Consider the following 71,939-nt stretch of genomic DNA (forward strand, 5'->3'; position numbering starts at 1 on the left):
ATTGCACAAATCTGGCCTTTATGGAAGAGTGGCAAGAATAAAGCCATTTCTTAAAGATATCCATAAAAAGTGTTGTTTAAAGTTTGCCACAAGCCACCTGGGAGACACACCAAACATGTGGAAGAAGGTGCTCTGGTCAGATGAAACCAAAATTGAACTTTTTGGCAACAATGCAAAACGTTATGTTTGGCGTAAAAGCAACACAGCTCATCACCCTGAACACACCATCCCCACTGTCAAACATGGTGGTGGCAGCATCATGGTTTGGGTCTGCTTTTCTTCAGCAGGGACAGGGAAGATGGTTCAAATTGATGGGAAGATGGATGGAGCCAAATACAGGACCATTCTGGAAGAAAACCTGATGGAGTCTGCAAAAGACCTGAGACTGGGACGGAGATTTGTCTTCCAACAAGACAATGATCCAAAACATAAAGCAAAATCTACAATGGAATGGTTCAAAAATAAACATATCCAGGTGTTAGAATGGCCAAGTCAAAGTCCAGACCTGAATCCAATCGAGAATCTGTGGAAAGAACTGAAAACTGCTGTTCACAAATGCTCTCCATCCAACCTCACTGAGCTCGAGCTGTTTTGCAAGGAGGAATGGGAAAAATTTTCAGTCTCTCGATGTGCAAAACTGATAGAGACATACCCCAAGCGACTTACAGCTGTAATCGCAGCAAAAGGTGGCGCTACAAAGTATTAACTTAAGGGGCTGAATAATTTTGTACGCCCAATTTTTCAGTTTTTGATTTGTTAAAAAAGTTTGAAATATCCAATAAATGTCGTTCCACTTCATGATTGTGTCCCACTTGTTGTTGATTCTTCACAAAAAAATACAGCTTTATATCTTTATGTTTGAAGCCTGAAATGTGGCAAAACGTCGCAAAGTTCAAGGGGGCCGAATACTTTCGCAAGGCACTGAATGTGGCATGGTCTACAGACAATCACGGATTACAAAGGGAAAACCAGCCATGTCACGGACACCGACGTCTTGCTCCCTGACAAGCTAAACACCTTCTTAGCCCGCTTTGATGATAACACAGTGCCATCGACGCGGCCCGCTCGAAAGTACTGTGGGCTCTCGTTCTCTGTGGCCGAAGTGAGTAAGACAATTAAGCGTGTTAACCCTCGCAAGGCTGCCGGCCCACACGGCATCTCTAGCCGCGTCCTCAAAGCATGCACAGACCAACTGGCTGGAGTGTTTACAGACATATTCAATCTTTCCCTATCCCAGTCTGCTGTCCCCACTTGCTTCAATATGTCCACCATTGTTCCTGTACCCAAGAAAGCAAAGGTAACTGAAGTAAATTACTATCGCCCCGTAGCACTCACTTTTGTCATCATGAAGTGCTTTGAGAGACTAGTTAAGGATCATATCACCTCTACCTTACCTGATACTCTAGACCCACTTCAATTTGCTTACCGCCCCAATAGATCCACAGACGATGCAATCCCTATTGCACTACACACTGCCCTATCCCATCTGGACAAGAGGAATACCTATATAAGAATTCTGTTAATTGACTATAGCTCAGCCTTCAACACCATAGTACCCTTCAAGTTCATCATCAAGCTCGGGGCCTTGGGTCTGAACACTGCCCTGTGCAACTGGGTCCAGGACTTCCTGACGGGCTGCCCCCAGGTGATGAAGGAAGGAAACAACACCTCCGCTTCACTGATCCTCAACCAAGGGGCCCCACAAGGGTGCATGCCTAGCCCCCTCCTGTACTCCCTGTTCACCCATGACTGCGTGGCTACACACGCCTCCAACTCAATCATCAAGTTTGCAGACAACACAACCATAGTAGGCCTGATTACCAACAATGACGAGACAGCCTACAGGGAGGAGGTGAGGGCCCTGGGTGAGTGGTGCCAGAAAAATAACCTCTCCCTCAACGTCAACAAAATGAAGGAGCTGATCATGGACCAGAAAAAAGCAGAGGGAGCACGCCCCTATCCACATTGACAGGACTGCAGTGGAGAAGGTGGAAAGCTTCAAGTTCCTCGGTTTACACATCACTGACGATCTGAAATGGTCCACCCACACAGACAGTGTGGTGAAGAAGGTGCAACAGCGCCTCTTCAACCTCCCGAGGTTGAAGACATTTGTCTTGGCCACTAAGACCCTCACAAACGTTTACAGATGCACAATTGAGAGCATCCTGTCGTGCTGTATCACCGCCTGGTACGGCAACTGCCCACCTAACCCTAAATGAAAGGAAAATACATTGTGAGCAAAATTATGAATCATATCACTTTAGTAAATACTTTCTAATGGGTTAATAACCTTAGATTTGAGCATCTGTGGCCTCCATTTTAGAACGTTCTAATATACCTAAAATGTATCATCGGTGTTGTTGAGTAGTGTTACTACTCCTACTGGTGGCACAACGTTATCCTCATGGTGAAAGAAAAAAGACAAACCCAGGTCAAACCATTTTGAATCATATTAGTCAAATACAATATTTTGAAGGAGTAGGCTGTCATTACTAGCAATGCAAAAGGAGAGGGTCTTTGGCAAGTGCACAACAAAACTAGGAACAGGCATAATCATAGTCGATGACGTGGTCAGATAAGAATAGTAGCAACCAAATAGGCTTCAGTGAGAAGTGGCTTTTGCTATGAGCACAGGGACCCAAAGTCCCAACATGCTTCCCAGAGAAGTGAGGTGTGACAGCCTGTGAATTACAGGGGTGTGGGGGTAACACATCAGAGACAGTTTTAATTTGTTGAAACATTTAAATGAAATGTTGAGAGGCCATTATAAGGGTTTATTAGCCTCATAGACTAGACATAACATAGGAAGTGTAAATCTGGGACACTCAAATTAGTATGATGTTACATTTGGTATGGTTATATAAGACAGATGGTTACTTAGGGTGGTTGGTCGGGGTAGATGGTGGGCGTATAACACAAATGGCTAGCAACCAAATGGATGCAAGTTTGAATCTCATCACGGACAACTTTAGCTAATGAGAAACTTTTCAAATACTTTTTAGGTACTTTGCAACTACTTAGCATGTTAGCTAACCCTAACCTTAACCCTTTTAGCTAACCCTAACCTTAACCCTAGTAGCTAACCCTTCCCCTAACCCTTTAGCTTAACTCCTAAACGTAACCCTAACTCTAACCCCTAGCCTAGCTAACGTCAGCCAGCTAGCTAGAATTCGTAACATATCAAATGTTTTGCTAATTCGTAACATTTTGTACATTTAGAAATGTTTAACATATTGTACATTTGGCAAATTCATTACATATATTACAAAATGGGTGATGGACATCCACAAATTAATAGATACCATATGAAATGTAACATAGCATACTAAATGGAGTGTCTCGGATTTATGTACAGAATAATACAAAATGCTCTGAGACCAGGTTGGGTTTATACATGCTTAATACACTTTTTATTATGCTGGTTATCTGTTGGTATTGAGTAAAAGGTCCCCCCTACACACACATTGCTTTTATGGCATTGTGAGTTGTTGCACCCCTGTCATGTCATTCACCATGAAAATAAATGACACAGTGGTGTGCATACATCCATTATTTCTCAGGTACTGTGTAAAAAAGACATTGGTTAAAATAATATCAAAAGATTAACCTCAATTTGACCGACTGGCCTACCTTCACCTCTCTCTCCACCTTCATCTTTCTACCTTCACCTCTCTCTCTCTCTCTCTCTCTCTCTCTCTCTCTCTCTCTCTCTCTCTCTCTCTCTCTCTCTCTCTCTCTCTCTCTCTCTCTCTCTCTCTGTTCTGTCCATTATCTCACTGACAAGTCTCCATTCAGATAATAAGGACACGAAAGGAATGCCAGTTCCTTGTTATGGCAAGATCCCCATAGTAATGGAAAAGAATATCAGTACTGGAAGGCGAAATTACAGGGTATAGGGCAGGCTATAGAGGTCAAATAAGACGGTCTGAAGGCATCTAACCTCGGTGATTGAGTTGCCAGCATGAGGCCTTCTTTATTAGGACCGTTTGAACAGAGGAGCAACGGTGTGGATGGAAGCTCGAGCTAATGAACTCAGGCTGGAGCGCACGGACAAAGCGCTGAATTTAAAGGTTCCCAACCTTTGCCACTTTCAACTAACGTTCGGACAAATGTGAGAATCTATTGCGTTGTTCCCCTGTTCAAATGGCGTCCCGCACTAGGAAATTACTATTGGCGTCGCTCTCGTAATATCTGATTGAAAGGTGAAAAACAGGTGCCCGTTGACGAGATTATGATATTAATACGCTAAATACATTGGTTATATTATTCTTACGGTAACTATAGATTTCGAATGCCTAGCATATACACCTCTCACTCATATAATAATTGATTGAAATGACCTAATTATTATTATGAAATTGCCCAATAAATGACTCTTTATTTGACTTTTTTTAATGGAAATTTCAATACATGACAGTGAAATCATTTGCGGGAGAATATTTAGGCTCATGATAATAATAGCCTAATAACAATAGCCTTATTATAATAAGCCCAGATAAAACATTCATAATGTTTGGTTAATTGAACAGAACCAGCATGTTCTCATGTTTATAAGCACATATATTTCGAAGTAGGTTACACAGTGCCACTTAGCCTAACAAAAAAGTTGCAATGGAACTAACATTGCATTCATTGTGTTACGCGACGAAAAAAAAAGTTTAAAATCTCTAATTGTAACAAAGAATATCACCTATAGGCTACACAACTAACCACTAAGCAAACGCTGGTTTATTCAATATAGTCCATTTAAAATTAATTCCGTTTCAAGCGATTTTTTTTTTTCTCTGTGGTATTTTACAACCTCATAAGTTACCTATTTGTATCTAGGCTAACAGGCTACTAACTTTTTTTCTGTCAATCTTCCAAAACGCAAATAAAAATCACTTACAGTTTCATCCCATGTTGAAACCTTTTTAGACCTTTGTATCACTGTAAGCGTGACATTGCCTATTTTTTTCTTCACTTTCTGTCCATATCAGAAGTTTATTGGTAGGCTATGGTTCGTTAATTCGATCTATTCGATTTTAATTAATTTGTCTACTGAGAATTAAAACAAATTAGCCTGGTTCCTCTCTAGGTTTCTTCCTAGGTTTTGGCCTTTCCTGCATTACATGCTGTTTGGGGTTTTAGGCTGGGTTTCTGTACAGCACTTTGGTATATCAGCTGATGTAAGAATGACTATATAAATACATTTGATTTGATTTGATATTACGGTGGCATATTTGACAATCCTTTATGGTGGAAATGATAAGAATTCCAGTGATTCCTTTGGAAAACGTAACAACGGATTATAAACACCATATATACAAAAGTATGTGGACCCTTCAAATTAGCGGATTCGGCTATTTCAGCCACACCCGTTGCTGACAGGTGTATAAAATCGAGCACACAGCCATGCAATCTCCATAGACAAACATTGGCAGTAGAATGGCCTTACAGAAGCTTAGTGACTTTCAATGTGGCACCTTCATAGGATGCCAACTTTCCAACAAGTCAGCTGGTCAAATTTCTGCCCTGCGGCTCAGCCAGGAAGTGGATTCTGGAGCAGTGGAAACGCATTCTCTGGAGTGAGGATTCACGCTTAACCATCTGGCAGTCTGACGGACACATCTGGGTTTGTTAGATGCAATGAGAACACTACCTGCCCGAATGCTTAGTGCCAACTGTAAAGTTTGGTGGATGTGGAATAATGGCCTGGGGCTGTTTTTCATGGTTCGGGCTAGGCCCCTTAGTTCCAGTGAAGGGCAATCTTAACTCTACACAATTACATTCTAGATGATTCTGTGCTTCAAACTTTGTGCCAACAGTTTGAGGAAGGCCCTTTCATGTTTCAGGATGACAATGCCCTTGTTCACAAAGCAAGGTCCATACAGAAATGGTTTGTCGAGATTGGTGTGGAAGAACTTGACTTGCCTGTGTAACAGGGTTGGTTATGTTTCCACTTGCCTCTAAAGAAATGTGTATTTAATGTTCAAGCATTCTTATTGGTTGGTTCAACTCTGATGACAATAAGGTGTGTTGTGATTGGCCCCGCTTGCAGATAGGGGGAGATAGCGAACGTATGTATGCAAGTATGTGCGAGGAAGCATGAACAGGGTGGGACTAAAGTCGGTGAAATCTGAACTGTAGTTGCATACTCTGCAACATCGCTTTGCTATTGAGCAAGCAAAGATCACTATAGTTTTCAGCCCGAGTAGGCGTTCCAGTCTTTCTCTGTTGTATTTTTAATATGTACAGTAGGTCTACCCATATGTGTCATATCCCTTTCTTGCAAACAATTTGGTATTTACATACATCAATGAGAGTCGAGGAAACATAGGAAACATGCGTTCTCACCATTTTACTATTAATCATATGCTATATGTCCAATACAAGGCATGTTATTTTTACTATCCTGTCAACACAAGATCTTATCACTTGAAATTAGATAAATCTGGAGCCATGTATTTTGTTAATATATAATGTATGTATCTGGTTTAAACTAGAGTTGGGGTTAATTCCGTTTCATTTCAGGAAATACATTCAAGTTTAAGAATTGAAAATAGTTTTAAAACAAATTTATTGTTAATGAGTAATATAATCAATTTAGGAGATGACTTGGGCAAATACATGCTTCAGTGGAATCCGAAAATGCCAATACAATTTTGGCAGTGGCTAGTATAACACAACTAAAGTGTGGATTGCAGTCACTCCATAGACTGCTTTAAAAGGTAGAGAAACAGATATCTAAATATTTAAAATTGCTGAACTATCCCTTCAATTGAAACTAATTGACCCCAACCCTGGTTTAAACCAATAGTATGAATATATCATTAATTCCTTATTGTGCATTCATTTTGTGTATTAATACATTCGCATAGATATGATTTTTTTTCCTCATTTGAAATAACTCTTCTTGTTGTTTTTATTTATTTGTTGAATCTCAAATGAGGTAGGCTAAATAAAGTCTAATACATTTGGTAAAAGAGGTAACCTCAATTCAGTCAATTCTTCTGTAACTGTTACAGAACTGTTAAGCCACTACAACTGTCACTACTAATTTGCTTGCACTAATGATTATTTGATGCAGGAACAATTGTGAAACGCCTCCACTGTATGCAATTATTATCTGTGGAGACGGAATAAAGATAATCCCCATTCTAAATACTATGCTTCCATCATGTGGTGTTTTTGTGTATTTCACATGCCACCTGCTTTACTTATGCTGGAGGCTGACAACAGGATAGGATTCTGCGTCCCCCAGCTGTTTCCGAAGTTGCACTACACATATTTAGAGTTGAGACGTTCTCTCTTTATAAAAATCAAGAGTCAATATTTATCTGTTGGGTGGGGAATTCTAATGTGTCGATCTGTAAAGGTAGCCTATGATCTGCAATATTTACAGAACTTTCAATGGTAATGGTTCATTCGGCGAAAAAACGTACAATTGAAAGAGCATTAGCCAATTGTGACTGCTGAGGCCAAATGCAGTAATGTCAATCTACAGTTGAAGTCGGAAGTTTACATACATTTAAGTTGGAGTCATTAAAACTCGTTTTTCAACCACCACAAATTTCTTGTTAACCAACTATAGTTTTGGCAAGTCGGTTAGGACATCTACTTTTCGCATGACACAAGTAATTTTTCCAAAAATAGTTTACAGACAGATTATTTCACTTATAATCCACTGTATCACAATTCCAGTGGGTCAAAAGTTTACATACACTAAGTTGACTGTGCCTTTAAAAAGCTTGGAAAATTCCAGAAAATGATGTCATGATTTTTCCATGATGTCATGGCTCATGACATAATTTGAGTCAATTGGAGGTGTACCTGTGGATGTATTTCAAGGCCGACCTTCAAACTCAGTGCCTCTTTGCTTGACATCATGGGAAAATCAAAAGAAATCAGCCAAGATCTCAGAAAATAAATTGTAGATCTCCACAAGTCTGGTTCATCATTGGGAGCAATTTCCAAACGCCTGAAGGTGGTACCACGTTCATCTGTACAAACAATATTTTGAAAGTATAAACCCCATGGGACCACGCAGCCGCCATACCGCTCAGGATGGAGACGCGTTCTGTCTCCTAGAGATAAACGTACTTTGGTGCGAAAAGTGCAAATCAATCCCAGAACAACAGCAAAGGACCTTGTGAAGATGCTGGAGGAAACAGGTACAAAAGTATCTATATCCACAGTAAAACGAGTCCTATATCGACATAACCTGAAAGGCCGCTTAGCAAGGAAGAAGCCTCTGCTCCAAAACCACATAAAAAAGCCAGATTACGGTTTGCAACTGCACATGGGGACAAAGATTGTACTTTTTGGAGAAATGTCCTCTGGTCTGATGAAACAAAAATATAACTGTTTGGCGGTTTAGAGGAAAAAGGGGGAGGCTTGCAAGCGGAAGAACACCATCCCAACCTTGAAGCACGGGGGTGGCAGCATCATGTGGTGAGGGTGCTTTACTGCAGGAGGGACTGGTGCACTTCACAAAATAGATGGCATCACGAGGGAGGAAAATGATGTGGATATATTGAAGCAACATCTCAAGACTTGGTCACAAATGGGTCTTCCAAATGGACAATGACTCCAAGCATACTTCCAAAGTTGTGGCAAAATGGCTTAAGGACAACAAAGTCAAGGTATTGGAGTGGCCATCACATAGCCCTGACCTCTATAGAAAATTTGTGGGCAGAACTGAAAAAAACGTGTGCGAGCAAGGAGGCCTACAAACCTGACTCAGTTACACCAGCTCTGTCAGGAGGAATGGGCCAAAATTCACCCAAATTATTGTGGGAAGCTTGTGGAAGGCTACCCGAAACTTTCGACCCAAGTTAAACAATTTTAAGGCAATGCTACCAAATACTAATCGAGTGTATGTAAACTTCTGACCCATGTGATGAAAGAAATAAAAGCTGAAATAAATGATTCTCTCTATTAGTATTCTGACATTTCACATTCTTAAAATAAAGTCGTGATCCTAACTGACGTAAGACAGAGAATGTTTACTAGGATTAAATGTCAGGAATTGTGAAAAACTGAGTTTAAATGTATTTGGCTAAGGTGTATGTAAACTTCCGACTTCAACTGTATGTCATAGTATAAAAATAGATAAGAAAAAGCAGCAGAGCTTCAATAGCGGTATTGCCAGTGAGTTACTTACAGTATTATCACAATACCCCCAGTCTACATCCTACAATATCATTAAATAAGTACTGTATTTCAATCTTCTGTCATGCCATCTATGTAGTTAGTAGTACTATAGAAAAATGATGTTGAACCCTGTACTTTTTTACATCCCCATTATTGTTGCTCTCATTTCCTCTGTCTGTCTGCCTCATTTGCCTGCCTGTCACACACACACACACACAGCACACATTCCCATCCCTATGTGCGGGTAATGTGGAAGTGGACTGTGGGTGGGTGCTTTTGTTGGTTTTGTTGCCATGGAGACAGTGTGTTGCCAGGCAGCAGGCGGGATGCGATGGCCCTTGGGAGCAGCGGGTCACCGCACACTAAGGGTTCTCCGCCCACACATACATACACACACACACACACTTCAGAGGAAAAATGGATAGAGGAAGTGAGGCACCCAGGAAAGCACCCAGGAATGGTTCAAGAATAAACACTGGACTGTTTTGGAGTGGCTAGCGATAAGTCCATATCTGAATTCCGCAGTTGATGGAAGGCACCACTCAAACATTGAAGAATTGGAGCAGTTTGAGCTGAAGAGTGGAATATATTACCCGTAGAAAGGTGCAGCAATCTCATTGATAGCTACAATAAGCATTTTTTGCAGTTATCTTCACCAAAGGCTGTTTAACCAAGTATTAGCGCCTGGGTGCCAATAATTTTGTCATTGTAATCTTAAGTTTTCCAAAACAAAATGGGTTCTGCAATGTTGACAATATACAAGCAACGTGTGGAGGCCAAAGTTTCTTTCAATTTCAACTTATTTTATAAGAAATAAGAAAATTGCTAAGGTGCTACATTTGTCTGCCACTGTATGCTTGATACATACTGATGGTGTAATGGGTCCTAGGTGTAGCTGGTGTAGAGAGTCAGGCGCAGGACAGCAGATATGAGTAAGCAACGTACTTTTACTCAAAATGTAAAATATACAAAGTAACAAATACACGCACACCATGACAGACCGAAAATACAATAAACAATCTTTCACAAAATACCACATAGGGAACAGAGGGTTAAATAATAAACAAGTAATTAGTTGAGTGAAACCCTTGTGTGAAAGACAGACAGAACAAATGGAAAATAAAAAGTGGATCGGCGGTGGCTAGAAAGCCGGTGACGTCGACCACCGAACGTCGCCCGAACCAGGAGAGTGACCGACTTCGGCGGAAGTCGTGACAGATGGTGACTTGATGTGACATTTAAAGGCAAAGAGGTAGTCGAAGCTTTAGAACAAATGTAGATATTTCCCCCCCGCTTTTTCACAGATCAAATTAAATCACAGATTATGTCTGTTTACATTATGAAATGATGTTCCCAGTCATAAACCCAATAAATATACAGGAAATGTGAAACAAGTAATCCGTTCAACATGTTACATAAGGTTTATAAAAGCATTTAAGGAGGGCAATCCACCAACACACGCTGGTTTATCTGGGAATTTAGTTAATATTCCTTGAAACACCATGATGCTAAAACAAGATAAGATTGGAATATCATCCCTATTAAATCCATTGACTCATCAATTCAGTTATGAAGGTGAATCTTCTGGTCCCACAATACAGCCATGATATAGGTTTCCTGTAATGCGTGTACCAAATACTAATATTTGTTTCCATGTTTATTCTGAATGTGTAAAGACCTCTGTCCAATCTGACAGAGGGGTTACATGTTGGCAGAAGGGGACCCATCTGTTTGCAGTGTATTTCCCCTGTAGCCTACATAAGCTTCTTACTTAAAACACACAGTAATCTTCTCCCCCACCCCCGGACTCACTCTCTCTCTCTCCCGCTCTCTCACACACACACACAAACTCACACACGCATGTCACACGAACAGACACCACTCTATCTCAACTTTATCTCTCTCTCTCCTCTACACTGCTCCCTCCATATTCAATTAGTAAGGTTCCATTATACACTGAGTGTACACAACATTAGGAACACCTAATGTTTGCATTAATAGACTGTCCAGGTGAATCCAGGTGAAAGCTATGATCTCTTATTGATACCACTTGTTAAATCCAATCAGTGTATATGAAGACAGCTTAAAGAAGGATGTGTAAGTCTTGAGACAATTGAGACATGGATTGTTTATGTGTGCCATTCAGAGGGTGACTGGGCAAGACAACATATTTAAGTGCCTTTGAATGGTGAATGGTGTATGTCAATAACTGCAAATGCTTCTGGGTTATTCACATTCAACAGTTTCCCACGCTCAACTGTTGGGTATCCTGTGGGTATCAAGAATGGTCCACCACCCAAAGGACATCCAGTCAACTTGACACAACTGTGGGAAGCATTGGAGTCAGCATGGGCCAGCATCCCTGTGGAACACTTTCGACAAGTTGTAGAGTCCATGCCCCGATGAATAGAGGCTGTTCTGAGGGCAAAAGGGGGTGCAACTCAATAATAGGAAGGTGTTCCTAATGTTTTGTACACTGTGTATTTTCATGACAGGTTTTACTAGGTTATTGTCACAGGACAATCCACAAAAGGTCATGGTCATAAACCAAGAGTTTGAGCACAATAAACTGTGAGTGGATCTATGCCTGCAAATGGTTTAAAGATGGCAATTTGTCTCTCCAAGATCGTTCATCCTGACAGAAGTTGATTTGCATGTGCTTCATAAAACCTCATCAAAATACATGCACTGTCATGTGTTCTTAAAAACCTTGTGATCTATAAGTTACAGACCCAGCGTACCCCGATTCACTCTGAATTCAATAATTTTCCGTCATACAATTGTATTTTCTTTCTACTGTATTATCTACGACCTTCCTCAACTGTAGTCTGATTTAAAATAATATAAATTCTTGTGGCATCTTTAGAATCAGACAATCAAGGTGCTTCTGCCCTTGACATCAATGGAAGTGTCGCAGATGGGAATCTGTGAAACTCACTCTTGAGTGTGAAATGTCGCCCCTTGCACAGACTTCTTCGGACAGGTAGAGACGCTTCAGGAGGGTGGTCACTAGAGTTGGGTGGTATCCAGATTTTCATACCATCATACCATTTCTTTACCACATGGGGGTATACACACAAGGGGCGCTACAAAAATTAATGTTACACTACAAGGTGTCAGAAGCATTCCACATGGATGCTGGCCCATGTTGACTCCAATTCTTCCTTCAATTGTGTCAAGTTAGCTGAATGTTCTTTGGGTGGTGAGCCATTCTTGATACACATGGGAAACTGTTGAGCGTGAAGAACCCAGCAGCGTTGCAGTTCTTTACACAAAACCGGTGCGCCTGGCACCTACTACCATACCCAGTTCAAAGCCACTTAAAACTTTTGTCTTGTCTTTTGTCACTCTCTGAATAGCACACATACACAATCAATGTCAAATTGTCTCAAGGATAGAGAATCCTTCTTTAACCTGTCTCCTCCCCATCATCTACACTGATTGAAGTGGATTTAACAACTGACATCAATAAGGGATCATAGCTTTCACCTGGATTCACCTGGCCAGTCTATGTCATGGAAAGAGCCTGGCTGCTGGCTTTAGTCAGGCGAAAATCATAGCAAGCTAGCTAGCCTTTTTAGCTCCCCACATCTCCATGTGAAATAATCATTCTGATATCAGCTAAAAGTAGAACGTCATCATGTTTGGTCACAGAGGGAAAAAAAAGCCCATGGCTAGCTAGTTGGCAACAGCAGGTTCTACCATTTGACTATAACCCGGGATCACTCCTTATTGCTTCTAAACAAAACACTGCCCTTTTTTGGGCAGATTCTTGTTGTTTGGTTTACTGTTTGAACAGTCACTGAGATTATATTTGGTTGGTTATTAATGCAAAATAGGCTACTTTGAGGAATAGTCTATTTTACAAGGAGCCGCCCCCTTTGTGACTAAAAACTACATCGCAACTCTGCTCCGTACTTTCAGTCTCTGTAGTGTGTGACTTTACCTATAAAGCAACCAACTGTAGACAAAATCCAAGGTGTGATGCCGGGAGAGGTGCATCTGCAACTGCCGAAAGTCAAGACACTGATGTGGTTTTCCAACAGAAAGGCTCAGTGCAACATGGCAGTGTTGCCATTGTTTATAAAAGTTATTTGTAATGCCGAAATAAAGATGTACTCAACCCCCATACCTACACTAATAAACTTTAAATATACTTTGTATGTACATTGTACAATCAATTGGTGGGAGAGACTCAAATATCACATTCATTTGTATATATCCACTGTATACATGAATTGCGGCAAAGTTGGTTCCTGTTTCAGGCATTTTAATTGTTTTTTCCTGTTTCAGGCATGTCTTTGGTCACGTTCACGTGGGCAAAAAATAACACCCTAATAATTAGTTACAGTAGAGCCTCCCACGATACAGGTGATGGTTGCAGGATTAAGATGGCGAAGAGCAACTGCAGAAATTTGCAGTTGACTGCAGTCAAAACTTCATGACCTTCCATCCCACGATTTGTGTACATTTCATGCAGTCGACATGTAGGCACAAATTGAAATATATTTATCCCCATATTGCAGCACACTTTGAAAGGCGGTGACCATCTTGGAAAAAGGGATCTGCGTGAATGCAATTGAAAAGCAATTTGTTAATTAAGACAATTAGAACACAAATCCTGCTGCCTAAAGAATAGGCCTATACTGTTGAAATTGCTCCCTCTCCTGATCATGGAGGAGACTGCACAGATTTGTATTTATTTTACAGGTCACATATCCACTTTATTTGGCGTAAACTCTAAAACTAGGGGAGAATCTCCTTCTGATACTCTTTGCGTCTTCTCTCCTCGCCTCCTTCTCAACACCCATTGGAGGAGAAAGTCAGATAGGCGGGACCTCTGGCTTTTTTATCCAATGGGTTTTGAGAAGGAGCCGAAGAGTATGCAATTGAGATTCTCCCAATAATCTGAAGATATAGTAACGTCCTATCTGCAGAGCACGTAATTGTAAAACAGCTAATGGGTATTCTCCAGGAAAACAGGGTGGTAGGCCATTCGACCGTAGGCCACACAGTGACATTTGGAAAAGGTAAATACCAAAGCGGAGGGATACAAACACCCTTGTAGAACATGGCCGTCATCTCATCTCTTTCATGCCCTGCCCATGTACAGTAACTTCTACTGTGATTGGCCATGACGTTATAGTATTAGCTTCTTATTGGCTTTTTACAAGTCACTAATGGCGTTGAAGCTATAGTATTAGCTTCCCTATTGGCTTCTTACAAGTCACTCATGCACTGGTGTCGATGACGTAAATTGTGCACTAGGTACACTGTATCGTTTGGTTGAACTGAATAGTTACATTTTACGTTAAACGGAAAAGGTTAGAGTGGATTTCTCTAAAGAGACATCGATCATGATTATAGCGCTTTGTCTTTTCATTACATCTCTATTTTAAGCAATTCCTATATCTTTTCACACCATTGTCGATGTGATATTTCAGGGTAAGTGGAATGATACATTTGCTCTCTGCGTATTTTTCCTTGTAAGAAAACGAATGCTTGTTTTAATCAAACAATTGTTGTCAGACGGATAGTTTATAATAGGCTAATTTGTATTGACAACATGATTCACCTAAATTGTATTTTGATTATAATTTGTCGGCCCAGTAGTCGAATTCATAGCTGACTAGATGGTTGGGTTGTATTTGTCGGAAGAGTTGAGGTTTTCAAGCAAGGTAGGCTAATGGCTGTCGGTCGGAGTTCGTCAGAGATCGTGAAATGGCCTAAAGAGCACCTTCGCTAGACGACAGATGAACCGTTCCTCCATGATGGTGTGAACAGTGAAAGCTCTCGGTTTAGAACGGAAGAGGTGCGTGCACGTTGACAACAGGGCCACAACCAAAATAAGAGCTAGAGCGAGCTGTCACCAGCGGATACATTTTCTGCCTATCAGTTGCTGCGTTAACATCGACTCTGAAAAATACGAGGTCAAATCATGACATTAATGATCTCCAGGTCGTTAAGACGGAGTTCTAGAAAGAAGACAGATTTGGATGACCGTTAAAATGTATTTTTCCCAGTCGGAGCTAGTTTTTTTTCCGAGTTCCCAGTTGTTTTCAACTCCCAGAAGTCCGAGAATTCCGAGTTCCGAACTCTCCGTTGGTTTCAAAACAACTAGGAACACTTGCCGCGTTCAAACAACTGGGAACTCGGAAATCTCCGACTTCAAGTGCGTTCAAATCCACTGGGAACTCGGGGAAAAAACGAGCTCCGACTGGAAAAATCGTTTAAACGGTCATCCAACTCGGAATTGCAAATCGGTAACGCTGGCATTTTTATACAACTTTGTTTGCCAATTATTTTTCTAAGAAAATAATAGGTTACACTTCAGGCTACAAACAGTAGGCCATATATTTCCCCAGGATTAACAGCAATATTTTAATTTTCAATGTAGCTGTCAGTGACGAAATACTCAGGTAGGCTAGCTATCAATAGCAAAACATAGATGTCAGAGCATGCTGATGCATGAAGTTTGACATATTTATTTTATTTTTTATTCTGCCATTTTCTTTACATTTTAAAATCACTATACCTCTTCAAATCTCATGTCATTATTGCACTTTGCTGAACTTTGTTTGAATGTTATTCTTAAAACAAGCAACAAATCTCTAATTTGTGATACTGGGATTTGGAGATCATGTGCACTCTGTACCACATACAGCATTACTTTAATACATTCTATGATTACATTTTGAAGGAGAAGTTGTTGCATGAAGCCTCTTATGCAGAGATGGGCCTTTTGAAAGAACCTGGAAGGCCTTGAGCACCATTCAAATATTACGGATTTTACCTCGCATGGGGGGGAATTTGCTCAGATCTCTGTGCGCATTGTCATAGTACAGAGGGTAGGGATTCCCTAGCTGTTAAGCCACCTAAATACTGTACTTTAGTTAATGCGTAACGTCTTGACCCATCAGTAGACATTTAATATTAGATTCCGGGCCTTGATTTTTAGATTCATAGTGGAACATTAATCATTTCAATATCACGTGACCTGAAAGTTGGCAGGCATGTTGTGTGGATGGTCAAATCATTATTTTTTTTGTCACATGCGCCAAATACAACGGGTGTGGACTTGACCATGAAATGCTTACGTACAAACCCATTCCCAACAACGCAGAGTTAAAAAGTAAGAAATGTGCTAAATAAAAGGAAATAGTAACACAATAAAATAACAAGGTCCAGGGATACGAGGTAGTTGAGGTAATTGTGTGTAGAGTTCAGTGAGTGTGCCTAGAGCCAGTGCAAGAGAGTCAGTGGAACAAAACAAAACAATACAAGGCTGTCAATGCAAATAGTCCTGGTAGCCGCTTGATTAACTGTTCAGCAGTCTTATGGCCTGGGGGTAGAAGCTGTTCAGGAGCCTTTTGGTCCCAGACATGGCACTCCGGTACCACTTGCCGTGTGGTAGCAGAGAGAAGTCTACGAGTCATTCAAACTCATTTTTCAACCACTCCAAAAATGTCTTGTTAACATGGCAAGTCGGTTAGGACCTCTACTTTGTGCATGACACAATTTTTCCAACAAGTGTTTGCAGGCAGATTATTTCACTTATAATTCACTGTATCACAATTCCAGTGGGTCAGAAGATTACATACACTAAGTTGACTGTGCCTTTAAACAACTTGGGGGGGGGGGGGGGGGGGGGGGGGCAGAAAATGTCATGGCTTTAGAAGCTTCTGATAGGCTTATTGATGTCATTTGAGTCAATTGGAGGTGTACCTGTGGATGTATTTCAAGGCCTACCTTCAAACTCAGTGCCTCATTGCTTGACATTATGGGAAAATCAAAAGAACTCAGCCAAGTCCAAAAAGTGCACATCAATCCCAGAACAACAGCAAAGGACCTTGTGAAGACGCTGGAGGAAATAGCTACAAAAGTATCTTTATCCACAGTAAAACGAGTCCTATATCGACATAACCTGAAAGGCTGCTCAGCAAGGAAGAAGCCACTGCTCCAAACCCGCTATTAAAAAAGCCAGCCTACGGTTTGCAACTGCACATGGGGACAAAGATTGTACTTTTTGGAGAAATGCCCTCTGGTTTGATGAAACAAAAAATGGTCATTATGGCCAAACAGTTCCATCATTATGTTTGGAGGAAAAAGGGGGACGCTTGTAAGCCAAAGAACACCATTCCAACCGTCAAAATAGATGGCATCATGAGGAAGGAAAATTATGTGGATATATTGAAGCAAGATCTGAAGACTTGGTCGCAAATGGGTCTTCCAAATGGACAATAACCCCAAGCATACTTCCAAAGTTGTGGCAAAATGGCTAAAGGACAACAAAGTCAAGTTAATGGAGTGGCCATCACATAGCCCTGACCTCAAAACTATAGAAGATTTGTGAGCAGAACTGAGAAAACGTGTGCGAGCAAGGAGGCCTACAAACCTGACTCAATTACACCACCTCTGTCAGGAGGACTGGGCCAAAATTCACCCAATTTGTGGGAAGCTTGTGGAACGCTACCCGACGCTTTCGACCCAAGTTAAACAATTTAGAGGCAATGCTACCAAATACTAATTGGGTGTATGTACATTTCTGACCCACTGGGAATGTGATGAAAGAAATTAAAGCTGAAAAATCATTTTCTTTACTATTATTCTGACATTTCACATTCTTAAAATGAAGTGGTGATCCTAACTGACCTAAGACATGGCATTTTTACTAGGATTAAATGTCAGGAATTGTGTAACTGAGTTTACATTTATTTGGCTAAGGTGTATGTAAACTTCTGACTTCAACTGTATGTATGTGTAGACGGCATTCAGCTCGTCTGGTAGGCTGGCATCACTGGGCAGCTCACAGATGGGTTTCCCTTTAATCCGTGATAGTTTACGAGAGATGGAGTAGGATTTAATTTGAGTCATGTAGTTATCACAGTTCAATCGGTAAGGCTCTTCTGAATGCATTGTCACTTTTCATTCGTTTCTAATAAACTCATTCACATCTCTTCCTCTCACTGATCAGCATGGCAGGTATTTATAGGGTGGTGTCAATGTTACCTCTTCAGCTTAGCATCACTTCCTCTCCTATTACCAAGTGCGCGGAATGTCATTCACCTATTAAACTTCAGCCTATGAGCATGTCACTCTAAGGAAATTCCACCACGATTGCTGATTTAACCTATTGGCTCACTCGTGCAATAATCACCATCCTTTCAATCAGTGGGCATGAATCTAGGGGAGTATTTGTCAACTCAACCTTGTCTATAAACTATCAAAATAAATAATGTCGCACACTCCGAGTATAATCTCCCAGCAATTTAATAGGTATATACCCGAAATGTTAGTAAATACCCATTAAATTGCTGGAAGATTATACTCGGAGTGTGCGACTTTATTTATTTTGATAGTTTATTCGCCGGTAGTCAGCACCTCCATACAAACTATTATTCTGGGTGTGCACCGGTTCATGTTTAATTTTTTTTAAAACTCAACCTAGTCTCCAACTTGTTTTGCAGCAAGTCTTCCAAGGACCATCCACCTCCCCACCAGATTAATAACCTTATGGCCCGTCATTGGTACTCTTTTCCCCCAGTGGGGGGGGGGGGGGGGGGTCCCAAACCAGCTGCCCTGTCTCTGAGGAGCATTCCTCGGAGACGAGGTCTACCTCAGAATATAATAAGGAATTTCAATGAATAGTTTCTGTCATTCAGTTAAGCCTGTACTCGATTGAACTGTATTGTTTGATGGTTCGTCAGAGATCGTAGGGGGATTCCCTATAAGCATCTGGATTATTGTCCCGCTCCTTGAACGCGGCAGCTCTACCCTTTAGCTCAGTGTGGATGTTTCCTGTAATCCATAGCTTCTGGTTGGGGTATGTACGTACGGTCACTGTGGGGACGAGGTCGTCGATGCGCCTATTAATGAAGCCGGTGAATGATGTGGTAAACAAATCAATGCCATCTGATGAATCCCGGAACATACTCATTTCTGTTAGCTGAACAGTCCTGTAGCTTAGCATCCGCTTCATTTGGCCACTTCTGTATTGATGACGTAACTGGTACTTTTTGAGATTTTGCTTGTAAGCAGGAATCGGGAAGATGGCGCTATGGTCAAATTTGCCAAATGGAGGGGGAGCTTTATGAGACTGCATTTTGTTGTTGTTGCCTGTAGTCGCACAGGTGACCTCCTGGTAGAAATGTAGGTAATACGGATTTCAGTTCACCGGCCATGAGAAGCACAGCCTCTGGATGTGCATTTTCTTGTTTGCTTATGGCCCTACACAGCTTGTTGAGTGCGGTCTATGTGCCAGCATAGGTTTGTGATGGTAAATGGACAGCTACGAAAAATGTAAATATTTTTTAAATAGTATGGTCTACAGCTTATTATGAGGTATTCTAACTCAAGTGAGCAGAATCTCGAGACGTCCTTGTTCAGCCACATATTGGAGAAACAGGATACAGTTCTTCAGACCACATTGATAGGATAGTCTCGACTGGAGTAGGTCCAGTGATTGCACGTTCGCCAATAGAACGGAGGGTAGAGGCGGTTTGTCCACTCGCCAACGTAGTCTCGTCAGGTATCCCGTACACCGTAGTCTCGTCAGGTACACCGTAGTCTCGTCAGGTACACCGTAGTCTCGTCAGGTACACCGTAGTCTCGTCAGGTACACCGTAGTCTCGTCAGGTACACCGTAGTCTCGTCAGGTATCCCGTACACCGTATTTTCCTTTTTCGAGTGTCAGCGATGAGCAGAATGTCCTTCACCGCCAACTCGTTGAAGTAGAGGTTAGAGATCGCTGCTCTGATGTTCAGAGGCTCTCTTTGGTCACGTGAAACAATGGCGGCAACATTATGTACAAAAGTTACCATCATTGCAAAGGAACAAACAAAATGGCCCAATTGGTCAGGTGCCCATAAAACGGCTGCTATTCCCTCCCAGCTAAGAACCAGGTCCCAAGGGATCTTTGTCTGATCCCAATGCTGCTTCTGGGGTAGGAGTATGCCAAACACAGCCTTGTGCTTTGGGGCCAGTCTGAAGAATACTTGATCATGTAGATTTCCCATCTCTTTGGGTCATTTAAATACATTCTTGAAAATATACTCGTCTAACCCAACATAGGTAATGTGCTACAATGTAATCTCATCATGGTCATTGCGAGCCATACTTACTTTTGGAGCTCACTGTATTTCATACTGCATTGGGACAGTGACAATTTGTTTTGGCTCTGTAATATAGCACTTTGGATTTCAAATTATATAATGACTGAGGTTAAAGTGCAGACTGTCATCTTTAATCTGAGGGTTTTTTTCATCCCATATTGGGTGAACCGTTTAGAAATTACATCAGTTTGTGTACATAGTCCCCCCCCCCCATTTTAGGAGGCTAAATCTATTTGGACAAATTCACGTGCATTAAAGTTGCGAAAGGTTTAGTATTTGGTCCCTTATTCCTAGCTCTCAATGAATGCATCAAGCATTTGACTTTACAAACTTGTTGGATGCATTTGCTGTTTTTGTTTTCAGATTATTTTGTGCCCAATAGAAATGAATGGTACATCATGTGTTGTGCCATGTTCTAGTCACTGTTATTGTAAATAAGAATAGAATGTTTCGAAACACCGCTACATTAATTTGGATGCTACAATGATTACATATAATTGAATTGATGATGCCCAAGAAGATGGCATTTGGAGGATATTTTGACATGGGTGTTCGTCGAGGGTTGGCAAACCGTGCCAGTAAATCCTCCAAAAACTGGCTTTGAGGGCATTATCACTTTTATACAATTGGTTACCGACATATTCAAATAAGGATTGACATATTTTCATTAGTTATTTTGATGAATTTATTCATACTATTTCATCCTTCCACAAGATATAGTCTCGACACAAATCTAGGGTTGCTACCCAAACCAGCTGGTTGTTCCTTCTATCGGTTCGGTTGCTAGGAAACGACCCAGTCATTCAGTCTTTTTGTTCTGCATCTATGGACACGACCAAGTCGTTCGTTCTAAATGTTCCACTGCCATACTAGCTGGCAATCGTCTTATCCCTTGCTTGCTTGCTAGCTAGCCAACTACGGCTAACTTAGTCATGTCAAAACGTGCTGCCAGAATAACCGCAAAGTAGCTTCATTTGCATTTGTTTAAACTGTTTTCTAGTGACATTTATTTGGATACCCCCATAACAATGAGGTGTGATATAGCCTGGCATAGAAAATGTGCTCACTCGTCAGGACACTGTTGTTCAGAGGAGCTAGCCAACAACACAGCAAATAGAATCACTTCAAACTGAAGCTGGAAAGACTGCAAACTAGCCGCATCTTGTTCCATTTGACCTTTTTTCAATTGACATTTCTTTGTATATATCCATAAAAATGGTGCCAACTGATTCATAATTTCTACTGGCTGAGAAACGCTTCCTGTCTGTCTCTTCCCCCGATATGCTCATTACTACTGGACAGCTGCAGATTGAATTTGATTAATGAAACAAAGTTTCAAATGTCAGAGAGACAGACAGCAAGGTTTATACAAATCTCTGCAGTTGAAAACTAAATGTTAGTCTAAAAGAAATGTGAGAATGTCTAGATTTATTTTTATAGTGGCGATCAAGTTAATGACTTGTCTGCTTGGGCTGATGAGACGGTGGATTCCGCAGTCAGATGGAACAGAGTAAATAGGCATTTGAACGTCATAGCTGGTGGTAATTTGTGGAATAAATTCCGTCTGGAATGTGGTTTTAACCAGCATTCAGGATTAGACCCACCTGTTGTATAATCCTGAATAATGAGTGAGAAAGTTAGACGCACAAATACCATACCCCCAAGACATGCTCACCATTACAATAACACAGGAGGTTAACGTTTGTACGTCTAACTTTCTCACTTATCATTATTCACGTTTCATTCAGGATTATCCGTAATCATGGTAAGCATCCACAATAATTAGTTTAGTCAGGGCTATTCTTATTTGCAATAATGAGCTGAACCTCAACCCGGAAATGCATCCAACTCATTTGTAGAATCACAAGTTTGATGTAGTCATTGCGTGCTATGAATATGGGACCAAATAGTTAACTATGTACAAAACATGCTGCGATTTCTACATGGTTCCCCCAATATGGATGAAAATGCCCTTCAAATGGGGAACAGAGGTAAAAACAACTGTCACTGTCCCAATACTTTTGGAGCTCACTATAGTTTGCTACACAAAACATCAGCCAGAGTTAAACCAACTTTTGATTTTGTTGAATTCATGGGATGTTAAAAAAATAAACAAACTGGTTAAATATTACAAAGAAAACAATAGAGCACACATGAAAGCTGTTATCAGAAATAGCCTAATTATCAGAAACCAATGTAAACTTACAACCTTCAGAACACAGTATCACAATCCACTCTACGCCATCTGTGCTAATTGACAGACCAAGAGACTAATCTGTCACTTTGTGAGATCTTAGGGAAGTTGCTGTCACAGACGGCCACTGGCCAGTTCACTAGTCAAGTAATTGTACATGTGACACACCTCCCCACCAATCTATATCAATGAACTCAAGTTAACCAAGAAAATAATTTGTACAAAAAACAACATTAACCATGTTGGTCAAAAAGTTGACGTTTACAATGTTAATTGTAAACATGGTTTCTCTTCACCAAATCTTCAACAGGAACAGTAGCGCCCACTGATTTACACTATAGGATGAACTATAGGGAACGAGATGAAGGCTGGCATGGCTTGTTTATATTTACAGTTGGCCACAGTAGTAAAACGTGTTCCTCTTCTCCTGTCAGTTGTCTGGTTGAACTAAAGGAGCAGCGGCCCTGAGGGCTTAACGATATTTGTCCTCATATGCGTCAGGATTGGATTGATCTCAGAAGAGATGAGTGTTTTTTTTGGGGGGGGGGAAACTGTTGGGAATAACAGATGCTACACCTCTAAAACCTTTGTTAGATCTTGTATCGTTAAGAAGGCAGGTCCATAGCATAGTGGCGCAAAATAATTGGGATTGAGAATGTTTTGCGGTTATCTGGTGTGACAGCACTATGTAACAGGGTTTTTTTCTTGATCAAAAATGGGCTTAAGTGGTGGGTGTGGTGTTCTTTTTAGATGCCCCCCCATATTGGCGGTGTAGCCAATTTCCTGCAATTCTACATATCTCCATGAAATTGTGAGACATTGTTGCCGTTTTTAAAGCTTATTTCCTACAATTCTACGCTTTGCCATGGCTAATGATGTATTATTTTGCTCAAACATAAGAACAGACTCTATTCTGCTAAATTGTTTTTGGAATTGTTTATTTTTTCCCTGACTGTCTAGCTTTTATTTAGGTGATTTTGTTATTTCTCCAAATATTATTTAAAAATAGAGTAGGTCATTTATCTTTTCTACATACTTTCTGGTTGTAGTCATTTTAGGTTTACACTGAAAGGTTTTTCCATCCCGATTTTTAACATAAAATGTATATATTTTACTGTTTGGGTTTAGGTGACCCGCCCAAGGATTCAATGGCAGACAAATCCCTTTTGTAATACTGCTCACCATGTGCTCTTATGGTCACACACACCAGGAACTCACTTATTGCCACAATTTAGTTCGCACCTGTCATGTTCCGCTATTGTGTTAAGACCTGACTGCCCTACCCTTGACAGGATCTGTGAACGCTCTTCCCTCGAGTTTGCTATGGGAAGCCAATGTTACAGGATTCATTGCAAAGAGACTCCATGTAGCCCTAGTGTGTGAGACTTCTGGCACGTGAGGAGATTGAAGGTATCGGAGGTCATCTCCATCAATAGAAAATGTCAGAGGAGAGGGATGTGAGGCGACCAAGGAAAAGTCTGAAATTCAAGAGAGCCATAATGAAATGAACATGAGAGGTTATAGAGGGAACCCAGTAGGCCTAGGTGAGTGTCCTGGTGGGATAAAGGGTGAGCGATCAAGCAGGTGAAGCTGTATCTAAAAAATACTAATTATCAGCTCTCTACCTCTCTGCATGTAACCCAGCAAAGTCTTTGCAAACCACTAAATCTAGACTCACGAAAGAAGACAGAACTGTCATTTTCTCAACCTTTCCTCTACTGTGAAGTAATAACGACAGATCCCTCCATTAGCTGGAGTCAGATAGCCGATGAGTACTATAAGCTGTCCACTTCAAGGCTTGGTCCTCATTCTAGGGCTTTGCCCACATTTCATTGACCAATGGGTAATCTGCTGAAAGGTCTGTGCCACTAATTACTGTACACCATTCAAACCGACAGATGCCTCGCCTGGCTTGATTGTGCTCTCTCTTTTAATCAGAGGACATTTTTACGGGTTGCGAAAGCAGTTTCAAGAGGGTGTCCAGGCAGGTCAATAGAACCAATGTGACTGAAGGCCTGCCCTTGACAGATGAGGCGTTCTCTGTAAGGTCCATTTCAGACTAACATATTTTTCTGCCCGAGCCCATCCAGTGTCTGAGTCTGGGCTCAAGTTGAAAGCCACGTCTCTCCTTTAGCTCGGAGGTTCCTGTAATGTCACTGTCAGAGTGAGCTCGGTTCTGCTCTGGCTCAGCGTGTGTCGAGCCGCGGCCTCATTATCTTTTGCGTCTAATCAGTCCTCCAGCCAGCTCTTAATTGAGCCATCAGCGCCGTAAGGGGGAGGACGGATGTGTCAATTAGAGTAACGAGTGGGAGTAGCCATGCCAAGTGCAGCACAGGGAGGACATGCCTTGCAGAGCAGAATCCTTGTTCTGGTTCATTCTACGGCCAATCCAATAGACCAACTATAGCCGAATATGTCAGCAAAGTCAAGAACTTGTGAGGTTGCAGAGTTTTTACTCCTCGTGTGTCATTCATTATATTATATTTTTTTAAATGTTGATTTTGTTCTGTGGTATACTGTTGGGGTTTGGCACATCCACAACTTATTCACCAGCCGCTGTTTACTATTGTTCTGTCGAGAAAGGGGGCAAGTGCAGAGGCTAAATTGTAGAACGGGAGTTCTACTGTCTAGGATTCCCATGAATATGGGTACATAAAAAAAGTCATTTTCTTGCCCAATATGGATATAGTCACCTACATGCAGTTTCCCTCGATGGAGTGTCACATTGTGCCATATGCTTTTATTTAGATGAAACACTCTGGAGCGAATGTCATGTTTGATAATGGAAATGATCACAGGGAGGAACACTTGGGTGTTTTTGGAGTTAATTTTCTTGTCATGGTCAGTGTCTTCAGACTTGTTAAGTGTCTGTGACCTACATAGGCAAAGCCCTGCTCTAACATTGTCTTTTAATGGCACTTGCCATCATATAAACACACAATTTAAGTTTGTTTTTAGTCGTGGTATTGGAATGGAGAGCTTTGGTGTATTTATCATTTCTGATGGGCTGTTTGGGCAAATTAGGTCATGTTTAATTTACTGTAAATGTGTTTGTGTTCACATGAATGTAGTTAGCAAAGTTGTCATCAAGGCAAAGGGTGGCTACTTTGAAGAATCTCAAATATACATATATTTTGATTTGTTTAACACTATTTTGGTTGTGTTTATTTAATAGTTTTGATGTCTTCACTATCATTCTACAGTGTAGAAAATAACAAAAAACCCTGGAATGAGTAGGTGTGTCCAAACTTGACTGGTACTGTACATTGGCAGCACATTTCCCGCCCAGTCCTCACTTTCCCAAGACCTTTTAAAGATGAAATAAAGCTGGTTTTGTGGAGGACCTAAGTGCTCTCCACCAGCTACAGAGTTGGCTTTGCATATTTTCCATCTGGCCTCACAATGATCCCACTGAAAAGCTAGGGGCTTGACGGGTCAGCGCTTGAAGGGGAAACGCTTTTGGCATTTACATAACAGCCACAAGGCTGTGTTCATGTGTAGATAAGTTGCGGTGGCATTATTGGACAGTACAATGACAGTCGCCTGTCATTTGGCGTAACAGTTAGACACCATCACATTGAATGACAGACAGGCCGATCATTCAGTGTAACCGAATGGTTCCATATTCAACGATACGTGGTCGCTTAGCATGTAACACAAACACATGGGTTTAACATGATTCCATATTATCCTGGAGTACTTGGTTGGTTGCTAAAGTGAGCTTTAGCTTGGCTACATCATGCCAAGTTTGTCATATCAGTCCAAACCATCAAACAAGTGTGGCTATAGCACTGTGAGCACACAGTGAGGGGCCATGACAACCTTGCGTGGCTGTCAAGAGACCTGGCAGAAGAGTGTGAATTCTGAACACGTTCCCCCTCAAATTGAAGCAGTCTTTAGAAGCAGTGAAACATGCGACTTGTGAATATGAAGGTGGACGGCACAGACCCGTGTACTAAAGGACACAGGTCACAGGCTTCTCTGACTGAGGTGGGGGTTACCATGGTCTGTGCAAATTTACCTGCTTCCCTTTTCGGTCATTGGTTTTAGTGCAGTTTACCTCAACATCGATCCTGGGGACCCACTATGCAGGATTTCCCTCCGGCTGAGCATTAATTGGACTTAATGCGTCTAGGGAAGCTGCAATACTGTACGACACAAGGAATACGATTGGGATAGAGACGCTTTCCCTTATGCTTCTGATCCCAGCTTAGGGAGGACACTAGGCTATAGCCTGGGTTTGTATTAAAACCACTCGTGTATTCATAGAAGCCTAAACACCAAAAATATATGGACGGTACAAACCAGTGCCAAATAACAGAGGTTGTTCATCGAACTCCGAGAACAGCTAATTGAACACAGTTTTACAAAGAGCCCCGTAAGACCCTCTCGAGATGTGGGCCTAACTTACAACAGAGTCCTATGAGAGGAATATGAGGATGTATTTAATGTAATGAAAATGTATGCTGAATGGAAAGGAACCCCTGCTAAAAGAGTAAACACATTGTGTGGACTATGGTGAAGAAGAATCCGCTTTGTTCCAGGTTCAATGGCTTTCGGCTTTGGCAGGAAGTGCCTAATGTTAAGGGGGATGGCTAAAACCGGGCATGCATAAATGTTCTTGGCGAATGAAGGTGATTCTGATATCGGTTTAGTCATTTTAGGTCCCTCTTCAGTATTCAACGCTTGAAATCACTGCAGAATGTTTTCGAACCACATTGCTTCACCCACCAGTCTCAGGTCCCAAGGAACAAGGTTTGACTCCAGAGTAGGAAATTGGCCTTGTTGCTTCTTCTCATCTTGTCATTTCACTTTAGTCTATGAAACCATCACGCTACACGCTAATATGCTACAGACTTCTAATCTATCAGGCTCACCTGGAAGTATAAGCAACCCAAATACACCCCCCCTCCCCCCATGTGTGTAGTGTGAACACAGGTATTTTTTTTAGATGCTTGCCGTAATCCGTCCGTCTTTCCCTCTGACGTCCTTGTGCTTGGGAATTCCTCTACTGGGCAGCTAGCGCTTAGTGCGCCACCCTGTTGTCACAGACCAGCCTTGGTGAATTGAAGGCTGTCGCTAATAGGATGGAAGCGCTAGCGGCGGTTAGCATGCCTTTCCTCAGTGTGAGGCTGCGGGATCACTCTCTGATGGGGAGGAGTGACAAGGGCAGGGTGACATCAGAGCCTTTCTGACACTGAGCTGTGGGGAGTATTTTACTTGTCTTTCTCTGTGCGTGCCTAAACTGACTGACTGGAGAAGCGTAATAGTTGTGTGTGTGTGTGCTCAGACAGGTCAGACTGCATTACCTGGGCTATTGTCCTTGAGCCATAGGTTTTGAAAAATGACATATTTCTCTCATGTAACTGGGTCCACAGTACTTACAGACATGTTAACAGTGAGTTGTAGTATTAGGAGCAAATCTGCTTTGTTGAATCAGTCCAATTAATACATTTTATATTTTATAGCCTGCGGTTACTTTAGTTGTCTTTCAGTTAGTTTTATCCCCCCCCCCCCCAGTTTCTGAGGCATTTTAGTCACATACAACTGAAACATGGCATCTGTTCTATGAAAACGCACCATAAGGGTTGTTTCCTGTGTGTACCTAAGGAATGTAGAAGTAACTCTCTCCCCTCCCTTTCCAGGAGTGACATCGTCCTCACCACAACGGTTGAGAAACTGGTGACCTGAGTGAACAATGAACTGAGGGCAACCCCCCCACCCCACCCCTACCCCTCCCCCCACCCCCCTCTCCACCAGCTCTAGCAACAGAAAACCCTCTGGCCCGTCACCCCAGACCTGGGCAGAGGAGTGTGTGCGCGCGTGCGACTGCGTGTGTTTTCTGAGGCTGCCCGTGCTCCAGAAAGAGCTAATAGGCTAACCTCCCCCTCGCCTGAGAGGAGGCCCTTCTGACCTTTGACCCTGTTTGACTGACCCCAGCCAACAGTCACCACCACCACCAGGAAGCATGGGGAGGAAGAAGATTCAGATCCAACGGATCACCGATGAGAGGAACAGACAGGTGAGATTGGAGACACGGCCACATCTCAAAGTCTGTACCAAAGCTGTTGTTGTTTTTATAGTCGAGAAAGATGGGGCCTTGTTTCTTTGAATACTGAACAACAAAAAAAAGTAATCCTTCCTTCCTCCCGATCCAGTTATACCCAGGTTGACCCATGAATGTGTTCGCCCACCAAGGCCCATTTGTCACCATGGGCTAGATTCATTGTTTGTACCGGTGCAAAGTACGTACCTGTTGAAATAAATTGACCAAAAACAGTCAAATAGAACTGATGAGAAGGAAAAAGAGCTTACGGTTAATAAGACTATAACGATTTTTAGCTTGTTTCATTCTGAAAATAACAGGTGCAAAGTTGGCATGGGCTGTCTACCTCGGGGTATTTGGAAATGGCCACGGGATGGTTTTTCAACACCATCAATGCGGTTGGAACTATTTCTTTTAAGTTTTTCTGTAATATTTGTAGTTTACTTTTTACAGAAATACATGAAGTCAACTTGTGCAGTATGTTAAAAGATAAAAGCCGATTGCGTTCTTTATTTCACCCGTCACATTATTTGACATTATGAAGCTTACCATAGATCCCCAGAACAGTTGAGCCAGTCACGTGTCTGTAAATAGCACAATTAGAGAAAGCGGGGGCAGGTGAGTCCAGCGGTAGCTCCTACTTATATATGTATCACTTTGAGTTGGACTGCCTGTCTTTTGCAATTACATTTTTTTTGTTTGCTCTCGTTAGCCTGTTTAGCTAGCAGCCTCCATGGAAATTCGCTATTATTTGGGCTAATTTTGATAGCATTGTGGTAGTTGATGCCCAATGGGCTTTTTTTGTGTTTTGGCACCCCCTAGTGTACTAAACCGGTAATACCTTAACTCCCGGGTTGTATGAAGGATTATATGACATGAAAATTTGGCTACTGCCCTACCCAAGTGCAAATGTATATCTTTCTCTATGTTAGTGTCACTGTGCCCATTTAACCAACATCGTATCAGTGTTGTAGTGTAATGTTTCTGTTTTCTGGGTTTGTGCAGAGTGTATCGTGGTTTGTTTGAGGGTGTTTTTGTGTTTGACGTGAATGGAGCGCTCGTGCACCCATGGCCCTTTCTGAGAGTGCATAGTGTTTCAGGCCGAGCAGGCACAGAGTTTAAACCAGCATGGAGTCAACCAGATCACACACAGCTCTGCGGACAGCTGCTCCAGATAAATCAATCCACCCACAGCAGCTGCAGGCCAGTGGACACAGTCATATCAGGGATAGAAGTTACTGATCTCTCTCTGTGTGTGTTTTGAAATGGTAAAAGTGTGTGAGTGAGATTGTGGCCGAGTGCAGGGGTGTCTGTGTGCTACTGTTTTGGGAAAAATGTGCAGTTATACAGTATGTGCAAGTGAGTTTCTCATTTTTCAAGGAGTCACCTGTTACGGTTCTTGTTCACAAATAGGTATAGAGTTAACAACCACCCTGCTATTAACAACCACCCTGCTATTGGACTGATGTTCCGATTTTTAGATGAATTTGTTAGTCATGAATGGTTAAACATGAAAATAATCTTCCTGGTTGTACATAAGCAAAATACATAAAACCGGTACAAGGGCTATGGTCGGTTTATGTCAGTTATTCAGTGACAGATGTTCCTCATTCACATTCCTACATTCCTCCCCAATAACAACGGTGATTGCCTCCAGTAATTCAGAAATGTACACACACAACATGGATACACGAAACGCTCAAATCAAATCCAGCATTGCTGACCAAAGGTCACGTATCACTACAGTGGCGTTGCGTAATAGCGTATTACAAAAGCATAACCCCAGTAGATGTTACACCCTTCCTTGTCCTCTATTGCTCTTCCGTGTGCTTGTGCGCACTTGCTTGCGTGTGCGTTTTGTGTCGTATGTGTCAGAGGATATTAAAGGCCCTTATCAGTTTTATCATCAAATCATCTCATTTGTATTTTCATGGATCTGAGAAATGGGGAAGGGGGGGGGGGGGGGGGGGGGGGACGGACTGTAATTAGTTGGCAAAGTTGGGACATGTTCATTCGGCACAAAACTGAAGAAAACAGTCTGAAATGGAGGGAGATGTTTTTTGTGGCACAATGTTTTGAAGCATTTTGCTACAGTGTGCCCTAATGAAAACGTCACTGAAGAACCTGACGGTGGCACCAATTTAAATGAATAGCAGGTAAAGGAAACCCACACTGCCGGTTCACTCAGATTTGTCACGCCGCCGGACGTGTTAATGACATGAATTTACCCTCTACAGACACACCACAACTCATTTTTACGCCTTCCTTTCCGCAACCTCTGCAAGCTCTTCCCATCACCCTCCATTATGTTACTGCGTAAAGGACTTTGTGACAATGCTGATGGCCAAAGTGCTTATATTAATAAATGTGATAGAGAATAAATAAATCTCCTCCCATCCAGGTGACGTTCACCAAGAGGAAGTTTGGCCTGATGAAGAAGGCGTACGAGCTGAGCGTGCTGTGCGACTGTGAGATCGCCCTCATCATCTTCAACCACTCCAACAAGCTGTTCCAGTACGCCAGCACCGACATGGACAAGGTCCTGCTCAAATACACCGAGTACAACGAGCCCCACGAGAGCCGGACCAACGCTGACATCATCGAGGTAAAGCAATCACAAAGAGCCATCCGCCTCTAACCGTACCACTTTTGCTTGAGCCTGCCTGGAATGCCATGTGGGCAGGATTTGCACTTTTGTGACTATTCCTTTGGTCCCACTGCGCCAGGCAAGCTCAATCACGCACAGTTAACCGCTTTGAACCCAGTTCTTGGCAGAACAACGAACCGTATTTGCAGCCACAGTGTGGTGTCGCCTTTCTGTAGCCTCCAGTGTTGTGGAACGCAAATGGCAGCCAGAGAGGGAATGGGAATTTTGTCTCAGAACTGAGCTGTGTGTCTTCTTGCCAGATCCGGAAGTCTGAAACTCTCGTGTGCACTAGTTCATATTCAGCCAGACTAACCTCCACCTTCCGTGTCATCTTTTCCTCTTGTCTCCCTCCGCTCTTTTTCACCCTGTCATCACAGACGTTGCGAAAGAAAGGCTTCAGCGGTTGCGAAAGTCCCGAGCCGGACGGAGAGGACTCCATCGACCAGAGCCCCCTGAACGACGACAAATACCGCAAGACCACCGAAGACCTAGACATTCTCTTCAAGCGCTACGGTGTCAGTGTAAGTATCTCCCTCTCTCACTCTCACCCAATCTAAAACCCCTTGCCCTTAGCTTGCCACTATCCCCTAGTACGGCTGCTAGTACTGGGATAGGTCAAATAACTGTCCTGGCTGGTGGTACTCAAATAGAGGTTTGAGGAACACTGGTGGAAGCTCCCTTTCACCTAGAGCAGTATCAAACTGCTGTTCTTTCATTGTCTATCAAATATCAAGAGGCCTGAAACATGGTTGAAAAGTACTAAGTGTCAATTCTCTCATCTCTTTCAGTCCTCGGTCCCGCCCCCCACATTCTCCGTGCCCGTCACCGTCCAGGCCTCTACTCAGAACGCATTGCAGTTCAGTAACCCTGGGAACGCCATGGTGACCACCTCCTACGTGACGTCGTCATCGCTCTCTGACAACCACCACCTGTCACCCCAGCCACCGGCGCTCCAGAGAAGCACAGGATCTCCCGGGTTGCCACAGCGACCGGCCAGCGCAGGTGAGCGAAAGAGCGGGAGGGCCTTCTACTGTGGCATGTGGAGGAAATTAGGTTGTCATCTTTTCTCTCCACACAAACTCTGTGCTCTGCCATAACCAGGGTCATGTTTATCATGACATGCAATGGAAAACGTTGGTGTAAAGTAATATACTGCTTACTATGCTATTATATTCGCTTCTATTATGTAAAATACAAACTAATCATTAGGCCTATGTGATCTTGCAAGAGACACTTGGACAGTAGGGCAAGTTTATTAATTGCGTCGTAGCTTACCCGAGCCCCAAGTCCATAAAACTGTTTTGAGGACTGCCATTTTAGCAACCACTTGTAGGATTTTCTGTCTGCGGCTGTTCTGTCGCATCTGGCCCGCTTTTAAGTGATTATCGCTCATTGGAAGTATTTGGATACTTTTCTTCTAAATACATTTATTTCAAATACTCCTAGGACCTGGGTTCAAATGCATGGGAGCATTTATTTATATTTGCCAATACATTCCAATATTCAACTACTTGTATTTTCAAATCGAAAATATCGGAATACTTGTAATAAACATTTACATTCCGTGTCCTACTAGTAGGAATGTTCATATTTTCCTTGCTCAGCCAGTGTTCATCATTTCAACAGGTGCTATGCTCGGCGGTGACTTGAACAACTCAAATGGCGGATGCCCAAGTCCAGTCCGTGAGTAACCTTGACAGACTCTACAATAACACTGCTACTGACAATACTACGCTCTAAGAAATCGGCGTACCCAGTGAAAAACAGCAAATTAATCTATTATCTTAGGCGCTAGACACAAATTCCCGTACTCTGATTTTGCTCCCACAATGATTGATTGAGATGTTCAAATGACAGAAAAACGTTTCCAAAAGTCTCAATAAATATCAGCATTTTGGAAATGCGGATGTTGCTTAAAAAAAAAATTTAAGCAAAGGGCCTGCTAGAAGACTAGAAAAAGGAAAGTGAAAAACATTTTGATGCTTGACACATTGCCAAGAGTAATCATATACTCCACCCAGGTCCTTAGCAGTTCCTCTCCCTCCCTTCTCTGTCATTAACGTCAATGTAATTACTGGGACTGCCCTGAATCATCTGGGAATGTTGACGTCAGCTGGCGTGCCTGGAATCCCCAGCAGTTTCCTGGATTGACACCGGAGCAATGCAGGAGGGTGGCAGGTAGAGAGGGAGACCCAGAAGGTTCAGGTGTCACTGTCAACCCTCCCTCGGGGAGAAATCAAATCTAGCCCCAGGCTTTTGGACAGAGGCGTGCCTAGCGTTATGGTTGAAGCATGCAGTCCAGGGATAGCTGAGGATATGATGTAAAGACATTTTGTCATGTTGTGTGACACGCACGTCAACATGTTTTTCACAGCTCACGAGCCATGCGAGATGACTACGGACACACACACACACATATATATATATATATATTGAAAAACAATTTTATTTATATATCAAAGCATTGTTTGTCATCGAGTCGTGTGTTTGGGAGTACATCCAGTGATGTAGTGCTATTTATTTTATTTTTAGGTGCAGGAGCTATAATTTCTCAGTTTGTACTGACATACTGTATGTAGTCAATTGAATATCCATTATAGAATATGCATAAAATACATCCTCCAATTGCAACGTCGGCCTATGCCCACCACATTGTCTCAAGAAAATGTTATATTTTGAACGGAGATGGGCCGTCATCACTGCATCTGCAAGCCAATCATTTGATCTCAATCAGTTTCATGGGAATGTGCATTTAGAATCTTCTTGAGTGAATGTTTGGTGAGTGAATCAGAGCACACGGTGTTCAAACTATTAGTCTTGTATTTTATTTTCAATCCAAGCATAGACTCTATCCTGCCTGGTGGCGCACACTGTTGAGTTTTGTCCGGCATGATCAGTGAGCTAACTATCCTAAAAGCTCCTAAGAAAGCGTTTTTGGTGTAAAGTAATATTCTCTAGGCTTACTATGCTATTATATTTGGTTCTATTATGTAAAATACAAACTAATCATTAGGCCTATGTGATCTTGCAAGAGACACTTGGACAGTAGGGCAAGTTTATTAATTGCGTCGTAGCTTACCCGAGCCCCAAGTCCAAAACAAACTGTTTTGAGGACTGCCATTTTAGCAACCACTTGTAGGATTTTCTGTCTGCGGCTCTTCTGTCTCATCTGACCTGCTTTTTAAGTGATTATTGCTCATTTAGATGATCGCATTGCACAAACCATGAAGTCTGACCCTCCATCTAATTTCCTCAGAGACCATATAGGCTCTTTGCTGTATGTCATATATAAGGTCCTTTTGAGATCGGTGATCATGAAAGAAAATACTTCAAAAAAAAAAAAAGAAATGACTTCTCCTAAGTACACTAAACAATGATTGCTGTGCCTAGGTGTTGATTTACCTACAAGCTGTTTTGTCATTTATCTTTGGACGTTCTCTCTTCCTTTTCCCCCTTCAGCTAACGGATACATCAGTGCCAGGGCCTCCCCGGGCCTCCTCTCGGTGTCCAACGGCAACAGCCTGGGGAAAGTAGTTCCGGCCAAGTCCCCACCTCCGCCTCAGAGCCCACAGATGGTCAACAGCCGCAAGCCAGACATCCGGGTAATCACCACTCAGGGTGGGAAGAGCCTGATGCAGATGGTGAGCTCAACCATGCCGAACCAGGTCTAACCAGGGCCAACCAGGCTTTACCAGACTAAATGGGACCCTTCTGTTTTTGGACACCTTTTTTTAATTGCATCAAAATAATAATTTACAGAGGTTGTGAATATTTCCCTTCTACAAACTTTGACACTTATTATGCACAGGTTTATCTCGGTTTCGTAACGAGTGAAATCTAGCATGGAAGTTCCAGATTGCCAAAACACAACCTGTGCAATCTAGAGTAAGCAAAGGTTATATAATAAAAGATTGTATTATACACTATAGTATATCTGTAATATATATATTATCATTGACAAACAGGACCTTTTCTTCTCTATGAATACTGTCTTCTCTCCAGCATGACCTTTTAGTCAACGGTCGGTCTAAACTAGAGATGACTGTGTTTTGAGTTCAGAGAAAGGTCAGTGGTGTAATTATCTCCGCTCCCGTCCCTTTGCAGACAGATGATGAGCTGGAGATGGTGAGCGAGGTGAATCTTTCTCTCCCGTCACTCGCATGTGTCGATGACTGTTGACCACCCCCCCACCCCCCTCCATTCACATGGTCACAATTGTGCAACGCAACTCGTCATTTAAGCCCAAAGTATAGATGGTCTCTGTCTTTAGTCCAGTGGCATGTGGCGGTATGGTCATGAGTTTATGGTTGCCATCTGACTGCATGTGGCTTTAGGGTCGAGGTTATGGGATTCCAGCATGACTGCATATCGTCATTCAACTATGATCAGTCTGTGTATTTTAAGGGGGAAAATAAAGGTAGCTTTCAAGCAACGCTAGCATCGATCAGTGGGAACGTTAGCAGCAACTTTGGACGATTTTTCGCCGCACACCTCATTCGGCTCATCGACATTGTTTGTAGGCCCATTTTCTTCCGTCAAACCCTGACACCATTGGGTAGCATGACGGGTGTCATTTCCCTCGGCAGTTTGCCACCACCTCGCAGCACGTTCCCTGTCCATCTGGAAACTGCATGGGGTTACCCAAACGATGAATGGCACACATTGAAAGGGATAGTTCACTTTTTGAAGTTTGCTTATTTCCAGCTAGAAATTTTAAGTGAACTTTAAGGCTCGCGTTCACCTGGCAATGCCACCACTACTATTATGTGTGTTGATGCATGATGTCTCAAGATGTCTCCCAACACCACCTCTACCAAATACGAGAAACATTTTGAAAGTCGTAGCTTGTCATGAATCCAACCGTGTTGACATTCAAGCATGTCAAAAGTTCCATTCATTGAATACACGGGTTTTAAACATGTCGCTCAGTTCTGTCCAACACCAAGGTTGAATTTCTTTGTTTAGTTGGTCTAACAGTCTCCCTCTCATCTCCTTTCATCCCAGAATGCCCAGCGTTTGGCCGGTGCACAAGTGACCCAGATGCTCACCACACCGGTGGTCTCCGTGACAACGCCCAGCCTCCTGGCGCAGGGGATGCCCTTCTCCGCCATGCCGACAGCTTACAACACAGGTTACCTGAAGCATGAGCAGATAGCTACAAATGCTTATACGTGCTTGTATTGTGTATATACCAGCGGAGGACAGCTCATAATGTCTGGAATGCAGTCAATGGAATGGCATCAAACCCATGTGGTTGATATCATTCCATTGACTCCATTCCAGACATTATTATGAGCCGTCCTCCCCTCAGCAGCCTCCACTGATATATACTGCACACACACTGTAGGTCAGGATTGCACAACTCTGTACACAGTCCTTCTGGTTTTCATTTCTCCCTGACACTTGATGTTATCGAAGATCAGTAGTTTCAGAGTAGCAAAGAGCGAGTAACAACGAGCTGCAAAATGCACCACAGCTGCACAGAGAGTTTGAGTTCCTATATACAGTAGATTAAGTTTGATTTAATAAAAAAATGACAGCACATGTAAGGAAATGTGCAACAGTTTTCCCTCTGTTTTTCGCTTCCCTCAGAATACCAGCTGACGAGCGCTGACATCACCGCTCTCCACGCCCTGGCGTCGCCAGGCGGCCTGCTGCAAGGCAACGCGCCATGGCAACAGTCTTTATCCCAGCAGCAACATCAACAACAGCAACAACTTAGTCTGGCGTCGCTTAGCAACTTGGTGTAAGTCCATCCTTGCATTGCCACGTCACAAAGCAACCATGAAGCCCTCCTCCGTTCTCTACAAACCAATTGACGACTGTCGACCTGTCCATCAAAAACACTGACTGACCATTCCTGTCATGTAGCATAGTGTCCCCGTATCATTTGTAGCTGCAAGCAATTCACATTCTTTGGAAGGGGTCTGTGAATTGGACTTTTTCCACATCTTGTTACGTTACAGCCTTATTCTAAAATTGATTGTTTTTTTCCCCTCAACAATTTACAATGTCAGTTTTTTTTTTGTCTTTATGGGATATCACGTTTTACATGTATTCAGACCATTTACTCAGTACTTTGTTGAAGCCCCCTTAGCAGCGGTTATAGCCTGGAGTCTTCTTGGATATGATGATGGGCACACCTGTAATTGGGGAGTTTCTCCCATTTCTTCTCCAGGAATGTTCGATCGGGTTCAAGTATAGGCTCTGGCTGGGCCAATCAAGGACATTCAGAGACTTGTCCCAAAGCCATTCCTGCGTTGTCTTGGCTGTTTGATTAGGGTCGTTGTCCTATTGGAAGGTGATCCTTCGCTCCAGTCGGATGTCCTGAGCACTCTGGAGTACGTTCATCAAGGATCTCTCTGTACTTTGCTCCAGAGAAACTCTGGAGCTCTGTCTGTCAGTGACCATTGGGTTCTTGGTCACCTTCCTGACCCAAGGCCCTTCTCCCCCGATTTCTCAGTTTTTCTAGGAAGAGTCTTGGTGGTTCCAAACTTCTTCCATTTTAAGAACGATAGAGACTAATGTGTTCTTGGGGACCTTCAATGCTACAGAAATGTTTTGGAATCCTTCCCCAGATCGGTGCCTCGACACAATCCTGTCTCGGCGCTCTACGGACAATTCCTTCAACCTTATGGCTTGGTTTTTGCTCTGACATGCAATGTCAACTGTTTTATATAGACAGGTGTGCATTTCCAAATCATGTCCAATCAATTGAGTTTACCACAGGTGGACTCCAAGTTGTAGAAACCTCTCAAGGTGATCAATGGAAACCGGATGCACCTGAGCTCAATTTAGAGTCTCATAGCAAAGGGTCTGAATACTTATGTAAATAAGGTATTTCTGTTTTAGTCTTTTAATATTTAATAATTGCAAACGTATATAAACAGTTTTTTCTTTGTCATTATGGGTTATTGTGTGTAGATTGATGAGGGGGGAAAAAAACAATTTAATCCATTTTAGAACAAGGCTTTAACGTAACAAAATGTGGAAAAAGTCTTGGTCTGAATACTTTCCAAATGCACTGTATTCCTTTCCTCTGATGGGGCACCAATATGGACTGTCCTATTATGCTGCGTTCTTACTCCACACACCGCTTTACGATTGCAGCATACAGGAAAGCTTATTTCCTTAGAACCTGCAAAGCTGTTACCGGGCGGGTCTTCCAGGCCTTAAGGAGAGAAGTCACGGTTTGTCCCAAACGGCAGAGGTCAAAATGGATCCCGCTGCTTAGAACCAATACCCCAGCCGCACACACACTCAGCCTCAGTAGCCTGTGTGACTGAGTGTTCTCTCTTGTCCACAGCATGTGGGGCATGGACAAACAGAGTGGGGAATTGTCTAGCCAGATCTCCAGTCTGGCAGCCAATCTGAGGTGAATGTGTACCTTCGGGTGGTTGGGGACTGTTCTCTATTCTATGTTTTCACACAATCCCTTTTCAGAACAATGTTATTCAGGACAATGTCAATTATACTGTACTTACACACACACACGTGCGCAAAGTCTGTTATTTTAAAGGGAGGGAGTTGCCTTTTCCACAGGGTGACATATTAGCATTATCCATAGGACTGTCTAACATTGAATCCGGCAACACTGTCCAGAGACCACATATGAAAATCATGAAATGTAATTTTCCGCACCTGCAAATGTTTTTCATGCTCCTATATTTGAAGAAATGGGATTGGGCTCAACTTCAATCTATTTATGATCTCTCCATAAATGTATTATCCATCTATGCTTGTTTAAATTGCTGTATAGATGGATAGGTAGATTGTTGAATACCCATACACCCCTTGCACACTTCTCACATGCATAGCTACAAACTGTCATTTCCTTTTGCAAGTGTCTCCAATGTTTTTTTCTCCCCACAGCGCCTCGCAGTCCAACCTCCTCTTGGGTAGAGATGAGTGGTTGGGCCGGTACTGTATTTGTCCGTACTGTGTAATGTCTGTGCGCTTTTGGCTGCCCCGGCATGTCATTTCTGTGATGGTGGTTTCCACCTTTTTCTTAAACGGGTGTAAGGTTACAAAATTCTGGAAACTTTACCACAGTTCCCAGGTTTTTCAGAAATTCTGGAATCCTCCATCCGGAATTTCTGAAAAATCAAGTTTCTGGATGATAATTTTCGATAGCTGCCATGATCCCTTTGCCAAATCACCTGCCATACACAGGCAATTTCATGCTTTTTTTAATGCTGTTGCTTGTTTTTGTATGGATTTTGGGAGCTTGAAGTTGAATTTTGCTTGTCAATTGCTTGGAATGGATTTGATCATTGACTCAAATGGTGTTGCTACCACTATGCCTTGTTGGTGCTCTTTGTGTCTGAAACTTCACATCAGAAGCCTGTCACTATGCTTGTTTTGCAGTTGATTGTCAGGTGAAACTGACTCTCATCCATCTTGTCTTCCTTCTCTTTCTTAATTTCCATCTCTGTGCTGTGGCTCATTGTCCATGTTTCCCCTCCCATCTCCTGCACTTCTCTCTCTGACGCTCAGGCCGGTGGGCCACATACCTCAGGGCGCCATGCTGACTGTCAACACCAACTCCAATGTGAGCATCAAGTCTGAACCCATCTCGCCCGGCCGAGACCGCCACTCACCGTGCCCCCCGCCGTCCTCCTCTGGAGGGGGCATCCAGACGACCGTGCCCCCGCCACAGTACCCTGGTTCCCTACTGTGCCTGGAGCCACCAACCGGCCGTTCCCCCGCCCACAGCCTCAGCAGCAACGGCAGCTCCTACGAGGGCAATGACCGGGATGACCCTGGGGCAGGCGGCGGAAGTGCAGCGGGCAACCGTGGCCGTTCCCTGCCTCCTGACTTCAGCCCTTCGGTGGAGCTCCTGCGGGCCCAGAATGAGGTGGAGCAGGAGGGAGCCAACATCAAACGCATGAGACTCGACGCGTGGGTCACATAGAGGCCACGCCGCCAATGTCATCGACCCCTGAAGCACCCCGAACACAGACCCCCTCCCCCAACACACACTGAACCCCCCCCCCCCCCCCCGACTGACATTTGCCACCCACCACCACACCTTCCCTGCCTCCTATCCAACCACTTAACCCAGCTGCCCAGGACTCAAAGCAGAGAGAACGGTATGGGCTTGCGTTCCACCTGAAGGGAGGATGGTGTAGTGTGTTGGATTCTGTATGGGGCGGCGCAATGAATATGGGGGCTCAAAGAATCTCGACGCGGTCTTGCTCAAACTGAGTTTTGCGCAAGTGTCAATTCCCACGAAAAAAAACCATCGGGACTTGAGGATAGTGGATGGATTTAAAATGGAACATTCTCAAACGTTTCGACTGCTCGTTGCTGTTTATGCCACTTGTAAAAGGGACTAGATTCGTTGGACGACAGTCGTCACGTATTTAGTTTGAGCACGACTGTATCGGTAACAGTATGATGGATGGCTTTATGCTGTGTTTGCTCAACAAGTGCTGGTTGTTTTCACCGTGGGACTTCCTGCCATATTGACTGTTCAGTTCTGTTAGATATAATTAGCAGTTAGCAGTCTGTTTTCCAGAAAGCCCCCCCCCCCTTCAAAATGCACTTTGGGAATGACTCTGTTTTGACGAGCGCTGTTTGCGACGATTGCTGGCTCGGCTTCATCGGTGGCACTGAGCGAAGAGACCCAGACGGGCAAAAACAGGATGTCCGGTCGGTCAGGGATACACAGGAATGGATCCTACCTCTGCCACCAATTTCCAACGCCCAAGCCTCAGGTGGTGGCACTTTGTGGTCAACTGGCACTGTCAGCCAAGGCCAAAATGAGCCCCTTGCCCGAGTGCCGATATCAACCTCTTCTCCTAAATGCCAAATGCCTCGGACGCGGGTAGAGGGACACTGAAGAATATTGTTCAGTTATGACTGACAGCCTCTATGAAACAACAGTAAACACTCATAGCCTTTGTGTCTGCCCTCTCTCTGCTCAGATGCATATGGAGTCCTCATCACCTGTTTCCATTCTGATTTTTTAAGGAATTGTTAATCTTTGTTGCTCCAGAAATTAGGTTAGATGCAGGGATACGCATCAGAGGACTTCTAAAGGCTCATTCTACTAGTAGAAGACCCCAATGCAATGCACATTTTATGTTTTGGACTTCTGGTTGCTCTCTTTAGGGAAGTATTTGGTATGTTGGCATTTTAGACCTGCTGTTAGAGGTTAGAACTGTTTAACTGTAGATCGTTTTGGGTTGATGAAGAGTTAAACTTTGTATAAAATCACCCATTATACAAAAGCGTTTGATGTTCCCTTAGCTTTCTGCAACTCTTTGCAATGTTTCAAAAGAGCTGTTTCAGCAGAATTCAAAAACACACATTCTATATTTCTATAGCTTCAGTTGGCTTTTCAATACGGACGATGTGTGTAAATATGAGTATATTTGCATAGACTTTGCTAGGTATCCCTAAAACAAACAATGTGGTCATTCTCTCAGTGGATCTGTTTGCATATTGAGTGTGATTTGTAATTTCGAGCTGCGATGCAGGAGTCCTGCAGCAGTAGCCGGGGAGTTTGTTTCAGTAACCTAATATAATGCTAGTGTTGATGGTGTGCATGTTTTCTCACTCGCTCTTTAGAGGCCTGCTTGGCTACAGTGTCAACATGTCCTTTGGCCTCACGCTCTGAACCCAATCCCCTATTATCAAAGTCAAATGATAGACCACTATAACACAAGTTATAAAAATGAAATGGATTCTACTATTGAAAGGAGCACAATGTGACATTTGTATTGAATCATGGCATTCAGTCTTAAAACGATCTAACTTTGAACTACACTAAGGTTGAGCGAAAACAAGAGACTTTATCTAAAGTAATTTGCCGATTTTGAAACAACTTTTTCTCCCATATGAAATCATGTTTTCATATGCTTCACACTCTGCCGTGAGCTTGGCCAAATGGACTTGTCCTATTTAACAATGTAAGTAGGTGGTGTTGATTTCTAGAAATGTAACTGCTGTCCATTATGCAACACAGATTTAGTTTCATTGCCTGCTCAGGTGAATCCCAGGGTTCAGTGCGTATGGCTGGCACCAGTGACTTATCTAGTGGGGTGCAACATTTCACATAGAAATGGAATGTCTAGAATGAAGAACAACAACAGGCCCAATTCAGGGGCTTTCTTTTCTACACACTACATTTTTTGTCTGAACTTGTCGTCACGCCCACCTCAGTCTGAGGGAGAGGTCCCTCTTTGGTTTGAGACATTTGACACCACACTTGATTGGTTTTAACACCCTGTCTATTGCAGGTCACTCATGTACAGAATGTTCTAGCAATGTAGTCTCGACAATCTATGTTAAAACCTGCATCCTTTTTTTTTTTTGTTCTTGTGTAAAATGTTTTCTAGATCTTATTTTTCAAGTGTTTAATTTGTGCTGGTGACAGTTACTTATTGTTGTATAATGGAGCTTTTATTTTTCTGGTATTTTGTGTAGGATATTCAACCTTTTTTTATTTAATCGCCCTTATATACATGATATGAAACTGGTTTCCTTTCTTGAAACAACTTGCTAAAATTGCACGATCAGTTAATGTGATATAGCAAATGCAATGAAGGAGAAGACCAGTTAAATGCTGCAATATTGATTTTAAGATATGAAAATATTTATGTGGGGGAACCTGAAATGAGCAATTAAAACGAATTACAAAATGTAAATGCATGGGATTATACGAAACGCTCATGTTACATAACAGTAACAAAATGCATCACAAATGAGTAAGACAACCTCGTAAAAATGTAGCATAAGTCAAATATATGAAAATGATTGATAATATATTGTGTTCAGTTAGTCTGCTTTGGGTTTTTTGTTGTAAAGACTTGTTTGAGAATTATATACATTTTGTGTATATTTTCATATGCAATGTATGCACTGATATGTTATGAACATTCTATACCGCTTTTACAAGTGTTTTGTTGTACCAAAGTATCCCAAGTCCCTTAACCTTATCCCTTTTGTGTATGTTTTACCGTATTTTATATATTAAATAGACAAATTGAGTGAAAAGGCGTATCTGTTTTGAACAGTAACGGTGCGTGGGTAAAATCAAAGGGGAAGCCAACCCAGGGGGGAAAAAAGCCAAATTGCAACCTGTGTTATCACACATGCTTTGATAATTGTTTGTACTATAACCTGTTAGTTCATATGGCTTGACGCTGAGATAGCGATATATTGCTATCTAAGGCCGAGACCAGACACGGTGGCAGAATAAATTCAACCACACATTTGTTTCATTACAAAACCGGAGAGAAACCTCTGTCTGGTGAAGTCCACAAAACATATTGTACGTAACAAACAGTTGCTTGACTTTACTGTAGGTCATGTTTCTGACATTTTTGGACAACTGATTTTGGAACCACGAGTTACTGCAAGTCGCAACGAAAACAGGAGCCGCCTCCACTATTGAAGCAACATTTCAACATATACTAAGCTTAGGTGATAAGTACAGTGACAACTAAAAATATACCAAAAACGATTTAGTTTAATCACCTTAAGGTACATATGTGGCTGTGGAATGGTACGGATTTCTGTGTCTGTCTGTGCAAGTAGAAAAAAACATGTTGACTCACCCTACTTGAAGAGAAACGCCAATGCCATCCTCCTAAACGGTCTCTGACTGTTGGTACACACTTCTAGTTTGTTGTCCTAGGCTACCTGGCTAAAATGCTTGAGCTCTAGCCTAACTTTCTTTCATGGGCAACGATGTGCCAGGCCAGCCAGTTAACATTAGCATGCTACATGTCGGTGTGTTTTGTTGTCATATACAGTTGAAGTCGGAAGTTTACATACACTTAGGTTGTAGTCCATTAACTCATTTTTCAACCACTCCACACATTTATTGTTAACAAACTATAGTTTTGGCAAGTTGGTTAGGACATCTACTTTGTGCATGACAAGTAATTTTTCCAACAGTTGTTTAGATTATTTCACTATCACAATTCCAGTGGGTCAGATGATTACATGCACTAAGTTGACTGTGCCTTTAAACAGCCTGGAAAATTCCAGAAAATTGTCATGGCTTCAGAAGCTTCGATAGGCTAATTGACATCAATTGGATGTGATCTGTGGATGTATTTCAAGGCCTACCTTCAAACTTAGTGCCTCTTTGCTTGACATGGGAAAATCAAAACCTCAAATTTTTGTAGACCTCCACAAGTCTGGTTCATCCTTGGGAGCAATTTCCAAACGCCTGAAGGTACCACGTTCATCTGTACAATCAATAGTACGCAAGTATAAACACCATGGGACCACGCAGCCGTCCTACTGCTCAGGAAGGAGACGCGTTCTGTCTCCTAGAGATGAATGTACTTTGGTGCAAAAAGTGCAACTCGATCCCAGAACAACAGCAAAGGACCTTGTGAAGATGCTGGAGGAAACCGGTACAAAAGTATCTATATCCACAGTAAAACAAGTCCTATATCGACATAACCTGAAAGGCCGCTCAGTAAGGAAGAAGCCACTGCTCCAAACTTGCATAAAAAATCGGTTTGCAACTGCACATGGGGACAAAGATCATACTTTTTGGAGAAATGTCCTCTCGTCTGATGAAACAAAAATAGAACTGTTTGGCCATAATGACATCGTTATGTTTGGAGGAACAAGGGGGAGGCTTGCAAGCCGAAGAACACCATCCCGACCGTGAAGCACGGGGGTGGCAGCATCATGTTGTGGGGTGGCAGCATCATGTTGTGGGGGTGCTTTGCTGCAGGAGGGACTGGTGCACTTCACAAAATAGATGGCATCATGAGGGAGGAAAATGATGTGGATATATTGAAGCAACATCAGTCAGGAAGTTAAAGCTTGGTCGCAAATGGGTCTTCCAAATGGACAATGACCCCAACAATTTTGCCAAAGTTGTGGCAAAATGGCTTAAGGACAACAAAATCAAGGTATTGTAGTAGCCATCACAAATCCCTGACCTAAATCCCATAAAAGATTTGTGGGCAGAACTGAAAAAGCATGTGCAAGCAAGGAGGCCTACAAACCTGATGCAGTTTCACCAGCTCTGTCAGGAGGAATAGGCCAAAATTCACCCAACTTATTTTTATTTAACTAGGCAAGTCCGTTACGAACAAATACTTATTTTCAATGATGGCCTAGGAACAGTGGGTTAACTGCCTGTTCAGGGGCAGAATGACAGATTTGTACCTTGTCAGCTCAGGGATTTGAACTTGCAACCTTTCGGCTGCTAGTCCAACACTCTAACCACTGTGGGAGTGGGAAGTTTGTGGAAGGCTAGCCAAAATGTTTGACACAAGTTAATGCTACCAAATACTAATTGAGTGAATGTAAACTTCTGACCCACTGGGAAAATGATGAAATAAATCACTATTCTGACATTTCATATTCTTAAAATAAAGCGGTGATCCTAACTGACCTAAGATGGGGAATTTTTACTAGGAATAAATGTCAGGAATTGTGAAAAAGTAAGTTTAAATGTTTTTGGCTAAGGTATATGTAAACTTCCGACTTCAACTGTATATATACACTACTGTTCAAAAGTTTGCGGTCACTTCGAAATGTCTTTGTTTTTGAAAGAAAAGCAACTTTTTGTCCATTTTAAAATAACAAATTTATCAGAAATACAGTGTAGATATTTAATGTTGTAAATGACTATTGTAGCTGGAAACGGCAGATTTTTTAATGGAATATCTACATAGACGTACAGGGGCCCATTATCAGCAACCATCATTGCTGTGTTCCAAAGGCATGTTGTGTTAGTTTATCATTTTAAAAGGCTTAATAGAAAACCCTTTGCAATTGTTAGCACAGCTGAAAACTGTTGTCCTGACGAAAGAAGCAATAAAACTGGCCTTTAGACTGGTTGAGTATCTGGAGCATCAGCATTTGTGTTCGATTACATGCTCAAAATGACCAGAAACAAATAACTTTCATCTGAAACTCGTCAGTTTACTCTTGTTCTGAGAAATGAAGGCTATCCCATGCGAGAAATTGCCAAGAAACTGAGGATCTCGTACTATGCTGTGATCTACTCCCTTCACAGAACAGTGTAAACTGACTCTAACCAGAATAGAAAGGAGTGGGAGGCCCCGGTGCACAACTGCGCAAGAGGACAAGTACATTAGTGTCTAGTTTGAGAAACGGACGCCTCACAAGTCCTCAACTGGCAGCTTCATTAACTTATTCTCGATCCGTGTCCTTTCCACGGGATGGTTGAGCTAATGTTGGCTAATGCGATTAGCATAAGGTTGTAAGTCACAAGAAAATTTCCCAGGACATAGACCTATCTGATATTGGCAGAAAGCTTAAATTCTTGTTCATCTAACTGTACTGTTCAATTTCCAGTATGTATTAGTGAAAGAATACCATGCTATTGTTTAATGAGTGCACAATTTTGAACATGTAAAGTCATTAATAAACTATTTAGGCACATTTGGGCAGTCTTGATAATACAACATTTTGAACAGAAATTAAATGGTTTATTGGATCAGTCTAAAACTTTGAAAATACACTGCTGCCATCTAGTGGCCAAAATCTAAATTGCACCTGGGCTGGAATGATACATTATGGCCTTTCTCTTGTATTTTAAAGATGATGGTACAACAAATACAAAAGAACGGTTGTTTTTGTCTTTGTATTATCTTTTACCAGATCTGTGTTATTCACCTACATTTCTTTCACATTTCCACAAACTTCAAAGTGTTTCCTTTCAAATGGTACCAAGAATATGCATTTCTTTGCTTCAGGAACCGAGCTACAGGCAGTTAGATTTGGGTATGTAATTTTAGGCAAAAATAACCACAAAACACCAGTCTCAACGTCAACAGTGAAGAAGCGACTCCGGGATGCTGGCCTTCTAGGCAGAGTTCCTCTGTCCAGTGTCTGTGTTCTTTTGCCCATCTTAATATTTGATTTTATTGTCCAGTCTGTGATATGTTTTTTTTCTTTGCAACTCTTCCTAGAAGGCCAGCATCCCGGAGTCGCCTTTTCACTGTTGACGTTGAGACTTGTGTTTTGCGGGTACTATTTAATGAAGCTGCCAGTAGAGGACTTGTGAGGTGTCACTAATGTACTTGTCCTCTTGCTCAGTTGTGCACCGGTGCCTTCCACTCTTTCTATTCTGGTTAGAGACAGTTTGCGCTGTTCTGTGAAGGGAGTATTACACAGCGTTGTACGAGATCTTCAGTTTCTTGGAAATTTCTCGCATGGAATAGCCTTAATTTCTCAGAACAAGAATAGACTGATAAGTTTCAGAAGAAAGGTCTTTGTTTCTGGCCATTTTGAGCCTGTAATCGAACCCACAAATGCTGATGCTCCAGATACTTAACTAGTCTAAAGGCGGACAGTTTTATTGCTTCTTTAAATCATAACAGTTTTCAGCTGCGCTAACATAATTGCAAAAGGGTTTTCTAATGATCAATTAGCCTTTTAAATGATAAACTTGGATTAGCTAACACAACGTGCCATTGGAACACAGGAGTGATGGTTGCCGATAATGGGCCTCTATCCCTATGTAGAAAAAAAAACATTCAGCTGTTTCCAGCTACAAAGCCATTTACAACATTGTCTACACTGTATTTCTGATCAATTTGATGGACAAAGAAGTTGCATTTCTTTAAAAAACAAGGACATTTCTAAGTGACCCCACACTTTTGAACTGTAGTTTTTTAAATTTATTCCCAGCCCCCGTCCCTGCAAAAGGACTTTTGGCTTTTGGTAGGACGTCATTGTAAATAAGAATTTGTTCTTAACCATCTTAAAGTTTAAATAAATACAACATTTGAACTTCCATCCTCTCAGGCCAGGGGCACAATGTATTGATTTATGGTTGGATCAGAATCCCTATTATCATTGGCCAGTATTGAGAATTAAGTTAAAACCACAAGTCCAAATCCCTATCTCCATCCATGGATAATTCAGGAAAGGGCCAATTTTATCTAGATAGCCATCGGAGGACAACGAGATGCAACAATTCAAGTTTTACTTCTGTCAATGAAGTTTGTTTTCTGATGTGATTGGTCTGAAGCCAAATCCAAACTGGATTAGCTCAACACTGATTGGCTATTATTTTATACTTTTATCAAGGGGGGGGGGGGGGGGGGGGGGGCAAATGCTTGTTGACTTCCCTTGCATTCAGTGCTATGGGCTGCAACAATGCCATGCTGTTTGACCAGACAGCATCATATGCTACGCATACTGAGAGGGGCGCTGTTTCGTACGCTCGGACGCTTTCTCCAGTGACATACATTCAGCCTCTTGCAAATCGAAGGAAATGTATGAAACACAGACTAAAGATACAAAATAACATATGTTTTTCTTGGTTAATTCCTTGGGGAAGCCTGGCTTCCCTTGGCATCCATGAATACACACCACTGCTTTTGAACTAGTTACTGTCAATCCTTTGGCTTCATGATGTCATGACAAAACGCAAGATTAGTAGCTACTTTATTATGTGAATCACATCATTCCATTAAGATAGTGTAAACATTGAAAGATAATGCCCAAAAGAAATACAACAATTATGAGCTGTCTTCCATATACAAACAGGACAATGTATGTGCATTGGTTATGGTACTGTACAGACATAATTAACATAACACATTCTTAAATAGCTATCAATTAACATATTCTTCATTCCCATTCATTGTGGTAGTAAATGCTGTACTATTGTAGAAAGGAAATACATGTAAACATGGCACAGTTGAAGAAATAATAAAATATCCACATGGATTTTATGTTATACGCATTCAAAAAAGTCAACTCCGCCCTAGGTTCATACTTCAATGTTGGCACTTAAGTCTTCATACATTTTAATAACTTGGGGAAGACCACCCCCTTCAGGATGTACTGTATAGTGCCGACTAGTCATGTCGTCATAGCTCATTATGAAACCTTCCAGTGAAGCTCTGGACCATCCTTCACCAAAGCCATGAGATTAGAATAAAACACAATTCTAGTTAGTAAGGATATACTGCACAAAGTTGTGTTTTAGGCCACAAACGGAGGAAAACAGACGGGGAAGAACAACCTGGATTGTCCAATAATTATTTTTTTAAACGCTCATTTTCCTTTGCTACATTAAAAAAATCTTTTTTTAACGTTTTGTGCCTAATGAACACAACCCAGGCCTTACATGTCTTATTTTATGGATGGTCCATTCCTCTTTGGCTTATGTACGGCATAAGACACTTTATATCACAATCATTCTACTACAGGTAACTTCATTGGGGTGGCTAACTGTTACTAGCCCCACGTCATCTTAATGAATTGTCCAGCTCTCCATAAACCATTGTTCAATGTGATCCAATATGTTCCAGATGAAGGACATGAAATCCAAGAACTTGATTCTTCTCCCTTACTCCTTCCAAACAAACATCATGACAATGAGTGGGTGCCAATTGAACCATTCACTCAAATTATTCAGTAGGGCAAAACACTGAGGAACTTGTGTGTTATATTGTTGATAACAGACTTGCATCTCAGAAATGTATTCCTTACGCTACATGCTATCTGCAAGGTTGCACAACGTTTGCCTAAGGAACGTGCCTCTGATCTATCAGAAGGCAAAGTGTACATATGATACTGTAGGTATAAGTTACATGGTAATATCTAATCCTTTCAGGTTTAAGTGTCTAGGGACTGGGGGTCCATTTAATCTTCAGGATTGGACGCATCTACTCCTCTTCCTCCTAGCCCCACCAACTCTGCCTGGGAGGTGGGGTGGTGGTGGGCGGGGCCACATCAAAGACAGCCCCTTCACTGACTGACGAGCACACAAAGTAGAGGTTGGCGCCCAACATGACCAGTATGGGCAGGAAGGAGAGGCCGAAGCCCAAACCCCTCACGCTGCTGCCTAGGGTCACACACACCCAGTAGATCAGCCTGTAGGGTGAGAGATCACAACAAGATCAGCCAATTGGGTCACACAAACCCAGTAGATCAGCCTATAGAAGAAGTGACATTGGGTGAGTTTGTTTTGCATGGTCCATGGAGATAATATACGGAGAAGGTATGTAAACACGTACAGTACCAGTCAAAGGTTTGGACACACCTACTCATTCAAGGATTTCTTTATTTTTACTATTTTCTACATTGTAGAATAATAAGGAAGACATCAAAACTATGAAATAACACATATGGAATCATGTAGTAACCAACAACAACAAAAAAGTGTTAAAATAAATAGTGTAAGTAGCCACCCTTTGCCTTGACAGCTTTGCGCACTCTTGGCATTCTCTCAACCAACTTTATGAGGAATGCTTTTTCAACAGTCTTGAAGGAGTTCCCACATATGCGGAGCACTTGTTGGCTGCTTTTCCTTCACTCTGCAGTCCAACTCATCCCAAACCATCTCAATTGGGTTGAGGTCGGGTGATTGTGGAGGCAGGGTCATCGGATGCAGCAGTCCATCACTCTCCTTGGTCAAATAGCCCTTACACAGCCTGGAGGTGTGTTTTGCATCATTGTCCTGTTAAAAATGAACGATAGTCCCACTAAACACAAACGGGAAGGCGTATCACTACAGAATGCTGTGGTAGCCATAAGTGTGCCTTGAATTCTAAATAAATCAGGGTGTCACCAGCAAAACACCATCACACCTCCATGCTTCACAGTGGGAACCACATTTGCAGAGATCATCCGTTCACCTGCTCTGTCTCTCAAATTTGGACTCATCAGACCAAAGAACAAATTTCCACCTGTCTAATGTCCATTGCTCATGTTTCTTAGCCTAAGCAAGTCTCTTCTTATTGGTGTCCTTTAGTAGTGGTTTCTTTGCAGATATTCAATAATAATGGCCTGAATCATGCCATCTCCTCTGAACAGTTGATGTTGAGATGTGTCTGTTTGCTTGAACTCTGTGAAGCGTTTATTTGGGCTGCAATCTGAGGTGCAGTTAACTCATCCTCTGCAGCAGAGGTAACTCTGGGGTCTTCCTTTCCTGTGGCGGTCCTCATGAGAGCCAGTTTCATCATTGCGCTTGATGGTTTTTGCGACTGCACTTGAAGAAACGTTCAAAGTTCTTGAAATGTTCAGGATTGACTGACCTTCAGGTCTTCAAGTAATGATGGACTGTCGTTTCTCTTTGCTTATTTGAGCTGTTCTTGCCTCAATATGGACTTTGTCTTTTAACACATATGACTGTCTTGTCACAACTGATTGGCTCAAACTCATTAAGGAAAGAAATTCCACAAATTAACTTAACAAGGCACACCTGTTAATTGAAATGCATTCCAGGTGACTACCTCATGAAGCAGGTTGAGATAACGCCAAGAGTGTGCAAAGCTGTCAAGGCAAAGGGTGGCTACTTTGAATAATCTCATATTTTGATTTGTTTAACGCTTTTTTGGTTACTACATGATTCCATGTGTTATTAGATCGTTTGGATGTCTTCACTATTATTCTACAATGTATAAAATAGTAAAAATAAAGAAAAACCCTGGAATAAGTAGGTGTGTCCAAACTTTGACTGATACTGTAAGTGTTTACAAACATCATTAGGTTAGAAAAGACAAGGATAACAATGTCGGGTGAAAGTATGGATCGGTGATAAGAAATGTTCCCTCTGGGACTGGCCCCCAGAATAAAAATTAGCCCACAGAGAGAAGCACGAGATTGAACTTCACTCTAGAGTAGTGGTTACCTATTGGTCAATCCAAGGCATTCCTAGTCAAACATTTCGGGGGGAAAAAAAAAAAAAAAACGCTTTTTTCCCCCCCTCTTTATTTTTTGTCTCAGGCTGTTGCCGGTAGGTGCACCAAATTCAGCTGCCCTGCGTGCCGGGTAGACAACCGTTGCCATTTTGTACCATTTCATGTGTCTGAAGGTACAAACTCTGCCTTCCTGGCGGGCCCGGAGAGAGCAAATCAATTGCACTATAGGCCTACCGCTGGCCAATCGGATGGCTCAGATTACAGTTTCTGCAGTAACGTAGCAGGCAAAAAAAGAAAGCTACCGCAACGTTTATACTGTGAGATTTAAAAATGTGTAAAACCATGACTAGAGAGAGACTCAACACATACAGCAAAGAGCTGCTGTTTTTTTATGAGGGAGTTCATGTTTAAGTTCTTACTCAGCACTGTCAACACTTGTAAGCCATAAAATGCACAGTCTTCCCATTTCCACTCAGTGCTCCAACAAGCACTGCAGCAGCAATGAATGAGTAGGAAAGTGTACCTATAGGCTTGCGTTGTTGTTATTAGCGGATTGGGTCATTTTTAGTATCGAGAAATGTTTCACTTTCTCTGTTCATAGGAGTAACATGAATTTATGCATGAGGCAGAAACGATGCGGTGCGACTCGAGTTTTGCCATCAGCTAGAAGAATGTGTCCCTTTTTGGTCAGTGTCAGTGGAGGAAAGGGAGAGCAGAGGGATGTTGACAGGCGGACCCTCAGTCTGCTGCTCTCTCCCTCTGCTGACCATCAGACGTAGGCACAATCAGCCCAGAAAAATACAAATAAAAGCTAAATTATTTGGTTGTGCCTTACAAGTAATACAACATATCTATTACAGGTGTTATCATATAGCCTACCTCAAATTTTAAAATATAATTTTATTTTTTTTTTTTTAAATGGCCTGAACAACAATGCATTGGCAGGGCAACTCATTGCTTCAGTACTCTTTTTAATTGGTTAATGTTGCACAGGCGTACACTTTTTAAGTCATGTGTAAAAATGATCTGAGCGGCATTTTGACTCAGAAAGTGATCTTGACTCAGAAAAGTTTGGTGACCACTGTTCTAGAGTTTTCCCTGTTAACACTATCAACGTTTCCCTTTACTGTGGTAGTTGTGTTCTAATCAACGGAATATTAGCCACTTTCAATGCAACATACTGAAACAAAAAACTTTGCAAGAGATTTCATTGTAATAAACATACAACGCAGAACACACTGCTACCACTGACACTAAGTAGTGAACACACACACACACAGGCAGTCACAGGCATTCACCTGCCGAAGGCAAAGACGATGGTGAGCAGGGGCACCATCTTGAGCAGGTCCTGGCTGATGTAGGTGGCCATGACGGCCAGCTGCAGGAAGTAGAGTAGGAAGAGGGAGAGCGAGTCGCCCACGTAGTGCCGGTGGACTGCCACCTCCCGGCTCTCCTCCCCCACCTTGGCCTCGTAGAGGGGCGTTAGGGCGCCGTAGCGTAGCCGCGCCAACCCCTGCACCAGCACACCTGGGAGGTAGAGGAAGATTGGGAGAGTACCAAAAAAAGGTGATAAAAACATTAGCATTGCCCAGAGCAAAGTAACACACATTTAGTCTATTCAATAATCTCTAATAGGTGATAACATATCACAGCCCAACCCTAATAGTCCACAGTCTTACCTAGCATAATGGGTATGACAGCAAAGAAGGAGCAGCGCAGTGTGTACACCAGCCTGAGAGGGGCGCTGTCCAGGGGTGGGGCATCAAAGGGCAAAAGGGCATATCCGCCCCACACAAGTAGAGGGAAGAGAACAGCTGCAGCACCAATGCCCAGGCCAAGTTTCAGAACATCCCCACAACTACCACCACACATATCTAAATAACAGAGAAATCTGGGTTCAATAAAACTACAGCCAAACCTGGGGAAAATTGGGTTTGTAAAATACAATAACTCAAAGTATTAATTAAAAAAATTAAAACAGCCATCTCTTTGGTCGATGACGATAGGAAATATATGTAGACGTCTTATTATGCTGCCTCAAATTTTACATGACAATTTTCATACCAATTTCTCACAACAGGAAAGAGATTCATTTTTACATTTTATTCACTTAGCTGACACTCATATCCAGAGCGACTTTCATCTTAAGATAGCTAGGTGGGACAAGATAGCTAGGTGGGACAGGGGGTGCTGTGGGATTATTTCAGATACTCTTTTGAAGAGTTCGTTTTTCAGATGTTTTTGGGAGATGGGCAGGAACTCTGTTGTCCTAGCTTCAGGGGGAAGCTGGTTCCACCATTGGGGTGTCATTAGAGCTAAAAACATGTCTAATCAGAGGGGAAAAGATCAGATAAAACGATTATGTAACCTACATTTTTTAGAATCTAGTTGTGTTGATATACCGTTTATTGAAAATTTTACATGATGACAAATGTTTTTCTTCATAGGAATGTACTTGAATCCCTACACTGATTAGAACTTAAATGGAACTGACCCCAATTAGTATTAATGGTATTGGTCCGGCACTGGTACATACGTGTGTAGTTGTCCGGCTCCTCTGTCCACTGTGGGTAGTAGAGTACTGGTGGGGCTGTTGGTGTCTGGGGCTCTAAGAAAGGTCTCTTCTCAGTATCCATCTCTCCATACCTGCTATTTTCAAGTGGGAACTCCTCCCGTTTGCTAGATGGACGCACTATCACTGTCGGAGTGAAGACCTGCGCAACCTTCTCTGGCATCCAATTCACTGGGCCTTCCTCCCCCTCTTCCTCATCATCTGCAAGCGAACCATCCATTTCCTCACGTTGGCCTCCCTCCAACTCATCATCTCTCCATCTCTCTCCCTCTGGCATGCTCTCTCTCCATTTTGCCTTTCGCTCACTCTCTGGCTGGCTCTCCTGTCCCTCCAAAAGCTCTGTACTCCCTCCTATCCTCTCTGCCACCCTCTCCTCCTCCTCCTCCTCCTCATCCCCTTCAGCTCCCTCGCTCTCAGACACCACACCTCCTTTCTCCCCCTCTCTGTCTCCCAGCCACAGCAAAGTGCTAGGCTCCAAGGCAGCGGAGCTGGTTTCCCTTTTCGCCTCTTGCTTCTCATCCTCTTCCCCCTGCTCTTTTTCCATCCCCCTGTGCTCTAGGCCCTGTTGTTCCGTTCCAGGTGTTTGAGGTCCTGCAGCGGTAGACCCACTGGTTTTAGAAGGCCCTCCGGCTCTGTCTTCATCTGGATTTAGGTGCACGGACATCACTGTTTCTCACCTGTCTCTATCTGTATGATATTCCTGTCTGGGCTGTGTTGTGTGTGCAATTATTGGCCAGTGTGTCTTCCTGCAAAGTGACTATTTACTTTTCAGTTTCAAGATTTACAATTATATTCCATAAAACAAGTTGGTGCCAAATCTCATTATCATAAGGTCAAGTTCTATTCATTCACCTGAAAGGGAAGAGTGATAATACAATGGTTTGCAGGCACACAGTAAACAATCCATTTGATAAGCTAATGAGCTGACAGTCATCAGTGAGCATTGAACTTTGAATCTTTAAAATGGATGAAGTGTACCTTCCTCTACGGAGTGCGATTTATCAACATTCTAAAGCGCACTGCACGCACGAGAGACATATTGATTTATATTCTACTACTAGTAGCCTACCAATGAGATGCAGTTGTTTAATAATGAAAAACCTATTGGTGAATATAGGCGTAGTACGGAAACGGATTACTTTAAAAATAAGCAATGTCGCAATAACTTGTTTTGTGGGTCTGGTTTAGAGTATCTGATTTTGCGACAACATTGCGTTCTCCGTTTTCGAACTATGTCCATATCGCAAAAACGTTTTTGTGGGTCTCTCTGGTCTCCAGATATTGGACCTTATCCTACCTATCCAGTGCCATTAAATCCATGACATAAGGAACTTTGAACTGATGTACTTAGTTAGTCGTAGTTAGACTGACTTACCCGACGTCTAGGCTGCATGCTGCTCCATAAGATTAAAATAGTAAAAACGTGGAATTGGCTCAGTGCAAGAAGGAAGTGTTTTTCAGATTTGTCGTAATGTGAAACTCGAGTAAGGTTGAGTTGTTTGACAGGTGCGCAAGGTAAATCGTTGCAGGAAAGTTTTTGTGGTTACTCATATCGTGTGATAACTCCACCCACGATGACGTTTCGTTTTGTAGTAGGCCACAGTGCACATTTTTTTATTTATTATTTTTTTTATTTTTAAACAATGGCGATGCTTCTCATAATTAGGCTGTATTGGTTACCCATAATTGTATTATAGCACTGCCTATTTCATTGTCTAAATACATATTAAATACATGCTCTCAAAATAGGTTTTCCTCGCATTTATAATAATTACACTATTCAAACATAGATTTTCATAAATCGCAGGTAGGTTTATTACTATACCGCTCGTCACTAGTCTATCGACAGTCTACTGTACAAGGAGGAGACTGTCCCACTGCGCTCCTTTAATACATACTGGGACGGCAGATAGCCTGATGGTTAGAACGTTGGACTACTAACTGAAATCTGTTGTTCTGCCCCTGAACAAAGCAGTTAACCCACTGTTCATAGGCCGTCATTGAAAATAAGAATTTGTTCATGACTTACCTAGTCAAATAAAGGTCAAATAAAAAAAATACTAACGTGCTGCATGTTTGCCTCCACGGCGAAACGGAACAATTGTATTTTTATTTAAACAGGGAGTCATATTGAGATTAAACATCTATTTTACAAGAGAGACCTGTATACATTACAATAAAAACAGAATAATATAACATACACATATGTGTATAAAACAATATAATTCAGCACACAATGACAAAATAAACACTATTTTGAAAAACGTTTCAAAGAGCGAATCATATTCGTTCATGTACTTCTTATTAGCCAATAGTAGACGCTATTGCCTTCATCAAGGGTGGGCTCCTGAAACTTGCACCTGTTACAGTGATCTATAAATATGTTGTCATGTTTGCTTGCAATGATGGAGCATCATATTCCATATTCTAAGAAATCTTGTAAAATTAACAGATTTATGCATTTGTGATATATTTTTGATTAGAAACTGGGTGGTTCGAGCCCTGAATGCTGATTGGTCTACAGCCGTGGTTTATCAGACTGTATACCAAGGGTTTGACAAAACATTTAGTTTTACTGCTCTAATTACGTTGGTAACCAGTTTATAATAACAATAAGGCTCCTCGGGGGTTTGTGATATATGGCCAATATACCACACCTAAGAGTCGCGCATAAGAACAGCCCTTAGCAGTGGTATATTGGCCATATACCACACCTCCTCGGGCCTTATTGCTTATTTACCTCATAGACCTCAGGATGGGTAGCCTGTTTAGAGAAGTCAACTCTGGCACTATTCTAACTTCGTCTGCACACATTGGTGGAATTTACAGGTTGATACCCATCTGCATGTGCTCTATGGCAATTCTGGAAACTGATGATGTTTTTGCAAGCTAGCTAGCTACTATTTTAGCTAATCACAAGTGCAGTACGTGGTTAGCTAGCTAGCTAGCAATGTCAATAGTTGTGGCTAGCTATCGTACATTCAAGCTGAAATAGCCATGCTAACAATACGGAGAAGAGTGGTGTTTTGGTGCACAAAGCAGAGGGTGCAGCGAAAGTGAGCGAGGAGAGGGTGTGGCCCACAGTTGACTGCAACAACCATTGACAGCCAGCTAATGTTATAGACAGCAAGAGCAAGACATAACTATAAATTCACTATTCTATTGATGCCACATTTTTGTGCATTCAAATTGTCATCGATAAAGTGCAATTGTGTTTGTTGTCTATAGTTTATGCCTGCCCATACCGTAACCAAATTGCCAACATGGGGCACTCTGTTCACAACGTTGACATCAGCAAACCGCTTGTCGACACGACACCATACACGTGGTCTGCGGTTGTGAGGCCGGTTGGATGTCCTGTCAAATTATCTAAAATGACTATGGTAGAGAAATTAACATTTAATTCTCTGGCAACAGCTCTGGTGGACATTCCTGCAGTCAACATGCCAATTGCACCCTCCTTCAAAACTTGAGACATCTGTGGCATTGTGTTGTGTGAAAAAACTACACATTTTAGAGTGGCCTTTTGACCCCCAGCACAAGGTGCACCTGTGTAATGATCATGCTGTTTAATCAGCTTCTTGATATGCCACACCTGTCAGGTGGATGGATTATCTTGCCAAAGGCGAAATGCTCACTGACAGGGATGTAAACAAATTTGTGCACAAAATTTGAGCGAAATAAGCTTTTTGTGCAAATGGAAAATCATGAGGATCTTTTATTTCAGCTCATGAAACCAACACTGTACATGTTGTGTTTATATTTTTGTTCAGTGTAGATTACAACATTCCATGTAGCTAGCTAACACAACAAGGAGAGAGAGAAAAAAGACAGGAGGGGAGTCTCTATGAGCCTGGGAAGGATCCCACCGCTCTCACATGGTGCGTCTGTCTGTTTGTGTGTGTGCCTGCCTGCCTGTGTGTGTGTGTGTGTGTTTCCCTCAAACCTTGTCTATGTGTATGAAGTAAATAACTGTTCTTTGCAGGGAGGGCAATGTAATGATGCCCAAAGAGAGCCTGCCAACAAATGACTCCTTGCTCCCAGACCTGGACAAGCTAGACGTATGACACACAAACACCATGCACACTACGTCTCTTTCCTAACGTTTAAAAAAACTAAGATAGCCCAAAAACATCCATAAGCCTTTAACCCCTTAGCCGATTGCATGTCTGAAGGAACCAGATAGGTGTAAACAATATTGCCGAAACTCCCTGTATCCCGTTGGAAGGCTAGGTGGAGCCGCCTCCATATTACTTACACTGGTCCAATAATTGCTGTTCTTCAAACACCAAAGGTTTGGGGCTCAGTGCAAGAAAATTGGAGTTGTTGTTGGACCAGGCATAACAATTCTCATTCAAGTGTCTCATTCTGACAGTTAATTTTATGTCCAGAAGGGGGAGATATTGGCTGAGGTTGATTTGGACCCAACTCCAGTACCTCACTGTTCCGGTAAGGGTCGAAAAACTAAGCATTTTGCCACAGTGCAGGTGCTCTGTGGCAACAAAAAATAGGTGATTTATAAGTTAGCATACTATTATGGGTGTAATATATGTATGACCAGAAATGTGGTCAAAGAGGATCAGACCAAGAAACGAGCGGTTTTCTGTCACTGACACACTTCCTTTTCACCGAACCGAGTTTCCTGTGTAGGGGCGGTTGCCATGGAGACGGTGAACAGCGGCCTGCTGTGAGGGTATGGTCAGACTTCTTGAGGAGCCACCTGCACCCTCACACAATCTGTCATCCACGAGTACAACAACGATGGGTGAGAGCAAATAGTAACAGACACAAATAGTAACAGCCAAAGATGCACACCCAAAGAGTTGACGAGGTGGAGAACAGATAATGGACTTGAAATATTACATACGCTACATTATTCTCAGTGCCTTTCTTAGTCATATTGTGTGGCTGTGTCGATTCCAATTATTTTACACAGAGTACGGGTCGCCTACCGTAGAGCTAAAAACATTGAAGACAGTGTTGTCCAATCAGACATCAGCCAAGGCGCAAACAAGACCAGCCTCCTGCATATTCCCCCGGCAACAACAGGTGTGGCAATTGTACTCAATGCCAGTGTAACAGTATAACTTTAGACCGTCCCCTCGCCCATACCCGGGCGCGAACCAGGGACCCTCAACATCAACAACTCTTCGTTACCCATCGCTCCACAAAAGCCGCGGCCCTTGCAGAGCAAGGGGAACTACTACTTCAAGGTCTCAGAGCAAGTGGCGTCACCGATTGAAACGCTATTTAGCGCGTACCGCTAACTAAGCTAGCCGTTTCACATCCGTTACACCAGTACACCACACGTATGACCGGGTCGAGACATAAAAATCTACAGTACCATCCATTGTAATTCTCGCAATGTGATCTATGTGATTCGCTGCCTGTGCTGCTTATTTTACGTTGGAGTTACGCACTAGGTGGCAACATTGACCACAGCCTGAGTACCAACCTGTATGGTCTACCAGGCTGTCTCCCATTAGCACCACCAGCTGAAGAGAGTTTTCTACCTAATTGTCTTCCCCATGCCCTATATGAACTTGTCCATTCCTTTTGTGATTATTCTGAAGAAGGTCTTTTAATCTTGTCTAATAAAACAATGTATTGGTAAGCGAGCGGTGCGCCTTTTCCTGTCCAATGATGTCCACACAGAGTGCGTTTCCCATATACCACAGCAGAACTAACTTGGAATTCTTAGGAAAATAACTTCATTTTGGCATTGTGTCGCTAGGGAGGCCCACAATCTGGAAGTGTTTGGCCAGGGGGAGGCTCTGCTTCAGGGCTCAGTGCTGGAGGATCTAGAGGACAGAATACACTTCTTCATAGAGGGCTACCTACAGGTAACTGACTGGTGATCCTCTACCATGACTCTCCATTACGGGTTATCACCAACCCTCATTCTGCAAAAGTACAAGACTGGAATATCTAAAAAGATCCATATCCACCCAAATATACTTTGGTCTTTACAAAGGCCCCATTTGGTACAATCACTCCTTGAATGATTGATTTTCATCAGTTTGTCATCTCTCCTTTCTCCCTTCCTTCTGCCATCCCTCTCCCTCCCAGGGGTTCCAGGTGCTGTGTGACCTGGCCGATGGCTTCTCCGGCCTGGGTTCAAAGGTCACTGAGATGCTGCAGGACTCCTATGGGGGACGGGGCATCTTGAGCTGGGAACTTGCACCTGTTAGTCACCCAGACACAGTGAGTGACAAGAGGGAGGTTGTTTGCAGTGTATTTTCAGGCAGTTCCCGCCCAACCCCCCTCCTTCCCCCACCTCAACTACGGCATGATTCAGACAGACACCACTCTCTTTCTCTCATCTATCATCAATCAAACTTATTTATAAAGCCCTTCTTACATCAGCTGATGTCACAAAGTGCTGTACAGAAATCCAGCCTAAAACCCCAAACAAATTAGTGGATTCGGCTATTTCAGCCACACCCGTTGCTGACAGGTGTATAAAATTGAGCACACAGCCATGCTATTTCCATAGACAAACATTGGCAGTAGAATGGCCTTACTGAAAAACTCAGTGACTTTCAATGTGGAACCATCATAGGATACCACCTTTACAACAAGTCAGTTTGTTGAATTTCTGCCCTGCTAGAGCTGCACCTGTAAGTGCTGTTATTGTGAAGTGGAAACGTCTAGGAGCAATAACGGCTCAGCCACGAAGTGGTAGGCAACACAAGCTCACAGAATGGGACCACCGAATGTTGGAAGCGCGTACAAATCGCACACACTACTGAGTTCCAAACTGCCTCTGGAAGCAACGTCAGCACAAGAACTGTTCGTCGGGAGCTGTATGAAATAGGTTTCCATGGCCGAGCAGCTGCACACAAGCCTAAGATTTCAATGTGCATTGCCAAGCGTCAGCTGGAGTGGTGTAAAGCTCGCCACCACTGGACTGGAACAGTGGAAACACCTTCTATGGAGTGATGAATCACATTTCACCATCGAAGTCCGACGGACTAATCTGAGTTTGACGGATGACGGGGGAAATGCTACCTGCCCCAATGCATAGCGGCAACTGTAAAGTTTGGTGGATTAGGAATAATGGCCTGGGGCTATTATTCATGGTTCGGGCTAGGCCCCTTAGTGAAAGGAAATCTTAATGCTACAGCATACAATGACATTCTAGAGAATTCTGTGCTTCCAACTTTGTGACAACAGTTTGGGGAAGGCCCTTTCCATTTTCAACATGACAATGTCCCTGTGGCCAAAGTGAGGCCCATACAGAAATGGTTTGAGATCGGTGTGGATGAACTTGACTGGCCTGCACAAAACCCTGACCCTATCGAACACCTTTGGGATGAATTGGAACGCCGACTGCGAGCCAGGCCTAATGGCCCAACATTCGTGCCTGACGTCAATAATGCTCTTGTGGCTGAATGGAAGCAAGTCCGCGCAGCAAGGTTCCAACATCTAGTGGAAAGCCTTCCCAGAAGAGTGGAGGCTGTTATAGCTGAAAAGGATGGAACAACTCCATATTAATTTTGGAATGAGATGTTCAATGAGCAGGTGTGCACATACTTTTGGTCATGTAGTGTATATAGACTCGATTGAGCTGTAGTGCAAATGATTGACATCGCTCTCTCCCCTTGTTGCTTGAGAGGATTTTTTTTTTTGTGTGCCACCCCTAAGATGTCCGACAACCCCAAAAATGTGTATTTTTGTCTCCTCCATCCGTCGCTCTGGTACCACTCCAGCTCTGTGCTGGCTCTGGCCCTGGACTCCCTCACTGTTCCCTACCGGCTGAGGTACAACAGCGCCTCCATGTGGGAATTTGCCGAAGCACTAGCCGTGTCCGGGAGAAAGGAGAGTGCTGGGTGCTTTCTTTAACCAGGTCTCTACTGTATGTCAGAAAATATTGTATCCCAATGAGACTAATCTGGTTAAAAAAAATAAAAAAAAAATGTAATCAGGTACAAGTACTGGTTGGCTTCAGTTATCCCCCTCAAAGAAACCATTTGAAGGTATCGTCCAGGACACAAGATAACCATTATGTCTTCCCCACATAGCCTACTATATTTATCAGGTTTACTGTGTGTGTGTGAGACATTCGGGTTTTAGTCTGTTCTCTTCCGTTTGGTGCCTAATGAACATGACCGAGGTGTGTGTGTGTGTGCGCGCGTGTGTGTATGTTTCTCAGGTGGTGGCTGCGTACGGAGCCCTCCCCTTTCCTATGGCGCAGGGCAGCTCTCTCCCTGACACCCTGGGTGACTTGCTGTGGAAACCCCTATCGGCTTGCCCCGAGCAGGCCATGATTGACCGAAGCTGCACACAAGCTGCTCAAGGGTTTAGAGTTGCAGAGTCTGGTTAGGTGAGTCAAAGAACATGGCTGTTATGTTACTATTGCGTTACTCTGTCGACTGCAAGTGTATTTCTGGGGCATGGAGGCCTATGTGTACCAGTGGAGGCTGCTGAGGGGAGGACGGCTCATAATGATGGCTGGAACGGAGCGAATGGAATGGCATCAAACATTAGGAGACCATGTGTTTGTATTTGATACCATTCCACCAATTCCACTCCAGCCATTACCACAAGCCCATTCACCCCAATTAAGGTGCCACCAACCTCCTGTGATATGTACATCTGGGTATTCCAACACATAGGGTTTAGAGTTTTAGATGCAAAACGCCAATACCACTCCGGATGTGTATCAGAAAAGTGATTTTTGTCAGCGTTTTTCAAAGGTTGAATTAACATTGTTGCAGATGTATTCAATGGTTCTGAAGGTGTGTGGAAATGTTGCTGATGTTAATGTGCGTTGCTGTAACGTTGCGGTCCCATCTCCAGCCAGCTGAGACCAGGGATGCAGCCGCCCACCCCGCTGCATAGCCTTGATTGTAGGGAAGACGTGCTAGCCTCCTACATCAATGCCCACTACGCCTTGGTGAGTGTCAATCTCACATACACACTCCCATACAATACCACATGTATTCAAACACACACACACACACCAGCACGGACAATGTCACACACTCGCATACAGGCAGGCTCGGAGACATGGCCACATGCACGCATTAAACACACACTACTGTAGTATTTTGATAGCCTACACCGAACCAATCCTGCTGATTTTAAACCAGGAAAATCACAATTTACAATTTCTTTCTCCCCTGTGCAGTTCGGTCCAGCTTGTATCAAGCCCCAGTAAACTGACCCCGCCCTTCCCACAGATTTTCAGCCAGTCCCTGGGTCCCCAGGGCTTTCTGCAGAGTCAGGCCCCTCCCCCCAACTGTGAGTAAATCTAATCTTGATGTTTCTGGTCCATTTATCTGTGGTTTGTCCCGTATCTCTCACTCTCCGGATCTCTGTCTGCTCTTATCGAAGTCTGTCTCTGACTCGGTCCATGCCTCTGTTTCTGCTATCAAGTTTTATTAGTGCTATGTACACTTTCCAATGAAATGCTTACTTGCAGGTTCCTTCTCGACAATGCAACAACAATTATAAAATATACCAATATGAACATAACGTAAATGGCTCAGTAGAATGAAATATATATATATATATATATATATATATATATATATATATATATATATATATATATATATATATATATATATATATATATATATATATATATATATATATATATATATATATATATATATACAAATATTTTTGTATAATACGGGAAGGCAAAATGTATAGTACAATATTTACACATGTATCAGGGAAGGGGGATTGGGGGGCAAATGTTTTACATTTGGTAGTAGTATAATAGTAAACGCCATGTTGTCTGGCTACACAAGTGATTTGTATGTGGACATTCAACCCTTTGTCTTTCTCCCCGTCAGTCAGTTATATTTCTCTCACTGTGCCCAGATCTCTGCCTCACAATATCTATCATATCTATCACTAAACAATCTATTTTTATGCCTCACTATGCTTGTACCCAACAGTCTCTCATTATTGGCAGGTCCTTCCCTCTAACATTATTTCATTCTCTTCCACAGCGAGGTCCCCTAGTCTCCTCCTCCGGGTGCACACCTGCCTGCACTCGTCTCCGTCCCTGGGCCCGTGGCTGTTGGAGCTGCGGGGGGGGGGGGGGTCCAGGGCGCTGGCACCACGCTGCAGCTTCCTCTCCCGGGGTACTGAGCTGGCCGACTTTCAGGAGTATCGGGAGCAACTCGGCCTCCTTGTTCGCTGTTACCGTGACGATAGCAGAGGCATGATGCGACGATCGATTGACTGACATCCACAAGAGTAATTTTCTCTTTTCCGTCTTCTGCATTGTTAGCCCAGAACGATTCTGCACACTCCATACCATCCGAATAGATGGGTCTCGATGGACCGCGACTGGAATTGACAGACCCACCCGTCCACATTGTATAGTCACCAGAGGATCAACTCGAGATCATACAGACTCACTTAGACTTGATAAGGATTGGGGATTCTGGTTGGAAACAATGGACTCGCTGTTTGAGATGGTGACGGAGAACTGTTACCATAGAACATTGAGGTTTTAATTGACAAAAGATAATAGTTGGACAGTGAAACTAAGTCCTTATGAAATAAGAGAGAAAATAGGGTGATAGAATAAGAAAAGGTCAATGAAGGGAGAATATGGTAGGCTACATATGAGAACTGATAGTCACTTCCCCCTCAAGTTTCAGAGTTTATTCGCCATGTGCACAGGATACAACAGGTGTAAAACATTAGTGACATTTTTACTTTGATCTCTTTCCCAACAATGCAGTGATAATATAATTCCCCCAAAAATAATAAACCACAAGAATGGAAGTGTGTGTACACATAAATGTTAATCATACAAATGTCCAGTTGTCAATAGTTTCCCATATTGGGATAACATAAGATGGCAATCATGGTAAATGTATGCTAGAATCTGTGGCAGTGAGGAAATTAAAAGTGCAATTATGTTTGAAATGTAGTTTTTTCTATTCATGTCACTAGCTGGCAGCATTGAAGTATGGACATAAATTCACGGACAGACAAGAAAAAGCTGTTCCTTTAAGCACCAGCAACACCGAGATGGATTAAATCCATTACGCATTAATCTCTGTAAAACAGTTAAAATCATTTAAACAAGTTAAAATCATTAACGTTAAGAATCATTTAATGGGGGCAAAACATATTTAAAGATCTGTGTGGCCGGCCCCTTACATCTACAAGCGGCGTTCGATGTTTTGCCTATAGCTTGACACAATCTTCTCTGTCGTGTCTATTTGTGAGAATCGGGTTCGCTCCAGCCTGAATGACAAAATGGAAAGTATCTGTTAACCACACACCCACAGCTCATTCGGAGGAAGCTGGCCAGAAGCAGTTAACCCCTATCGCGTTTCATATCACCATGACAAGAGATCAAGAGAAGAGAAACTTGCGAGGATTTCAAAAACGAGAGACATAGAATTAGATGTCTAAAGTCTGTCTTCCAGATAGCTATTAGATCAATTATCTTTCACCGACTATGGACAACCTCAACTCCTCCAACACCTCCAGCTTGGACCCCACCTCCCCGGATTCGGGCCGCCTGATTTCGAGCATCGTCCTGGGGTTGTGCTGTGCGTTGGGCCTCCCTGGTAACATAGCTGTCCTGTTGTTCATCCTGCGCGGCTCGTCCCGACGCCCCAACTTTACCCTGTGCCTCATACTGAACCTGGCGTCCTCTGACATCTTATGCCTGGCCACTGTGCCCATGTGGATTTATTCTCTCCTGCACGGCTGGACTCTGGGCAGTGCCACCTGCAAGCTAGCCACCTTCCTGCTCTACCTCAGCCTGTACGCGAACGTGCTAACGGTCACTCTACTCGGTGTCCAGCGCTATCTCCAGGTGTTATACCCGCAAATGTGGAACCGGCTGGGGCGCAAGGGGAAGGCGGCGCTGGTCCTGGCCCTGTGGGGGCTCGCCTGCGCCCTGACTGCCCCCGCCGTGACCACTCGCTATGTGGGTGATGGCGAGCTCAAGTGCCGGAGACACAGTGAATCCGATGCTGAAAGAGTAGCGGTCCTCATTTTGGAGACCTTTCTGGGGTTTGTGGTCCCATTCTTTGTGCTGGTCACGTCCTACTGCTGCCTCCACCGGCGGGTGAACCAGACGGCGCTGTTCAACAGCGCCAGGTTGACGCGGCTGGTCACCAGTGTGCTGGTCGCCTTCTTTGTCCTCTGGGTCCCCGTGCACATTGTCAACATGGTGGACATTGCCGGCATGGTGCTGCGGGCTTCCCGGCCAGAGGCGTCGGCAGTGCTGCTGCGCCACAGGAGCGCGGCAGCACGTGTCGTCCGGAGCTTCACATTTGTCAACAGCTGCCTGGACCCCTTCCTGTACGCCTTCGCCTCACGGAGGAACTGGAAGTAGCCCAAGCGGGAAGCAGGCCACAAAGGTCTGAAGTCGTCCTCTGCAGGTGCGACAAAAGGGATGTGACTGGCATGCCAACCCATAACTCTAACCCTACCCATAACCAACCCCCCTAACCGTAACAAGTCCTTTCACCCCTGCTATTTGTCCTCAACAAAACCCACATTATTTGGTTGCTAAATCTGGGTCTGTATAGCCTGTACTGTCTGTGTATCCATAGATCACCAAAGGGACTAATCTAGGCTACCCTATCTCCCTTCAAGCTGACCACCGTTGGTGAAATCCTAAATTATATTGCTTCCGTGAGCTTTCTCATGCATAAATAAATTGGTAATGTTTTCATGATTAACTAGATTTTTGGTTTCTCTTGCAGTACACGTAGGCTACTTCTGCTTTGGTTCAGAGGAGCCCCAATTTCCCACTCTAAAAAATCAACTGGGGCATGTGTTTGATTAGCAAACTAGAAATATGTTTGCATTAAATTAATTAATCGTGTTTATGTTCATTGTTTGTTGTACATGACTCAAAGAAAATCCTGATGAATTAAATGAATTCATGTCAATCCAATGAGAATGAGGTCCCTCAAAACAATGACTCTGATATGGTTAGCTATTGAGCATGCTCCAAGCCCACCGGATGCACAAAAAGTTCGTAGGAGTGGGACGTTTCATGGACGAATAACCAGGACTTGCAAGAGTACTTTCACCTAATCGTTTGGCATCCTTGATATTAAGGGTAAGTAATTCAGACATATCTACATTAATTTATTTAGTTCAATAGGGTGAGTGATAAATAGTTATTCGACATTTGAGACATAAACTACATCATTATGGAAGAAGCCAACATTATCTGTGCATACAGTTGAAGTCAGAAGTTTACATACACTTAGTTTGGAGTCATTATTATTATTATATAATTAGTTTTTCCTTGGGAGCAAAACGCCTGAAGGTACCACGTTCATCTATACAAACAATAGTACGCAAGTATAAACACCATGGGACCACGTAGCCGTCATACCGCTTAGGAAGGAGACGCGTTCTGTCTCCTAGAGATGGACGTACTCTGGTGCAAAAAGTGCAACTCAATCCCAGAACAAAAGCAAAGGACCTTGTGAAGATGCTGGAGGAAACCGGTAAAAACTTATCTATATCCACAGTAAAACGAGTCCTATATCGACACAACCTAAAAGGCAAGGAAGAAGCCACTGCTCCAAAACCGCCATAAAAAAGCCAGACTACGGTTTGCAACTGCACATGTGGACAAAGATCATACTTTTTGGAGAAATGTCCTCTGGTCTGATGAAACAAAAATGGAACCGTTTGACCATAATGACCATCGTTATGTTTGAAGGAAAAAGGGTGACGCTTGCAAGCCGAAGAACCCCATGCTTCACGGTTGGGATGGTGGTGGCAGCATCATGTTGTGAGGGTGCTTTGCTGCAGGAGGGACTGGTGCATGCCACTAAATAGATGAGGGAGGAAAATGATGTGGATATATTGAAGCAAAATCTCAAGATATCAGTTAGGAAGTTAAAGCTTGGCCGCAAATGGGTCTTCCAAACGGACAATGACGCCAAGCATACTTCGAAAGTTGTGGCAAAATGGCTTAAGGACAACAATATCAAGGTATTGGAGTGGCCATCACAAAGCCCTGACCTCAATCCTATAGAGAATTTGTGGGCAGAACTGAAAAGGCGTGTGCGAGCAAGGAGGCCTACAAACCTGACTCAGTTACACCGGCTCTGTCAGGAGGAATGTGCCAAAATTCACCCAACTTGTTGTGGAAGGCTACCCAAAACGTTCGACCCCAAGTTAAACAATTTAGAGGCAATGCTACCAAATACTAATTGAGTGTATGTATACTTCTGACCCACAGGGAATGTGGGAATGATTGTTGCCTCTGATTATCCTCTGTAACAAGTGGACCAATAATCAGAGGCAACAATCGAAGCAGAGAACAATTTTCATGTGCATTTCCACCAATTACTTTTTTTACTGAGAAAGTCTGTGGTATTGCGTGAGGCCGATTGAGTACAAATGGGAAGATAAAACCAAACTTTCGTATCAAATTGCTACGTTTTTCTAAGGAGTTCATGCGCATATCAAATGTACCTCTATCTACATTCTTTTGCTGAGCTCGATCGGTACTCTCCACGCATGAAGGAGATCTTTTGACGCAAAGGTGGAGCGGCTGGAAGAATAACATCTCATGGTTGGCCATCTCCAAGGTTTGTATTAAAGTGGTTATGATTATAAAATGCTTTTTATGCCCCTGTCATTACAATTGCGTGAGCATAATTCTCTATACATATGGTAGGCAAATGTGCCAAGAGGTATGCAGGTTTTCACTTAATCAAAACACTTAATCATGTGATTATACTGATTACATCTGCTTCAGCCAGATATGAGGTAATTGGTAAACTCACATGGTGAACTTTTTGGTCAGAATGAAAAACCACCCTGTGTGTGTGGGGTTGCCTCATTTCGTGTTTTGATTTGGTTGAGATCTTGTGTAGATGTTGAGTACTAGTCTTTTGGGCTCCAGAGACCTAAGTATTGTCTACCACACCAATAACCTTGCTCAAAACTTGCAGTTTGCTATCAAGACTGCAGAGTTCTTTTTTTCAAACTGCTGCCTAAAATGCTGAATATTGTCAGAATGGGTTCCCTTTTTCCCCCTCAGGATGACCCAATTACATACAAGACGAGCATGTGTCATCAAGTCCTTGAGCACCTTCCTGAACGAAGACCATTAGAAACTTGTGACGGAATATCTGGTGAGTTACTACATACACTGATGTTACTTCCTTCCCTAGTTCTCCAATGAATGCTTTCAGTGCTCACTGGGATGTCCAACCTTATATTTCATGTTGTACTGTTTTTTTTTTTTTATAATGTATGTATCTGTATTACTTTGTACAGACTTAATTTGTTGACAATTTTATGAAGAAAATTATGTTTGTTTTACAATTGACAATTTTATGCTCAGCAATCAGCATATTTAACTTTGCCTTGCCTTGCCACACTTTGTCTAGACTCGGAAAATGTATTTGTCAGATTTTACTCCACAGAACACAGACCTTGAGTCCAACACTTCCATGGAGCTAACTGTAATGGGAGTGTATGTCATACAGAAGGAGGGTGTGGAGCCTGGAGATGACCCAGAGGACATCGGTGTGGAGGCCCTCGGTGGTTTGGGGAACATTGCGATGGCTTGTGCTCTGTTGTTTGGACTGATATACTGTTTGGACCTAAGCTACCCACCAGAGCTCAAATACACTTTTGAAGTCCTGCAGAAGATTGTTCTAAATCTGGACGTGCAGAGGTTGTCACAATCCCCCCCCAAAAAAACAAGCTCACTCCAGAAGCTTGAAGAAGACTGATATGCAGATTTTGCAGATCTGCAATGCAGTCGTGCACACATCTTTCTGGGTGATTTGTAAACTTTGTTTTGGCCTAAATAAAGTATATTTTGTAGATTCCAATGTATCATTTATTGCATTTTTATAAATGTGTTTTAAGAAGTTTAATTGTTGCACTTAGAATTTTAAAACTTGAAATGACATTAATGCTCAAATCCTGAAACAATGTTTTAAGCATGTTTTCTTAATGAGCCTCGATTATTTTGTTGGCAAAATATTCTACATGCATTTGTTACAAAAGTTGGAAAAAATTGTTGAACTTTAACCTTAAAGGACAAAAGTACACACATTTTGCAAGACTATTTGTAAACTCTGTTTTCTTGAATAATTATATGGTTAATATTTGACACAAACAAAATGAGTCTTGGCGAAAATTGGTTTAATTGGTGCGTTTCATTGAGTGCCGGAAGGAATTTAGTCACTTACTGTTTTAGTCAGTAATGAAGTTAAAAATGACAATATGCCAGTAGTAACTGACATATTGTGGAGATGTGTAAAAAAGACTGTAGAGATAATGATGGTAAAGATCTGGTGTAATGTTAGGTCCACAGGAGGTCAGAGTGTCTCTAGTTGCGTAATCCTTCTCGACTGAGTGAACATTGCTTTGGAAGTTCTTTCGTCTCCTACATGCATTGCTGTGTGTGGAAAGGTTCTAAAATGTACCTGTTATTTACTCAACTCGTTTAATCCTCTTGGTCTCTTAGCTTTGAAGTTTGCGTCAACCATCCTTCAGAACAGTGTGTTTGCAATTAGGACTGTTGGTTTGTATTCTCAGGTGGCATGGAGGTAAATTGAGGCCTGCTAATATAACTAAAGGGAAGTTTAGCATGAGATGGTTAAAGGGGAGAAAGCCGAGAAGAATAGGGATCTTGGCAGCTGTATGTTAAAGCCAAATATTAAATCAAATGTTTTTGCATGTTGTCTTTTTTTTATGTATGTTAGTGGATCTTTAGTAATTGAATTACACTGAATGCTTACTAGCAATGAAAACAACACTAATTGAAACATAAGATTAACATTATAACAGACAACCTATTCTAGTTCATACAACAAGGCTGAATGTTGTTGTACTGAAGTGTTTGACCAATGTAAACTAAACTGAAATTAATTTGACGAGACGAAGTAAAAAATTTAAAAAATCCAAAGGCAAATTAGTTGAATGTAAATATTAACATGACATTTCAGCCACAAATCTATGTGGTGTTCAAATAACACAATCAAGACAAATTGATTTTACTTGATTTGTTTAGATGTAATATAGGTAGAATGATTAAATTACTTTCATCCAATGATACTTTTTTTTGAGGGCATAAAGTGTCAGATTATTTTGTCATACTTGTGAAGTTGACTCATTTGAGCAGTAGAGAAACACTAGTTCTAATGAACAACATTTCTGCCTAAATAGATCAATAAGAGCATGCACTTCAAACCTTGCACCACTCTGATTTACAACATGGGTCTAACCATGTCAGTTTCAGTCTAAGCCACAACAAGAAGTGACACAACTTGTGAATTGTTTGGAGAACTTGGTAGAACTTGTGATATGTCAGATGTAGCAACACATTTGGTACACGGGCAGACAACTTTATCCACCCTCTCCCTCCTATCTTTAGTCCCCAGTGTGGATGCAAGGATTGACACACCATGAGATCGACATGATACTGTAGTTTAAAACATATTTTGAAACTATAAACAGTTTTTTGGGGTTATGAGAGGATGGTGAAAAGCATGATCTGACGCACACCCGCAAAATGTTTCAATAGGTGCTGACTAATGGAAAGTAAACTGGATAAAAATAAATAAAGTTGTACACTACATATGCTCCTAACACCTGAATGTGTATATAGAGTGTGTAACTTTCATTTCATACGGATCT

General features: G+C 42.5%; 3 protein-coding genes and 1 long non-coding RNA gene across 17 annotated transcripts; 3 read left to right on the forward strand and 1 right to left on the reverse strand.

Moving 5' to 3' along the window:
- Positions 1–14,369: 14,369 nt before the first annotated feature.
- On the forward strand, positions 14,370–43,136 carry LOC110496316 (myocyte-specific enhancer factor 2D homolog). 13 transcript variants are annotated; one of them, XM_021572141.2, is made up of 13 exons: positions 14,372–14,580; positions 28,086–28,462; positions 30,888–31,091; positions 31,511–31,654; positions 31,922–32,135; positions 32,760–32,816; positions 34,593–34,774; positions 35,238–35,258; positions 36,138–36,264; positions 36,726–36,879; positions 38,440–38,508; positions 39,006–39,053; positions 39,630–43,136. In XM_021572141.2, the coding sequence occupies exons 2-13, from the start codon at positions 28,409–28,411 to the stop codon at positions 40,045–40,047; spliced, it is 1,692 nt and encodes a 563-aa protein (XP_021427816.2). In that variant the 5' UTR covers positions 14,372–14,580; positions 28,086–28,408; the 3' UTR covers positions 40,048–43,136. The 13 variants fall into 13 exon arrangements, with proteins under 13 accessions (XP_036808788.1, XP_036808785.1, XP_036808786.1 ...); XM_021572138.2 differs by having other exon boundaries at positions 14,373–14,580; positions 35,238–35,267; XM_036952890.1 differs by having other exon boundaries at positions 14,371–14,580; positions 35,238–35,267; positions 39,006–39,681.
- A 5,383-nt stretch (positions 43,137–48,519) lies between these two features.
- Positions 48,520–55,882, reverse strand: LOC110496317 (transmembrane protein 79). The gene is made up of 5 exons (XM_021572149.2): positions 55,690–55,882; positions 54,279–55,166; positions 53,422–53,616; positions 53,041–53,269; positions 48,520–49,973 (listed from the first exon to the last, which is right to left on the reverse strand). The coding sequence occupies exons 2-5, from the start codon at positions 54,976–54,978 to the stop codon at positions 49,781–49,783; spliced, it is 1,317 nt and encodes a 438-aa protein (XP_021427824.2). The 5' UTR covers positions 54,979–55,166; positions 55,690–55,882; the 3' UTR covers positions 48,520–49,780.
- A 2,852-nt stretch (positions 55,883–58,734) lies between these two features.
- LOC110496823 (leukotriene B4 receptor 1-like) lies at positions 58,735–67,574 on the forward strand. Of its 2 annotated transcripts, XM_036952897.1 has the most exons (7): positions 58,735–59,079; positions 60,049–60,157; positions 60,384–60,518; positions 62,470–62,640; positions 63,117–63,213; positions 63,448–63,560; positions 64,283–67,574. In XM_036952897.1, exon 7 carries the CDS (start codon positions 65,755–65,757, stop codon positions 66,640–66,642), a length of 888 nt encoding a protein of 295 aa, XP_036808792.1. In that variant the 5' UTR covers positions 58,735–59,079; positions 60,049–60,157; positions 60,384–60,518; positions 62,470–62,640; positions 63,117–63,213; positions 63,448–63,560; positions 64,283–65,754; the 3' UTR covers positions 66,643–67,574. The 2 variants fall into 2 exon arrangements, with proteins under 2 accessions (XP_036808792.1, XP_036808791.1); XM_036952896.1 differs by lacking the exon at positions 58,735–59,079 and having other exon boundaries at positions 59,900–60,157.
- An 865-nt stretch (positions 67,575–68,439) lies between these two features.
- LOC110496936 lies at positions 68,440–70,085 on the forward strand. Its single transcript, XR_002469627.2, has 3 exons — positions 68,440–68,869; positions 69,325–69,418; positions 69,713–70,085. It is a non-coding gene; the product is annotated as an uncharacterized LOC110496936 (long non-coding RNA).
- The last annotated feature ends 1,854 nt before the right edge of the window (positions 70,086–71,939 follow it).

This window comes from Oncorhynchus mykiss, chromosome 18, assembly GCF_013265735.2.
Source record: "Oncorhynchus mykiss isolate Arlee chromosome 18, USDA_OmykA_1.1, whole genome shotgun sequence".
Lineage (NCBI taxonomy): Eukaryota > Metazoa > Chordata > Actinopteri > Salmoniformes > Salmonidae > Oncorhynchus > Oncorhynchus mykiss.

Excerpts from the sequence above, each read along its gene's own strand:
- LOC110496823 (XM_036952897.1), top strand. The coding sequence starts at position 65,755 with ATGGACAACCTCAACTCCTCCAACACCTCCAGCTTGGACCCCACCTCC.
- LOC110496317 (XM_021572149.2), bottom strand. The coding sequence starts at position 54,978 with ATGTCCGTGCACCTAAATCCAGATGAAGACAGAGCCGGAGGGCCTTCT. Across the intron at positions 53,270-53,421 it reads TGTCATACCCATTATGCTAG|GTGTGCTGGTGCAGGGGTTG; the intron begins GTAAGACTGTGG and ends TCTACCTCCCAG. Across the intron at positions 49,974-53,040 it reads ATCGTCTTTGCCTTCGGCAG|GCTGATCTACTGGGTGTGTG; the intron begins GTGAATGCCTGT and ends CTCACCCTACAG.
- LOC110496316 (XM_036952890.1), top strand. The coding sequence starts at position 28,409 with ATGGGGAGGAAGAAGATTCAGATCCAACGGATCACCGATGAGAGGAAC. Across the intron at positions 31,655-31,921 it reads TCAAGCGCTACGGTGTCAGT|TCCTCGGTCCCGCCCCCCAC; the intron begins GTAAGTATCTCC and ends CATCTCTTTCAG. Across the intron at positions 38,509-39,005 it reads AGTCTGGCAGCCAATCTGAG|CGCCTCGCAGTCCAACCTCC; the intron begins GTGAATGTGTAC and ends TTCTCCCCACAG.